The sequence below is a fragment of the Psammomys obesus genome, unplaced genomic scaffold (genome assembly GCF_907164565.1).
Source record: "Psammomys obesus unplaced genomic scaffold, mPsaObe1.curated_primary_1811, whole genome shotgun sequence".
NCBI classification, from domain to species: Eukaryota; Metazoa; Chordata; class Mammalia; order Rodentia; family Muridae; genus Psammomys; species Psammomys obesus.
The window spans coordinates 2459549-2515237 of record NW_026592548.1 but is presented as its reverse complement, the minus strand read 5'-3'; the positions used below and the strand labels follow the sequence as shown (position 1 = coordinate 2515237).

At 41.2% G+C, this 55689-nt stretch overlaps 2 protein-coding genes and 1 long non-coding RNA gene across 4 annotated transcripts in view; 1 reads left to right on the top strand and 2 right to left on the bottom strand.

Moving 5' to 3' along the window:
* Positions 1-1832: 1832 nt before the first annotated feature.
* Cth (cystathionine gamma-lyase) lies at positions 1833-26122 on the bottom strand. Its single transcript, XM_055614330.1, has 12 exons — positions 25910-26122; positions 22502-22583; positions 21839-21934; positions 20255-20364; positions 17113-17244; positions 15157-15214; positions 14543-14620; positions 12403-12555; positions 11232-11353; positions 9486-9538; positions 5243-5381; positions 1833-2420 (listed from the first exon to the last, which is right to left on the bottom strand). The coding sequence occupies exons 1-12, from the start codon at positions 26072-26074 to the stop codon at positions 2412-2414; spliced, it is 1197 nt and encodes a 398-aa protein (XP_055470305.1). The 5' UTR covers positions 26075-26122; the 3' UTR covers positions 1833-2411.
* Positions 26123-33368: 7246 nt separating this feature from the next.
* LOC129682089 (uncharacterized) lies at positions 33369-46900 on the bottom strand. The gene is made up of 2 exons (XR_008720933.1): positions 46804-46900; positions 33369-36937 (listed from the first exon to the last, which is right to left on the bottom strand). It is a non-coding gene; the product is annotated as an uncharacterized LOC129682089 (long non-coding RNA).
* A 72-nt stretch (positions 46901-46972) lies between these two features.
* Ankrd13c (ankyrin repeat domain 13C) overlaps positions 46973-55689 on the top strand; it is a 41836-nt gene continuing 33119 nt past the window's right edge. For both annotated transcript variants that reach the window (XM_055614283.1, XM_055614284.1), the window contains exon 1: positions 46973-47924. In XM_055614283.1, coding sequence (XP_055470258.1) covers positions 47495-47924 — 430 coding nt within the window. In that variant the 5' untranslated portion in view covers positions 46973-47494. The remainder of the gene's footprint in view (positions 47925-55689) is intronic.

The window sequence follows — 55689 nt, the reverse complement described above, 5'->3', positions numbered from 1 at the left end:
TGTGTGTGTGTGTGTGTGTGTGTGTGTGTGTGTGTGTGTGTGTGTGTGAAGATTCAAGGGCACCGAGAAGCAAGAGTTGTTTCTTTCAGAAGTAAATACGAGGAAGAGATCAGGGATACACATATGAGCATATTGATCATATAAAGTCCTCAGTCTCCACAGATGTTTCCTCAAACATCTGAGTGAAAACACAGATGTTTTGGAGTACCTGTTCAAGACAGGCTATAGCTTCATTTGGAGACTTCAACAGTGCAGGGAGGGTGCCTTGGACAGCATGCTGCATGAAGCAGCTCAGTGAAAAAATGGCCTCGGATGTCTGACCTCAGCAGACTGTCCCCTCCACAGATGAGGGTGGAGAGTTTAAAAATAGAATCATTACTTCAGTGTGAACTACTGCTGGAGGGGTTGTGGTTGTAACCCAAAGCTGCAGATAAACATTGTCTCTAACAACCACAGCAGTCCCTTCTCAGACAGAGGAACAGCATCTGCAGGCTGGCTGTGATGGCCACTTGAGTGTCAACTGTGAGTCTCAGTGGTTTCATCAACACCAGGCTAGATATTGCTATCAACATAAAGGATATCAACTCCTGCAATGGAAGCCTTCCCCTACTGGTAGACTTTATGACCAAAGATAGATTTCCTTAAGGAAAAATTATTTTGCCTCAAATCCTTGACACCTAAACTCCAGTTTCCAGTTTGCTGGAATGTTGTACAAACTTGAAACTCAATCTCTGTGATCCTATGAACCACACAGACACACAGGCAGAGGAAGTGCATGCACCTGCATGTGTATACACACACACACACACACACACACACACACACACACACACACACCATTCTCTTAGTCTGTGTAACCCCTAAGAATCATAATAGTAGTCACTTAATTCTCCCCGAAGTCCTGAGACACTGAACATATAGAGTGGCTGCACCCTACATAAATGATTTGAGCCAATCTGCCCAGGAAATCAGCCCCATTATCTGTATTCTACAATGCAGGAAGCCATCCTGTCAGTAGGACTTGTAGGAAGCTAGACTGTTCTCTCAGAAACCATCCAGAAGGGGAGAGCTTAGTTAGTGCTCAGCCCCTAATCTCTAGGACTTGGTTAGTAACTCACGATTGGCCTAACTTTACATCACTATGGCTGAGACTAAGCAGAGAAAGCCAAGTATGCTAGTTACCACTCATAAAGAAAGCCTGCCTCCAGTCATATCCACCAGCTGTCGCAGCCAATAGGCTGGGTTGTGCATACCTGAGCCACGGCAAGTGGTAATATACCTGATAAGGCAGAAAGCTTTTGTGTAAAAACAGTTTAAGAAATCTACTTGTCACTCAGGGAGGCAGAAGCAGGTGAATATCTGTGAGTTCCAGGCCAGCCTGGTCTACAAAGCAAATCCAGGACAGCCAGAGCTACACAGAGAAACAAACAAACAAACAAACCCCAAACTTTAATTGTTGACTCACAGCCTGTTTATGATCATTTTGTTCATGAGGCAATGTGCCTAACTATGAAAAAAATTATGGGTTGTTTGGTTTTGCAGCTGAGTGTTTATAGATTTATTAAGGAAAAATGAGAAAGAACTCGAATTGAGGGAATAATATCCACAAGGTTCTGGTTTTAAATATACCTTCGCTTACCTCAATAATTTTACTATTCAGATAAAAATATGAAAAGTATAAAAAGTTTCATGTATACTATTTTTACCTAATATGCAAATATCAAACTTTACAAATAAGAGTTACTCAGTTACATTTTTAAAAATCAATAGACTTTGAGCCTCTAGAGCAGCCACTGAACCCAGAAATAGCAAAACAGTATATCAGGATGGGGTACATTTGATAATTAGATTTATTTAAGAAAAATAAGTATCAGGTACAATCATTAATCACTAGGATTTCACAGTAGGTTTTCAAATATTGGAGTTTTGACTTATGGTAATTAAATAAAAACCCTTGCTTTTAATAATTTTTAAAAAAAAAACATAGTTGATTTAAGATCATTCATTTAATAATTTAATTTCATAAAATATCAATACTGATTAAAATATCTTAGGCTACCAAAAAAAATAAAATAAAATAAAAAAGAGGGAAAAAAAAACAGCAACATGATCCCCAAAATAGCAACATGATCCCCAAAACAGTACAATTCTCACTTCCTCAGACACAATGTAGCAAAATTATCAAGATGATACCACCAGAATCAGTTGGGAGAAGATAAACAGAAGACATTCCTTAATAGGGAAGATCCCCAGAAGGTTCCCAGGAAGGTTACAGCTGTAAAAGTCATTAGAGTCGTGCCCTAAATGTCCAGTGGTAAAATCTGCAAATGGTCCTTAATGGTCTGTGCAGTTATTGAGAAGATCTGCGCCCTTGGAGGCAGCTCCTGACGGCAGCATTGGAACGCCAGCTTTCAAGGATGCTGTACCAACAGAGCACAGGAAAAGAATGTCAGTGACCTGCACACTGCTACCCTGAGACCCCAAGAACCTTGTGAGGTTTTTGCACACTCCCCACATAAGGTGCACAGAAGTGATACCTTTAGAGGTTACAGTGAAACCACTTTTTTCTTTAATTTTGGTGTTGAGGGTCAGATTGGAACTGGGGTGGATCTAGATTAGGGTTTGTGGTGGATGGATGAAGGAGCTGGGAGTCAGATGCTCTATACTATGTGAACCCAAGGTGCTGAGATGAAGCCATATGTGGTCCAGAACCTGACTCAGAGAATGTGCTCAGAGAGGCTCATGCTGTGTGGCTTGGGGTTTTTCTTTCTAAAGGGGTAAAGACAGGCTGATAAGTTGGCTCTAGACTGAGGGGTCAATAGGTTGGTTATCTTGTTAGTCAGGTACTTGACAAGGTAATAGATGTTGTTTAGGTAAGTATCATGTACAGTTGCCTGAGCAGGAATCACTGGTAAGGCTACTCTTTACAAATATGATGACGTCCACCCTCAAGACTAGACACTAGCTAGCTGAGAAACACTGAAAAGAAATGTTCAGCATCCTTAACAATCAGGGAAGTATAAATCAAAACTACTTTGAGATTTCATTTTATACCAGTCAGCATGGTCAATTATCAATACAAAAAACAAATGACCACTCATGCTGGTGAGGATATAAAATAAGGGAAACACTCTTCCATTGCAGGTGGGAGTGCAAACTTATATAGCCACTATAGAAAACAGTGTGATGGTTTCTTAGAAAGATGGGAATCGATCTACATCAAGATCTAATTATACCATTCTTGGACATATACACAAAAGGACACTTGCTCAATCATGTTCATTGCTGTTCAATTCATAAAAGCCAGAAACAGCCCGATGCCCCTCAACAGAAGAATGGATATAAAGGAAATGGTACATTTATAAAATAAGAGTATTACGTAGCCATTTAAAAATAATAATAAATTTGCAGGTAAATGTATGAAACTAGAAAAGAAAACATCCTGAGTGAGGTAACTCAGACCCAGACATAGTATGTATTCATTTCTATGTGAATGTTCACTGTTAAGTCATTGACACACAAATTGCAAACCATGTAACCACAGAGGTTAGATGGAATATAAGGGACTAGGAGAAGAGCTAGATCTCCCTAGGAAGGGAAAATAGAATAAAATAATTATGGATGGATAGGGCTGGGAGATTCAATAGAAGGATCAAACAGGGAGAGGAAATAAAAATGGGGACAAGGAAGGGAATATATGGAGAAACAGCTAAAATTAAGGGCCATCTAAGGCATTGTATAGAAACCTCATACAGTAGAAGCTTCCTGAAATACATACATATACGAAGGTAATCTAAATTGAATTGCCAAATGACAGGGGAGACAGAGCCCTAAGTGTACATCTTTTGTTACCAAATAAAGCTTTCAGTACTAAAAATGGGTTACATCTGACTAAGTTCTGGCAAAAGGGTCCCATGAGAACCCCTAAACAACCCAGGCTATTGTCAAGGCTGTTGGTAGCTTTCCACTAACTGACAGTAAGGTCCTGTTGCTGAAGACAACACTTACACGGCTTACTGAACATGGAGAAGTCAAGCGGCTCCCTACCTAGAACATTTACCCCCACTAGTATTCATAGTCCTGGAAAGTTCTCTGCATGCTACAGAAGGATAAAGGTACAACTCTTTGATTTACAGTGGTGACATGCCTACAAGGTACAATGGTGTAATAGTGGTACAAAGTTTGTGGAAATAGCCAGCTAATACCTGATTTAAGTTAAGGCCCATTCCATGAGGGAGAACCCACGCCCGTGCTGTTTGGGTGGCCAAGAACCTGAGATTAGATAGGGCAAGGATCTAGGGGAAAACAAATTACTACTGTTCTGCTACAGGAATGTATCAATAAAATGACTCCTAGTGACATCTGCTCTACTCATAGCCCAGTGCCTTGCTCAACATCAGTTTTCTCCTGCTGCATATGGGAACAAATGCAAAGAGATCCATAGGCAGACAATACGCAGAGTGAGAAATTTTGGAACATTCAGTCCTAAAATGGATATCCTCCATCAAATCCTTCCCCCCAGGGCTCAGGGAACTCTGCAGAAAAGCAGGCAGAGTCTAAGAGCCAGAGAAGATGGAAGAAGCCAAGGAACCAAGGCCCTCTAGAAAACAACTGGGCTGGGACACATATGAACTCACAGAGATTGTGGCAACATGCATAGGACCAGCATGAGCCTATACCAGATGGGGTCCTAGATCTGAAGGACATGGATACACCCCCTTACCCTTAATTATCCTTAAGCCCAGAAGCTAGCTCTACTTGATAGCCACAGGCTACTGAAAAATTAGTTTTCTCCAAAAGAGTCTCATTGGGGAAACAAACCTTACAGGTTACTTTGTTGTTGTTGTTTTAACCTTAGAGGTCCTTTGTAAGATTATATTATGTCTTCCAGTCTGAGGGCTTTATGGGATTCCTGTGTATGCAAATGAGTGCATTTCTGTGTCTGTATGTATGTATTGCTAGTGCTTTTTCTTTGATTCTTTTTCTTTTGTTTGGTTGTTTTTTCATATTCCAATTTGTTTGTTTTGATTTATTTTATTATTATTCCTTAGATATCTGATTGTTTTCTAAGAGACAGAAAGAGTGTGGATTAGAGATGTGAGTGTGAGGGGAGGTGAAGAACTAGAAGAAGTAGGAAGAGGGGAAACTGTAGCAGAATATATTATGAATAATCTATTTTAAATAAAAGAAAAAATTAAACATGTGAACATGCATGCATACATGTGCATGCATACACACTCACCGCAGCCTTAAGAGCTTGACCCAGGTCTTCAAGAAGGTCCTTTTCATCCTCCAGGCCCACAGAAAGTCGGATTAGTGTATCACTGATCCCAAGGGCAGCTCTGTCCTTCTCGGGCACAGATGCGTGGGTCATGATTGCTCTGGAAGCAAAAGCGAATGGTTTTTATCACTGGGTTGTGTCAGTGGAAGATATTTTAGTTCAATGTTGTCAGTTATCTCCAGTTTTCTTTCTGTTTCTACTTGGTCAAACTTATCTCTTCTTAACATGATTTTAAATGAAAACCAGGGCTTATGATATTATTTACATGTCATAAAAACAGGCTGAAGACAGTAGTTTGGAACCCAGGTAGGGAGGAGACCAGCAACCGCTAGATTTCACAACCTGACTGAGTGAGGCCTTGCCTGAGACAGAAGTGCTCCTAGGTTGCTCTTGCAAGGAACAGTCTTCCAAGGTGGATCCATGAAAGACAATCACTGGCCTCTACCAGCCAGTGTCTTGCAGCACAAAGTCTAGTACAGAAGACGTGAAAACAGGCCTGGAGAACCTTCCAAACTAGCTAATCATCCTCAACAGGTGCAAAGTCAGGCTCCCATTGCATCACGCATGAAGGGAGAAACTGGGGGAAACAAGGTGTTCTCCTTATGTTAGAGGATGAAGGCGACATTGAAGAAAAGTAGACAAATCTACCCAAGAAGTCCAGGCAAGAAGGCTGTGGAGCTCAAAAGAGGATGGAAGCAGAACCACACAGGGTAAGCCCAGTCAAACCTAGATCCAGCGTGTACACTGCTGCCAGTACGCTTCTTTCCCTGTACTTGCAAGTGAACTGAGAACCCTCAGACCCACAGAGGAGAGCACTTATGTTGTCCAAGGAAGTTCTTTTCCCCTCTTTATGTATGTGTACATGGCTTGTGTGGAGGTCAAAGGACAACTTTGTAGAGTCAGTTCTCCTCCTTCAAACTTTAGTGGATTGAACTCAGGTTGCCAAGCTTATGCAGCAAGTGCCTTTACCTGCTGAGCCATCTTGCTGGCCCTCTAAGAAAGTGTCCAGGTTGTTTTTGTTAATTTGACACAATCTAGAGTTATCTGAGAAGAAGGAACCATAGCTGACAAAATGGTTGCATAAGATCAGCTTGGAGGCAAGACTATGGGGAATTTTCCACCCACATCAGTCATTAATTAGGAGGTACCACCCCTGTGCAAGTGGTCATGAGACAGAAGAAAAAAAGCTGAGGAAGCCATGAATCAATAAGCAGCACTCCTCCATGGCCTGTGCCTCCAGGTTCCTGCCCTGGGCTCCTGTCCATCAGTGATGGAGGTGTGACCTAAGAGTTTCTCCCCAAGCGGCTTGGTCATGTGTTTATCACAACAAAAGAAATTATAAGACAGGAAGTTTTTACACAGGAACATCTTCCTGAAAACACGCAGCCCCAGCAGGTCCTTTCTTCCCTAAGGGAACAGGCACATGTCCAAAGAGCCCTGAGCCTCAGAGCAATACTCTTAGGAATGAATAATATTCCAGCGCCAGCAGGATGTCTCAACAGGCAGAGACGATGCAACCTGAGGGCCTGTGTTTCACCACAGTATCTACAAAATGTGAGTATGATTCTACAGTGCTGTCCTCTGACCTGAACATGCATGCCCTGGCACACATGCCCCTCCCATACACAGATAAAGTGCTTGCACATAAAATAACAAGAATTAAGAAATTCATTTCCTCAAGGGGTGCAGTGGCACAGTCCTTTGTTCCTGGCAGGCAAAGGCAGGCAGATCTGTGAGTGTGAGGCCAGCCTGGTCTACAGAGCAAGGTCCAGGACAGCCAGAGCTACAGTGAGACTCACATATAGACATACAAACAGGCAAAACACCAAATGCACATAAAATAAAAATAAGTTTTAACAAAAACAAAACCAACCAACCAAACAAATCCCCACCTTCCCTTTCAAAGTAACCGGAGCTGAAAGCCTCTTTCCTTAGTAAAGAGGCAGCACCAAGCTGTGGGGGCTTCCTGCAATTTGTTGTTGTTGTTGTTATGTTGGAGACAGGGTCTTACTGTGTAGCTCTGGCTATGCTGGAACTCACTATGTAAACCAGGCCCAACCACTGTTTTTTTTTTTTTTTTTTTGGTTTGTTTTAAAGAAAAATACTGTTGCTTTTTTAATATATAGTAAAATAAGATATAATCAGATAAGTAAAAAAATGAACATAGAATAATACTAAATGAACAAACAGAAGGAAATATCCAAGAAAAGGCAGAGACCCACTCTTTCGCACACTTAGAAACCCCATAGAAATAATAAACTGGAAAGGACCTATATGGCAAAAAGAGAAAAAAAATATGTAAATAAAATAAAAAGTTTCTTTAAAAGATAATTTTAAGTAAAACGAAAAGTTCTGACAGGACATTATGATAAGAAGCCTCCAAAGATGCTATTGAGTTCATTTTCTGTTGGTCATCTACTTCTGGGCATGGCAGCCATTACTTTTTAATGTGTAGGAACTACATGTAGCTTTCTATCATAAGCATCAGTTAAAGTGCATAAAGTTATTTTAATTAGGGAATACTAGAAAAGTATGGACTGGGAGAGTTCAGAGGGTGAATTTTCATGGGCTGAGGACCACCGAAGGGACACTTTGTCCTATTTAGTCCCAATATATGAGACAAAAACAAACAAAAAAAAAAAATCAAAGAAAAGAAAAAAGGAGGAAGATGGGGGTAGAAAGGAAGGGAAGAAAAAAATGTAACAGATGCCTAAAGTAATTCCAGCAATAGACATTTTTCTGTATGTTGTAGTATGAACCAGGGCATTAACTCAGGCATTTCCCTGACACTCTGTAAATTGAGATTAAGAAAGAGTAATATAGGAGCTGGAGAGATGGCTGTTAAAGATAGGCTCACAGCCACAAATATAAGAAAGAGTAATGTCCTGACTAGTTTTATGTCAACTTGACACAAGCTAGAGTCATCTGAAAGGAAGGAGCCTCAACTGAGAAAATGCCTCTATGAGAATCATCTGTGCTGTTTGAGTTCCTGTCCTGACTTCCTTCAGTGATGGACTATGATGTGGAAGTGTAATCAAAATAAATCCTTTCCTTCCCAGCTTGCCTTTGGTCGTGGTGTTTCATTGCAGCACTAGAAACCCTGACTAAGACAGGAAATGTGGTATTTCTAAGGCTGCAGAGTTAACCTATGCTGTCTGGCTGGGAGACTAGCCCCAGGCTAATTCTTCTCTACTTCCTCTCCTCCATATTACAGAGCTGCTCCTCTCACAATAGTATTGGGAGGCCCAGAATGAAGTGTGACTAGACAACCCCTGCCCTAAATTTACTTATCCACAATCTGAGGGCTGAAAAACCTCAAACTCAATCCCAAATAAATCAGGAAACATCTATTTTTAAGGAGAAAGCCTTAAAGCAATAAACAACTCCTCCCATGAGGAGCAAGCTGATTACACACATGAGGGTGCCCTCTTGTGCTTGCAGACTGTCTCTCAGGCGTCTTTCTGAAAGACTGAGGATGACCTTTGCCCTCTGATGTACTACAAATCCTGACTTAGATATATTCCTTTAAACCCCTGACTCTCCTTACAACTATAAACAGGAAGCATGCCTACACACTTGGAAGCACTTTTAATCCAGAGCTTCCAAGACACAGTCATTGATGAATGTATAAAAAAGTACCATGAAAACATCTCATGAGAGCCAAGCTTTGGAGATAGATACAAAAGGGTTGGTAGTGTAATGTCATCCCTGGCTGCAGGGCTTGGTCTTCATGTGGGGCGCCAGGTTGGGGGAGCTGTTTCTAGCATGGACTCGCATGGACTCTGTTGCTGCTTTTGGATCACTTTCCCCTGGCAGGGCTGCCTGGCCTGGCCTCAATGGGTGAGGATATTATGCTCAGCCCTAATGTGGCTTGATGTACTGGGGAGGGTTGATATGAGGGGGAGGGTTAGAATCCCCTCTTCTGGAGGAAAGGGAGAGGGGAACTTGGAAGGAGGGGGAGGAGAGGAGAAGGGGCACCCTTAGCATGTAAAGGAAATAGACATAAATAAAATAAAAATTAAAAAACTAAACTTGGAAAGATGAGAGTGTGGTTTTATGTCAACAGGTGAAAGAGGTACTCAGACCAACACAGCTCAGCATGAGACAAAGAAATCAAAGACAAAGACAAAAACAATCAACTATTAACAATAAAGACCAAATAAATGAGATGCAATAACAACTGAGAGAACAGGAGCATACTTACGGAAGCTCAGCCAGACTCTCATATCCTCCCAGGCTTTCAGCCAGAGCAAACAGCTAGCAAAGAGAACAGGAATTTAGATCACCTAATAACCTAGTGCTAGGATTCTAAACTATAGAATGACTGAGACCATGTCTTTGAGAAAAAAAAAAAACAGTAGTAAGAAATATATACATATCACACTTATATTAACACCTGCTTTAGTTGCCTATGAAGAAGGGAAAACTTCTCCAAGGTTTGCTTAGGTTGCAGTTGTGATGTAAGGAGGGGCAGGTCCTGCAGGGTGGAGGCTCTAGGAAGGTGACTATCAGTGCCATCCTGAGTCATGCTCACTGGATTAGCAGTACCTGAAAAACCTGGACCCTCATGCCTCCTTGCTCCCACATGCCCTTTTTGCCTATGTCACATGGATGCTGACAGGCAGTATGGGCCCCTCCTGCCACCAGAACTATAAACTGAATGACCTGCCTGGTTTGGTTGAGGTTGGTCTCTATCAAAGCTCATGGGTTGGAGTTAAGGTTCTCAGCGTGACAGACCTTTAAGAAGTGGGGTTTGGTGGGAGGCTTTGAGTCATGAGGGGAGAACTAACAGGCAGTTGTCATCAGAACAAGCCTGCCCTCGGGGCCATTAGTCTTCCTGACTGGTGGCTGCTCTCACTCCCACACATGATGCCATTTGTCACCAGGACCTCAGCAGAGGGCATACAGAAGGGGCCACTTAACTCTTGAACAGCCAGTGAAGTAAACTTTCATTATAAAATAGCCTGTATCTGGCACTTTGTGACAGAAATGAAAAGCAGGTTAATATATCCAGTCTTGAGTATTATAGTGGCAATAAGGACTAAGAGTGTGTTGGAGGTTGATCTAATGCTAATTACCGGCCCTCAAGATTTGGTTACTGCTCACTGGATACACCCATCCTTGTTTGTGTAAACCTGCCTAAAACATTATAACACGCTTGGTTCATTAAATGGCCTATACCTGGGGAGGGCAAAATGGGGCAGGCTAAGGTTCCCAGGCTTTTGAGGACAGAAGATCCAGGAGAATCATGGAAGATTCAGGAGAATCATGGGACAGAAGGGCAGGAAGAGAGGAAGAAGGAAGATGCCACAATGGGTTAGCCTGGAAAAGAAACCACGTGGAGTCGGGAGAAAGGATTCCAATAACGGTGTGAAAAGGCCCAGATGAGAATAAAAGCAAGTATTTATAAGATTATGGTTGGAAAATAGGGTGGTTAAGGAGGCTGGCATTGGATGGGATATGGGATATGGATGGTGAGGATATTCAGACAGTGTAGGTAGGAATATCTGCCTGGTCAAAGGTAAATAAGACAATTATAAATTTAACAGGTTTCCTTGTCTTATTATTTGTGATAGTGGGGGGAGGTGTTTAGATAATACTGCTGTTATAATAATTGGGCAAATAATAATAAACATTATATAGCGCAACAGCATTTTATTTTCACTTACTACATACAACAGAATGTGTTTCGGTGTCATTGCCTAGGCTCGTCTCGCACTTACAGGATCACGTGATCTTCCTGCCTAGATGTCCCAGGTGGCTAGACCTCCCTAGCTTAGTTTTACTAAATGTCCGAAGTTGATTCTATCTTTCTAATCTTAGAGGTGTATCTGAGCCACGAGAGCTTTGTTCAGTCTTGTGGGAGTACAAGGTTTATGCAAGCACAAACCTGAGTGTGAGCATGAACCACTAGAAGGAAGTCGCAGAGAAAAAGCCCACTTGTGCTCACCTTGAGACTCTTGAGGAAAGCCTCAGCATGCTGCAGCACACCCTTGATGTAGAAGCTGACCATCCCTGGGCAGCCTGTGCACTGGCGTTTGGCCAGCTCATGCTGAGGGTGAGAAGGTAGCCCTGCAACCACAAAGCACAAGACAAGTCTCATTCACATGTAGAGCGTCAGGAGAACAAGTCCACTGTCCCCTAAGTGTGTTATACATGAGCCTGACAAGGGTGTGTCCCCTGGTCCAGCATCACAGACATCTCTTTCCATGCCCTGGCCACATCTCCTTTCTCAGCTTTCTCAGCAACTGCTCCTGTCACTCAATACCTCTGCATGTCAGGACTCCCTTGTTAATTGCACCCTTCTGAAATTCCTTAATTAATGTATTTTAGAAACATGGCTGTCTTCATGTGTACAAATCTATTTATTTCATTAATATTGGATTCATATTCCTAGGGAAAATCTCTCCCCAACAGTTGTTAGATGCCTCTGGAAATACTTGACCACAGGCATTTAACAAGTTCTACCCATTCCTTGGTATATAGATCAGAGTCCTTCTCTCTCCCTGTATCCGAAACATACTCCAGCAAGCAGTGATTACCAAATGACAGGTAGAGATCTGAGCTCACATACATTTCTACTTTGGCTTATCCAACTTCCTTGAAGACAAAATCTTAACTACCCTACACTCATGATATCCCAGCCACAGGATCTAAGAACAAGGCTGCATAAGCCCAAGATAGCTGAACTGGTGACATAAACTCAACTGGTAACAATGAGCCTGCTAATCCACCTGAAAAGGGCTGTGAATTGAAAAGACTGAGCAAAGCTCTGGCACATTAAGTCTCAGTGGGGCAAGCATATTTGAGATTATAGTGAGAGCTAGCATGGAACAAGTGACTGGCAGGGTCATCAGCCAGTCAACCAGAATTATCCTGCAACTGGGGTATGCACAGCCTCAGAGATAAAGACACCACAGAAGCATCTGTTCTTAGCACCTACATTGCTGCCTTCGGGCCAACATCTTGTCTATCCCCTCTCCACCATGCTCATGCCAGAGCCTGACAGAGTGAAAACGGCCAATGAACAAGGTAAAATTACAGGAAAACAGAAACTCAAAAAGAACCATTGGTATGAAGTCTTGCTCTAAAGAGAGATGGTTAAACTCAGGCTGACATACCAGGATAAATAACCTTTTCTACCCGGGAATCAGACTCTAGGAATTGGGCTACTGCCATGCCGTTCTTGAAGTGTTTCTCCATCCGCACCTGAAGTGTCTTCAGACCTCGGCAGCAGAGGTAACAGTCAAAGGGTGAAGGGACTGCCCCGATGGCTGCAGAGTGAGCAGATCCTGGGTTAGCTTGAAGGTTCCACAGAGCATAGGGAATCCTCTGGTCCCTCTGTTTCAGTATAGTGACTCAGAAAAATCTCACTATGAAGCTCAGTGTCTGTGTTCTAGGAAGAAATTGCTATGTCACACTAGAAACACAGAGTAGAAACAAAAATGCACTTAGATAGATGTGCTTTAAATCAGAGAAATGGATATCCATAACTAGGAAACTAGGATGAGGTGGCATGAGATGGTTCTGTACGATTTAGTGATGTGATACTCTGCACAGCACAGGCCCTCACATCTTGAGCTGCACTAAGGTCTTTTCTGATTCAGAGTGATATGACGCATCACGTAGCATGGGTCCTTACATCTTGAGATACATGCCAGAGAAAATCTGCAGTGTGGTTTTTATGGTTGCTATACAATTTACTAATAACTTACTTATTTCTGCTTTTAAGGAGTTATTTTTATTCTAAATTATGTGTGTGTATATGTGGGTTTGTGCATCTGAGTGCAGTGCCCACAGAGGCCCAGAAGAGGGAGTCAGACCCCCAGAGCTGTAGGTGATTGGGAGCCTGACGTGTGGGTGCTGAAAACTGAGCTGAGGTCTCTGCAAGAGCAGCCCCAGGTCTTAGCTGCTGAGCCACCTCATTCCTGATTATTTGTTAGGCAGTCAGTCAACTCCCCTCCTCAATCCCTTTGCTTACTCTAAGAGAAATTTCTAGAAAAGCATTTTAATTTTTAATTCTGTTTGTCATCCATCAGAGTGCAGTGATCACCTATACTCAGAGTAAATGGAATGAAAGGTACTTAAAGGTATTAAATACTAGGAAAGGTATTTAATGTATAGAAAGGTGTACATTAGGTCTTTGGTGCTACAAACTTAACCACTATTCCAGGTGGTTACATACATGAAACCAACATTTCAATGCTTAAAATAATCCTAAAAACTGAAGGAGAGAAGTAAATCCTCAAAGTTGTTCTCTGACCTCCATACTATAGTGCAGACACACATAAGCACAAGTAAATAAGTTTTCAAAACAAAATTTGTTCAGATTATTTTGCCCTAAGGTTGCTGCCAATGAATCACCCTACATCTTTAAAATATATACATACACACACACTTACATGCATATACATACATATTTTGGTTTTGTTTTCTTCAGACAAAGTCTCTCTGGGTAGCTCAAACTTAAAACACTCATGGCTGTGGTTAGAATACCCATGTCCTCCACTTTACATGTTGAAACTTAATGACTACACCATGGCATTAGGAGTCAGGACTCTGGGAGGTGATGAGCTCCTGACAACAGATCTGCTGTGAAAAGGATCGAGCCCCCAAAATTCATGTGGGTTTTAACAATTTTGTTAAGCAAGCATATAACAAAATCCATTCCTTAAATGATGGCACAGTCATAACATCTTGCTATACTGTAGCTCTATTTCTTTATTTTTTTGAGACAGTCTCTGACTCTGTAGCCCTGACAGGTTTGAACCTCACTATGCTCCAGACATAAAAAAGCTTGCTATACTACAGCTCTGTTTGTTTGTTTAGCTAAGTAAGACAAGGACTCACTTGTGAGAGCTGTCTGTCTTAGGATCACTGTGTGTACCAGTCTGGCCTCTAACTCACAGAGATCTTCCTGCCTGTCAAGTACTGGCTACAACTGTTTTCTCTCCCTAAATGTGTCACAATATTTTGTGGAAGTACAAATGTCAAGTGTAGTCTCTGGTGGCATAACAAGAATCAAGGCTTAGGGGACTGGAGAGACAGCAGAGTCCACAAGAGTATTTGCTGTGCAAGGACAAGGGCCAGAGTTAGGATCCTGGCACCAAGCAGGGAGCTGGACATGTCTCTGTATACCCGCCTCACAGGTGCCATGCAGGGCAGGAACAGCAGAGTCAGTGGCTCTCAAAGGACTGAGGGACAGAGTGTCCTGCACACACATGCCATACAGACAACGAGACCTGGGCTTTGACCACTCACAATTCTGCAGAAAGCGAAGTCGATTGTTGAGGTCATCAGAATTAACAGACACTAAGCCCATGACAACATCGCTATGGCCTAAAACAATAAAAACATCATCATCAACAACAATTAGCACTTACTTTCATTTCATAATTTCAAAACCTTTGTTTTCTTTTGAAAAAAAAAATCCTTATAAAAAGCCTTTGATCACTTAGGTGAATTTTATCCAGTTTTATAGCAGTGACTACACATAAAGCAGTAAAATGAAAAGCATAACTCCAAGATGCTGGCAAAATGGAAACATAGCCCTTCTCAGTAAACCCTGTCAGTCATGAATGCAGTGTTGTCTATGAGAAACAAAACTCTGAGTGTGGTGATGCACACTTTTTACCCCAGCACCTGGGAAATAAACATAGGAGATCAGAAGTTCAAGGCTAGTCTTGGCAAGTAGTGAGTTCCAGACGAGCCTTGGCTATGTTAAAATTAAACCATTTCTTCTTATTTTACTTCCAACACAAATAACAAATAAATTCTACACAGCAGCAGAAGAGGGTCCAAAATATGCTAATCCCTCACCACCATCATATATCCAAGGAGAAGAATGTTTAAGGTGTAGGCTGTGCTTATCTTACCATTCATGTATTTTGTGGCAGAACACATGCAAATATCAGCACCTAGAGCCAAAGGTCTCTGAAACAAACAAGCAAACAAACCAGGCATTTTTATTCAAACGAGAAACCATCTGGAATGTGCCATTCCATCCACTTGCATGTATCCTTTCCAATCCCAGCTGTATATATTTCTACCCCTCTGTGTGAGAATCCACACATCTTCAGTTTCTCTAAGCTCTTGAGAGTATGCCTCCATAGTTCCTTCTATCAAAGAAGCTCCGAAAGAAAGAAAGAAAGAAAGAAAGAAAGAAAGAAAGAAAGAAAGAAAGAAAGAAAGAAAATGAAATAAATGAACGAAAAAAAAAAAAGACTTGGCTTAGAATCCGATGGTGCAAGTTGCATGGAAACAAAAGACAGGCCCAAGGTAAGCCTCCCTGAGCCCTTTTCTTTACAGTTGTTTGGCCCTGAGTCTGTTGCCTATAGCAGAGACAGCTGCATTTTATGACTCATTAAACACATAGAGCAGTTTATGACAGCGTCCAGGAATTTTGTGCCAAGTGAGTATAAACTACTTTACTTAGACTTTTAACCATTAAAACCTTAGAAGGTACAAGGTTTTTGTTCACAACTGGTTTGCCGAGCTCTTGACTTCTAATCACAAAACATGTATAATAAAAGAGTTTTCATTATACTAGTTTTGACAAGTATAAAGTCACAAAGAAATCTGTTCATGCAGGAGAGATGGCACAGTGTGGCCTGAATTCAATCCCTGGAACCTAAGACTGAAGGAGAAAAATAAATTCACAAAGTTGTTCTCTGACCTCCATACTATAGTGCAGACACACAAGTACAAATAAGTTTTCAAAACGAAATGCAGTCAGATTATTTTGCCCTAAGGTTGCTGCCAATGAATCACCCTACATCTTTAAAACATATATACACACACACACTTACATGCATACACATACATATTTTGGTTTTGTTTTCTTCAGACAAACTCCCTCTGAGTAACTCAAATAACTTAAAACACTCATGGCTGTGGTTAGAACGTCTGTGTCCTGCACTTTACATGTTGAAACTTTATGACCACTCCGTGGCATCAGGAGTCGGGACTCTGGGAGGTGATGAGCTCCTGACAGACCTGCTGTGAAAAGGATGGAGCCCAGGAAAGTCCCAGAGAACTGCCTGGGTTCTTCTCCCAGGACAAAGACTTGGTGGTCTCAGAGCTATAAAAAGCAGAGTCCAACTCTGAGGCCACCCAGGTTGCTGTACCATGCTACAGCAGCCCCAAAGGGCCAAGAGTTCTTAGCCATAAATGACAGGTGAAGCGGAAATTCCTTAGTTAGCATAGACTGATAACCAGCACCCAGCCATCCTAGTGCCTGGGATGTGGAAGGCATTGGAGATACAACCACCCAATAAGCCATGTCTTCATTGGCTCTACATGACATAAGAGATCAGAAAGGGCTGCCTTGATGATATTTTGGAGACCAGAAAGGTTAAAGTACAAAGCAAACCCCCAGCCTCTCCTGTTCAGGCTCTAAGGGCTTAGAGCCCAGCTCTCTATGAAGGAACCTTTAGAGCCTAACACCTGATAGCTCCTGGTGTCTCATCCCAGATGGCTGAGGAAGACCAGGTAACTACTGCTAACTGTTATAAAGGGCCCAATTACTTACTTCTCCAAGATAGGCTCTCTGAGAATTCACCCACCAAATTTCTGTTTAGAGTATCTATTTTAACCAATTCTGGTCTGGCAAACATGTTTCCTCCTATGCCTGGGGCTCACTGTTCCTAGAGAAACCTCCAGTGTGAAGTAACACAGTTTTGAGATATTAACTAATATTTAAAAAAAAAAGTCCAAATCTGATTCTTTGTCTAATCAAAGAATTATCTCATTATATCTCATAAGTTTGATAATGATTATATTTCCTAATTACAGATAACTGTGTTAATCACAGCAAAAGTTATTCTATTTACCTGGAAATATGCAGACATGAAAGTGTTATCTACAACCAAAATGATGTCTCCATGCTTATGGACGATTCGTGCACAGGCTTCGATGTCAGTCAGCTTCAAGGTGGGGTTTGTGGGTGTTTCAATCCAAACAAGCTATTCAGTAAACAACAGTATGTGAAAACGTATCACACATACATGCATCTCACATGCAACAGTGTGGAGGATAACTACTTCATGCTGGAAAGGCTTGGACAATGAAGGTGGAATGGTCAAGTGTGAATCTGAGCTTCCCCTACAAATTTCTGATAGGCCATTGCTTCAGAAATTCTCTCCTTTCTTCCTCGAGTTCCTCATCTGTGTAAAAGGGTTATGATAGTTATCTTACAGAACAATTGTTACTCTCAAATGAGGTTATGCGTATCTAATAAGAAAAAGTTAATTTTATAATTATCCCAAAGACACGTGTCTGGAACTTCTGTTCTCAAAGAGAAATATTACATATTTTATAAAAATTTCTCTTCACTTTGGGAAAGTAGCTCAGTAAAGCCTTGCTTAGCATGCCTAAAGCCTGGGATTAGTCCCTAGCACTTCATAAACCAGGAGTGGTTGGGAGGTGGGGGTGATTGATATCAATATTCCCAGCATTCAAGTAACAGAGGATGAAGGATCATAAGTTCAAGGCTACCATCAGCTACATAGAGAGTCTGGGATATAAGCAACTCTAACTACTTCATTAGTGAGAATTATGCCCAGGATGCCAAGGACGCCATTAGAGCTACATAACAACAAAGGCACCAGAAACTCTAAATTTGAGAAAGCACATTCAGCAGAAGAAAAAAAGTGGCAGCCTTGCAGAAAGCCGAGTTCACTGGCAGTCCTGATCTGCCACAATCCCGCCACAATGTACACCCTCAAAAGTTACTGAAGAGACCAAGTGAGAATTCTGTCAGGTAAGGAGCATCTGCTGTGACCTGTGTTACCTACATTTTTCTCTCAGAAGAGCTGATGACATTGCCTTGCCTATGTAGACAGGTGGGATACGTAGCTCAACACACTCCCTGGTCTGAAAGTTCATTAAAAAGCAGTTTACACGTTTTGACTTACTTAAAAAGCTACAAAATTGACTCCTGGGTAAGAATAATAAATTCTCATCAAGCTAATTTAAAATAAACAAAAATGAAAAAAGTAACTAAGTACAAAATAGGTTCTATGTGAATTTTAAAAACTGACTAAGGGGCTAGAGAGATGGCTCAGTGGCTAAGAGCACTTGTTCTTAAGACCAGGGTTTGATTCCCAAGACTTACACAATGGTTTTCAACCATTGGTAACTCAAGATCTAAGGGATCCAATGCCCTCCACAGGTAGTAGGGACACACATGGTACACATATAGGCATGGAAACACCCATGCATATAAAATAAATAAATTAAACAACAACAACAAAAAAAAAATTATATATATATATAAAACTTATATATATATGTAAGTATATATGTAAAATATATATATGTATATATATAAAACTTATATATATATAAGTTTTATATATATAAAACTTCAAAATCAGAGCCTGTATTTCAGGGGGAAATGTATTAGTTCAAGTAAGCCAGCAAATAAAACTGTAATGTGCAAAATTTATCATACTCATGATCTTGACCAATTATTTGAATAAGTATTTTTTTTTTCCTAAGCAAGATAAAAACACAACTTCCTTGAAAATGAAACTTCCTTAGTGAAAGCTGCCCTAGGGCTACTCTAGAAGAAATCCTTTGTGTGAAGGACTCCACCCTTTAGCATTCACTGCCAAAGAGCTTGAGTACAAGTCTAACATTTTTACTTCACAGAGTTGGAAAGGCTCACTCATAGAAGACATTGGTCTTTCACTCCTGCAGAATTTAAATGAGACTTCCAAGTGCCACATCTGCTATTGAGGCACAAATACCTTCCATAGCACACAAGCTCCCCAGGGCTGAGATCAAAGTCACTGGCCCAAGGGGCTCTACAGCCTTTGAATGATGCTCTTGTGGTATGTCTGACAACTATGTAGTCCTGAATTTAAATTTTCTTTAAAAACAAAACAAAACAACAACAACAATAACAAAAGCTTAAATCCACACTATCTTCTAACAGAATTAACATTTAAAAAAAAATTAAACTTTCTGTTAGAACTCTCACTTGTCTTTAACAGATAGGGGTACTTTTAAAAGGCTGTGCCATGCCTCTCTATGACTTTCTCTGGGACAGAGAGTTAGGAAGAAGGCTATGCTATATCTAAAAGCAGTCCCTGAATTATGGTACCTGGCTCTTTCATGCACTTTTTAAGTACACAGTGTTGAACTAAATCATATGATATGAAACATATAAAAGTCTGGTATTCCCTTTGTTCTTAGGATTTCTGTGGGAAGTTACTTCAAAGAGGCTTCTCTGGCACCCCCAACCCTGTCTGTCTCTATTTTCACATCTCATTCTCATACTTTTGTTGTTGTTTTTGGAGACGGAGTTTCTCTATGTAGCCCTGGCTCTCCTGGATTCACTTTGTAGACCAGACTGGCCTAGAATGCAGAGATCTGCTTGCCTCTGCCTCGCAGAGTGCTAGGATCACAGCTGTGCACCACCGCGTCTGGCTCTCATGTTTGTTTGTTTGTTTTTAATAGCTTATTTTTAGTTATGGGAACATCTGTGTGTATGGGGAGGTCTATGCATGGAAGCACAGGTGCCATAGAGGCCAAAGGGATCAAGCAGATCTTCCAGAGCTGAAGTTACGTGCTACCCAACCTCAGGTACTGGGCACCAAATCTGGGTATTCAGAGTCATACATGCTCTTAACAACCGAGTCACCTTTCCAGCCCCTTCTCTCCAGGTTTTAACAGGAAATCTCTCCTTCCTTTTAAAGCCATGTTATATGGTTTTTAATATATCATATCCTTTTCTGTCTAATGCTCTTTTTCTCCCTCCTACCTCAAGACCCATTTGGAAATCTACTTCAGAATTTTTATGTACTCTCGGAGTGATATGCTGTCAAGTCATGGAGACTCTACCCATGTCAATCTCAGTGTTTTCAATAGCGTCAATAAAATGTTATTTGGATTTAATTTACATCCTCTAGTGAACAGAAGGAGTGGACATAAAACATCACAGAAAAACAGACAAAGCGAGCTGGTTACCTTGGTTTGTGGTGTAATCGCTGCCTCTAACAGTTTGATTTTGGAACAATCGACAAAAGAAATCTTCAGTCCAAATTCAGAGGCCACCCTCCTGAAGTACCTGTTGGTGCCTGAGGTAGAAGACAGGCAGATAATATGCAGAGAACATGCTGTCAGGAAGTGTTTGCTCACAATACCAAAATGAAAAGAACTCTCAAAAAAAAAAAAAAAAAAAAACAAAAAACAAAAAACAAAAAAACAAAAAACAAAAACAAAAACTGAAAGCAACTTCAGTGTAGCTAAGCAGCATGGTTTGACATACCACAGAGCCAAATAAAACATACTTGATACACACAAATGGCAAGAGGCAGAACCATTGTTCAAAATCCCCTTTCTCTTCCATGATGGAACAGCTTCCTGACACAGCATCTTCTGCATGCACAAGCATGTTTGTTGAAGATGAAGGGGCTGGGTGCCAACAGTCCCTGCTGACACAGCTATAGCACAGTCCCTGCATGTAAGGCTCAGGTGTCATTACAGAAGTCAGGGAGGAAAGATGGAAGTTTGTTGTGAGATTGCATTTCCCAGAAATGTCCACAAGCTATCCTGTGAAGTGTCATCAACATGGCTGCCTAACTAAGACCTGAATTATGGAATCAGGGAATTTGCTAACAGGGGAAGGGATAAAAACATGAGGCCTCAACCTGAGACAAAGAACTGCAGATGACTAGAGAATGCTAAGAGCAGGAAAAATGGTCTTCCCCAGAGAAGAGGCTCCCAATTGGTTATCCAATACCCTGAGATTATAAACATAAAGGTAACATTATATGGACTGAGTAAGTTGTATTTACGTATTTAAGAACACACACACTCGAATAATAGAAGAAAAAGAGGCTATGAATCTGAGAGAGCACTCATGGAGGGGTGTATATATGCATGGGAAAAGTGGGAGGAAAGAAAAGGGAAATGATGTAATTATAATTTAAAAAAATTATTTTAAAAAAAAAAAACAAAAACACTGTAGCCCAGCAGAGCTCAAACTCACTACATAGCTCAAACTGGCTGATTCATGGCAATTCTCCTGCCTCAGCTGCTTCCCAAGTGCTGGGGTCACAGGCACAAGAAAATTTTCATAAGCAGTTTTTTCATAGTACTCAAATCTAAAGCAAATGAAACATCACTGGAGAGATGAACAGATCAAAGCCTCTGGCCACCACACATGGCAAACTGAGCTTGATATCAGGACCCACATGGTGGAGGCAAGAACTGACTCTTAGAAATTGTTCTCCTGTGGCATTCAATGGCATGGTGTGGCCTGACCGCATAACCCATACCAATGGCACATGTTGTGTATTCAGAACCAAGGCTGTGGGGTGTCTAAAGGCTGATCAGGTCTTACATCCTCCTACCAGCATCTTAACACAATTCTTATTCAACAATCTCTTATAAGCACTTATGAAACAGAATCTGAGCCCCTTGGAGGTGCCTGCCACACCTTTGAAAGACATAGGCCCTGAAGCTGGCAATGGTGCGTATGTAATTCAAGTCTTAATTGCTGTCTTCAAAGTACCAGCTGACACACCCTGGGAATGAGAGATCATTTACCTCCATACACTTCATCCATGCAAATGACTTCATCTCCTGCTTTTAAAAGATGGGTAATCGTTGTGGTGGCAGCTAGCCCTGAGGCAAAGGTCAAACCTACCATAAAAAGCAAATTCAAGTAAGTGTAAAAGATCCAAAATCTTAGCAACAACCTAGTGCCACTTTTACTGTGGTTTCTTGAAGCTGCCTGAGCTGCTCCTGCTACTCCCTGGAGGTCCTCCAGTTAATGTCAAAACAGCCCTTTCTGTTTCAAAAATGAAGCCTTTAAAACACTCTGTGTGTATTCACACACACACACACACAAAAAAACAAAAACAAAAACAAAAACAAAAACAAAAACAAAAAAAAAAAACCTCACTCCCCAGAAAAGGTCCAGGGAGTGAATTCCTCCTCTCTGAGAGCATATTATCAAGGATCTTGGGTTTGGCAAATGAGTGCTGCTCTTCTGCTCTGTCCCTACTTACTGCTAACTAGTGAGAACATGCTTGCACATCCCAGCTTAAGAACAATGCCAAAGGATTCACCATCTTAGGAAAATGGGGATTTGGAATACCAGGATCTCTACTTTCCACATTCTATGCCTCTGTGGTCTTTAGACACCTCAAAAAACAAACAAACAAACAAACAAAAAACCTGGTTTCACTGCAAATGTGAGTTTCTTACAGTGCTTTGCCCCATCCAATGCCGCCACTGCTTTTTCCAAACAATTCCTTGTGGGGTTTCCAGAGCGACTATATACAAAGCCCTGAAAATAAGAAGAGGAGGAACAAGGTTTATTATTCATCATCTTATGAGCTTTTGTTTATTATGAGATCTCAACGAAGACATGGCCACAGCTACCGGCCTATCCCACTGTAATTATTTTCTATTATCTAGCCACGACACATTTTGACATAAGACATGACATAAGAAAGAATTGTAGCACTGTTGTGGCTGTGACAGTATGGAGAGGCTCAAAACATGACCAAAGTGGGCCTGGAGAGATGGCTCAGTAATTAAAGATGCTTGCTACTTTCAGAGGACCTAGTTAAATTCCAAGCATCTAATGTCTGGAACTGCAGTTCCAGAGGTTTGATGCCTGTTCTGGCCTCCAAGGCACTGCATGCACAGACAGACAGACAGACATGCAGGCAAAATACCTATACACATAAAATAAAAATGAGTAAACTGGGTTAGAATGATGTACCTGACACTTGATACTAGTAGGGAAATGACTTTCTAACAGCCAATCTTGGGTTGGGGAAAAATATGTATGCCTAGTTGCAAAACTGTGAAGATGAAATGGGGTAACAAATTCACTGCACATCTCTCAGCACATGCTAACTACTAGGTAGGTGGCCTAACACTGGAATGACATTACACTTACATTAGCCTCACTCCCTCCTTACAACATGGATGTATTAGGAAAAGGAATCACATCAGTTTAACCTATGCTTCCCTTCCTAAGACATGGCACACAAGAGGGTTGAATGCATCATCCAAGGGCTCAGGGTTCAGAGCTTAATCCTATAAAACAAAAGGAGGAAGCAATTCTGAGTGAAGTCTGCCTGTGTCAGATTCCCTTTATACTTAAGATTCATATAATCATTTTATTTGGCCTTGTGACCTACTTGCAGAAAAGTAAAGCCAAATGTTCTAAGACCTGGGAATGTGAGGACTAGAGCTAATCCTAGCAGAGGTCAAGTCAGATCCATCAGTTCAAGGCCACCTGAATTTAGAGAGGGACTGTCTCAAACAGAAACCTACTCTTTTCTCCCCTTGGCTTATACAGCATACTACCACTTACACCCTTGTTTCAGATTCTGAAGCTTCTAGTATTAGTAATAATAATTTTAGAAGTGTTCCCCTGTGTTAGATAAACACGTAGTTCACAGGACTCAGCCATCTTCAGCACTTACCCCTGTCCCTGGCTGCTAAAGTCACCAAACTTCCCTCCAAATATTTGGCTCCTAGAGCAGCCCCACACTCTCATAAATATTCATATGAATGCAGATGTTTAACTTCCAGGGTAGAAGAGCTTGTTTCTTTGGCAAATTACCTTGTGCATTCCATGGCTTTTCAAGTGGAACTAAAGATTCCCAATGCTTCTCACTGCTGCATTGCTATTATCTTTTGGAGATTCTGAACACACACTGGATTTGACTACCCCTGCTTTCTCTCTGAACCATTTAAACATTAAATGGTTTAATGTTTAAACCATACCTGAATACTGAGTTTCTACACACTGTTCCATACAGGCAGCAAACCTACATTGGAGGGCCACCTATGTGCTTGAAGGAGGATGTACATATTTTGAATGAAATCATCCGTTACGGGTATCCCAGCCTACTACAGAGATGCTTCTGGGACCTCTCCTCATAAAAAAACAGAGCTGTTTGTAAGAACTTTACCTGACTCCCAGCACAGAGGCAGTTTCCAGAGCAGTCAAGACCTGGGAAAAGGCAGCAATTGCTCTACTAACTGTTGTCCTAACTTGGGGCAATTTTAATACACCAAGACCCATCTAGTAAGCCACCAAAAAAGAAGGTGCACGAGGTTCACAAGACTGCAGCTCACAGGCTTCACTGGTCACTTGGGTTTGAGTTCGGGTCAGTTTCCTTTTCTGTAAAAGGATTTAACACGTACCCTCTGACCTGGTCAAAGAGAAAACGCAAGACATGAAGACTGCAAACACCAAAGTACTTCTGTGTAATGAGTGTATACCACAAAGTTTACACCAGCAACAGCTCCTGTAGCTGTTATTATTATCTATCTATCATTATCCTGGTTTACATGGGGCCAACTCAAGGCTTGGGTGGGTTAAATAGCTTCCTCCAGGTTACCCAGCCAGAAAAGCTGATGTAAGAATTAAAATCCATGGGCTCTTAATTACAAAGTCACACCGCTTACTTACATAAGTTGCTGTCAACGTTCTTAGTGCATTGACTCTTTAATACAGTTTCTCATACAGTGGTGACTCATTAAATTAGTTTTACTGCTACTTCATAATAATTTTGCTACTATTATGAATCATAATGTAAACATCTGATATGCAACCCCCATGAAAAGGTTATTCTACCCCCAAAAAAGGTCACAGGTTGAGAACTGCTGGCTTAGGTGATGAAATGGCTTGCACTATTACCTAGTCCAGTTATAGTGGTACAGAAGGGAGGGGATTCAAGATACATTAAAGCCCAGCTCCATTGCTCACGAGCTCAGTAACCCTACATCTCAGCTCTCAGTCTGAGCACTGAGACCAGGCTAGGATCCTTCTTATTAGTATTGAGACTCTCATATGACATAGATTCTAGGTATGTGTTCGGTAAGTAAGTGCTTAGTAGCTATTAACTGATCATTAGTGTGTGCATGCAGTGCACATACACATGTGTATGTGTGTGTGAGAGAGAGTGTGTGAGGGGTAGAGAGGAAGGGAAAGAGATCGGGGAGGGAGAGAGCATCAGAGAGAGAGAAGAGAGAGAGAGCCTGTGTGTAGGTCGAGGACAACTGCAGGTGCTGGTTCTCTCCTTCCATCATAGGAGTTATGATATGGAAGTGAAATGGTCAGGCCTGGTGGCAAGTACTTTTTACCTCCTGTGACAAAACACCATAACCAAAAGCAACTTGGGGAGAAAAGAGTTTATTTTACTTCCATGAAAAATTCATCATGGAAAGGAGTTAGGGCAGGAACCTGGAGGCAAGGGCTAATACAAAGGCCACGGAGGGGTGCTGCTTCCTCCCCCAGCCTCTTAAAAAACCCAGGACCACTAGCCTATGGGTGAGGGGTGTCCCCACGAACAATGGACTGGTCCTCCCCCATTAATCACTAATTCAGAAAATGCTGCCTGCTTCAGCTTGACCTTCCAGAGGCATTTTCACAATTGAGGTCCCTCTTCTCAGATGACTATAGTTTGTATCAGCATGCCTGCTGGGCCATCTCACCAGCCCAAGACCCTTCGTTTTCCAAAAGAGGACTGTCTATAGGCAACTTCTACAGAATTCAACAACTTACAACTCTGATTATTCACTGACAATCACAGAGACCACGTGTCCCGAGCACTCCCGCAGTCCGCCCAGCCCTGCCCGGCCGCTCACCGAGGACTGGCCGGGAAAGTCCTGCTTGAACGTGGTGGCCAGAGAAATAGGCAGTACCACGGCCCGCGAATTCCACTGCTCGGGCTCCTGTCCCACATGGATGGCCTGCGTGGCGAAGTGCTGGAAGCTGGGAAGGAAGCCGCTCGAGGAGGAGTCCTTCTGCATGCTGGAACTAATAAGAGCTGGACTTTGGCGCGTTGGAGAAGGACTGGAGCCTTTCGGAGATGTGCTTATATCCAGGGCGGGAGGGGCCAATGCGGCCAATCAACCTGGTCCCCAGGCAGCACCCCGGCCCATTGGTCGGCAGTGGAGGCGTTACCCGGAGCATTACCCCTGCCCCACCTACCAGTGACCCTGAGCAGTGCCCACGTGGGGTGCGCCCTGCTGGGACCTCAGCAGCCAGCTGCAGCGCTGGGACCAGAAGCACCCTTTGTTTACAAGACGGATAGAGATGAAGGTGAGGACCTCCTCCGGAAGCCTTGCGGGGTCCTGGCAGAGTACTGGCAGAGATGCGCTCCCCTCGGATCTGCCAAAGCTGCAATACGAACGCTGCGGCTCTACCCTAGTGAAGCTCAGAGTTTAAGACCCAAAAGACACAGCCTTGACCTAATTTTACACCTTGTCCCTAAAGCTGGGGAATTTAAGGCGTTTCTATTCCTCCGAAGTAGAACAGTTTTAACACTGAAAACCCTGTCGAAGACCGGCGCGAGGTACACACCTGTAATCCTAGCTCTCAAGGAGGCAGAGGCAGGGGGGATCTCTGTGAGTTGGCGGTCAGCCTGGTCTACAAAGCAAGCTTAGAGACACTCATTTTCCAGTACCAAGTGTACACTGCTGGAGGCCCAGTGGAAGGGGATAGTCTCTGAAACACTATTGGGTTACATGCCTATTTGATAGTTCTAAGTATTCCAGTTCTAAGTATAGTTGTTAAATCCTAGGTTACACAAACATGGACAGTTTCTGTTTATTTGTGTACTTTTCTGTTTATTGTGTGTGAGGTTTTAAGGAATTTGTGGCATACCTGGGGAGGTCAGAGGACAGCTTCCTACCACCTTGCTGAGGCAGGGTCTCTGCAGTGTTTACCTAGGCTAGCCCACCCAGGAACTTCAGCTGATTCTCCTGACTCTGCCTCTTTCAGTAAGAATGCTGGGATTGCAGATGCACAGCAAGCAGCATGAAGGTGAATGCAGGGATCAAACATGGGGTGTCAGACTGTGTGGCAAGCATTTTTACCCACCAAGCCATCTTCCCAGCTGACATTTTCTTACCCATAACTGTCATAAAGTTATCCCTATACATACTCTCTAAATGAGGCCTCTGATAAAGTGAGAGGAGGCTGTGGGATGGCAGCCCAAGATTTAAATTTCTCTATTCACACAAATGGCCCTTCCATGAAGGAGTGTCTATCTCAGACACCATCTTATATGTGTGCAAAGGTGGACAGGAGTAACTCCATACTAGAATAATGGAAAGCAGTGTAACTACCCATCCCTCAAAGCCCTGCTACCAGCTCTATGATCGACACATGAAGTGGCCATTGAATAGAAGGGATGAAGAAAACTGATGTGATCTCTCATTTCCAGGATGGCAAAGAAAACTGCAAAAGCGTGTGAATTCAGGAGCACATACTGTGCTGTATGATCTTTAAAAGTATGTATGATCTGGCATCTAAGACAAATTGCTTGGCAAAACCCAAAGATCTACAGGGAAAATTAATTTCTTTACATTTCATATGCAGAAAGTAAAATAATTAAAGTAAGTAAATTTATTAATTTACTTACTTATTGATTTGGCTTTTTGAGACAGGTTCTCACACTATAGCCCTTGAAGACTTCAAACTCCTGGCAATCTCTACTGCACCCAACTACAAAAAGCCTGTTAAGTAAATGAATGATGGCCACTTAAAATACAGTGAATGTCCTCTCAGTGCTGATTTTTTCATTTAGAGCAGCTTGTAAAAATCATTGTGAAATTATCGCAACACTGCTAAACTATTAATTTCTTTTGGGTATGGGATTGGGGAAGGACACATGTTCTTTCCTTCCTTTCATTTTTGTTGCTGTTGTTCTAAGACAAGGCCTCGTGATTCTCAAAGCTGGCCTCAAACAGAGGCTGCTCTTGTATCTGCCCTTCCCATCTCTGGTGTACCCTGCATGCTTGGTTTTTGTGGTGCTGGAGGCTGAGCACATGGCTTCCTGCATGCTAAGCAAACACTCATCTCAGCCACATCTATAGTTTTTTTTTTTTAACAGCAGAAAAAGAAACATATTTTTAATAGGAAATAATTAAAAATAGCATCTTCTGAGACTAAGAAAATTGAAAAAACTTATTCAACTACTGACTACATATTGAGAGACATGGGTAAGGCTGGTTTTACTGCTGGTTACAGAGAAGGTAAGTACTATGACACACAGTAGTGATGGAGGGAGAATCCAGAGTTCAAGGTCATCCTCAGCTAGCTACATGGTAAGTTAGTTCCAGTCCAACCTGGGCTACTTAAGACTGTGTCTCAAAGAAGAAAAGAGAAGCCAGGGTGGTGGTTTGAACCAGCACTCAGCAAGCAGAGGTGGAGGAATCTCGGGGAGCTCAAGGAAGCCTGGTCTACAAAGTGTATGCAGGACAGCCAAGGCTGCACAAAGAAATACAGTCAAGTTTACACAAAGAAATCCTGTCTGGAAAAAAACAAAAAACAAATGAGGAGGAAGAAGAGGAGGGAGAGAAGAAGAAGAAGAAGAAGAAGAAGAAGAAGAAGAAGAAGAAGAAGAAGAAGAAGAAGAAGAAGAAAAAGAAGAAGAAGAAGAAGAAGAAGAACAACAACAACAACAAGAACAAAAAGAATAAGAAGAAAAACAAGAAGAAAAGAAGAAATAGACAATGGCCAAGATAAACTTCTAATTGTTTCACTTGTCAGGGGAGGAGCCAGTCCACTGTGTAGAGTACACTAGCCTGAGTCCAGTATCCCTGATTGGTTTTTCAATCCATGGGGTGACAGATCTGAACTGGGCACACTGCCCCCCATTTCCTCTCTGAATGGCACTGTCACTATCCTGTGTTTGTATCATTCTCTGAAGAGGAATTTTAATTCAGAACATGGCTGCTCTGGCAAGAGATCACATCCAAAGACCTTTCTGGTCTGACACACCTTTAATCCAGGAGACAAAGGAAAGCATATTTGAGTTCACAGCCAGCCTGGTACAGAGCAAGTATCAGGTCAAGAAAAGCTTAGGTCCAGGCATGCTAGTACATGCCTTTAATTCCAAACAATGAAGGTAAAGTTTTGTTTTTTTTTTTTTTGTAGAAGGAAACACCCATGTTTGAAAATGATGTCTAATTGAATGGCAGAAAAAGTGACAAATCAGAGAAAGATTTGACAGAATAGGATATGCCTATTTGACAGAATAGGGTATTCACGAGAACAGAGAGGAAAGGGAAGCTACTTAAGGGAGCAACACAGAGAAGTGGCAGTTTTACAGGGAGAGTTTTACAGAGAGAAGTTGAAGGCAGAACAAGCCAAAGAATGAGAAGGAGCCAGAATATTAGAAAAAATTGCTGGAGTTAGTTGGAGGCCAAGTAGAGCAATTCAGGGGCTGAAAGAGGAGCCAAACCAGTCAAGTTGAACCAGCCAGCTATCAGATCAGAAAGAATAAGAAAGGGTGAGCTTATTCAGCAGTAAGTCTCAGAGGCTGAAAACATTCTAGGCCGAGGTTAGATTGTATGGAGGCTAGAAGTTTCCAGGACTAGGCCTAAGTTAGCAGACAGAGGCAATAAGCCTCCAAGACAACTGAAACATGTAAATAAAAGTTCCTCTTACAGTTCTAAAATCACCACTCCAGTACTTCCTTTGACATCCTCTTCTTGCCATCTTTACAGAGAAGGTGAGATGGTGTGAACTGACTCAGTTTTACCACTGCGTCCCAGCTTCCCTAACCTCGGTGGTGTTTTTCTTCTATGGACAGACAAGCTATCTCCCCACAGCAGTAATTACGCCATGGAAGTCATTGCTAGGGGCTTGGAGTTAGTATCGCCTATAAAGACACCTGTGTGGAAGTGTATTTCCTTGTGTGATGTGCCTTTTGAGAAGTGGGGCTGAATGGCAGGCCACTGGATCATTGGAGGAGGGGTGCTACCCAGAAAGGAAGCAAAGAGTCTTTCTTCTTTGCACCCCAGTCTTGGTCTTGCTCTCTGCTTTGATGTGTGATATTTCTCTCACATGCACATAGACCTACCTTTTCAATGCTATCTGCTCTCAGCAGATTAGTCCATATCCCTATTGTGCCTGTGAACCTCCGGAGTTGTGCTGTCAATAAGCTTCCATAGGCAGCAGCCAACCTCAGATATTCCATTACAGCATCAGAAAACAGACTCGCTGCCTCATATGGAGCCTAGTCTAAGTATTCCTCCTGTACTTTCAGAGAGTACCAGAGGTACTCTGGTATTGTGTCAGCTCCACAAGTGAGTAGAGGGAAGGACAAAGAGTTGGCATCATTTTCCCAGGAAGACAGCATGAATGGAGGGTCTGACCTCCACACCTTGTCCTCACTACTCTCTCCCCAAGCTTCTGATATGTTCTCCTTTACCAGCAGTTAATGTGTGCTCAGTACTGATCCCTTTCTGGTTTATCCTTCATGTGGGGTCAGAATTTCTAAAAAGTGTAGGTTTTATTTATTATCAAAATACTCTGAAGTCCACCACACCAAGAAAGAAATTCTGTGAGTTCTCTGCCCCCAGGGCTTTATATATATGTAGTGTACCAAGAATGACAATGTCATCATTCTTCATCTACATTTATTCATTTATTTGTTCATCAACTAACAGTTATTCAGTCCCAAGTATGGGCAAGCATAATGTACCTAATTTAGGTGCATCATACTGTCCTGGTTCTTCATGCCTCTAGTCTCCTAGCAGAAATGACTTTAAAAACTAACCTTCAGGACCACAGCAGAAGCTCTGCCATGAGCATCAAGATCCACCCATGTTGGATTAATACTCATTCTCCTCTAATCCCCAGTTCTTCCTGGTTGTGATGTTTCATTTCCTCCCTCCTCCCCACACTGTGCTACATTCCTTTCCTTGCAGATGCCCATATCTATTTGTTCATGACTCTACCCATATTATTGTCCTTGAATTTCTTTTCAGCTTTCTTCCTAGATGTGCTGTGCTTCTCTATATCTTAGCTCACGCTTCTCTTCTCATAAAATCTGAAGCCTCTGTTCTCCTGACTTACGTGCCTCCACAATCCTTGTACTTGCTTATCTAATGTCCCTTGCTTGGTTATATGTCCTGGGGGAAAAAAAAAAGGATATAAAATTTATCTTCATGCCACTAACAGCTAGTTCTGACTCTGGGTCAACAACATTTTCTAACTGCCAGAATAAACTTCACAAAACTAAGGGAATACTATGACTTATTCTCTGTCTTTGGAAAGGCTGGAAAATAAATAGTGGAAGTTTACTGTGTTGCCCCATTGTTGACTCTTCTACTTTTTTTTTAAGTGGCCCTGATCTCTTAGTAAGTAAATGTGTTACCAACTGAACAATACATGAGAATATTAGGGAGTGCAGGTTCATGGAAAGTGATAAGATATTGCTGGCATGGTGGTGTACACCTTTAATCCCAGCACTCAGTGGGAAGGCAGAGGTGGGTAGGTAGTTTGTCGTCAGCCTGGTCTACAGAGCGTGTTCCAGAACAGCCAGTGCTACAGAGATCATGTCCTAAAAAACAATGAAAAACCCCAAACAACAACAAAACCAAAAAGAGAAAGTAATACATTCAACAACATTAGGGGCTCACTAAGAAGAGCAGACAAGAAACAGAAAACGAAGCCTGTGGTCACAGAACAAGGGAGAGGAGTCATAGCACAGCTGCTTTTTGCTCTACACCTTCTAGTTGTCACTCATGAGATATACTGTTTCCTCCTATGACTGAAGCAGGATAGAAAGACAGGGAAGAGTAAAGAACCTGGGGAGAGAGAGAAGCCCTCACCCTAGAGTATGGCTCAAGCCGGGCTCACCAATGTTGTGGTGTTTGGCTGTAAAGAGATAACATTGCTCTTATGTAGCGGTGTTTTAAGTGTGAAAGGTTTTCACAGCAGTAAAGAATGCTGAAGGCCTGAGTGCATATCACCAACTATGGCCATTTCCTTTCTTAGCAGCAGTTCTGAAATTTTCTTTGACACTCACAATAAGTCCCACAAAGCAAAAGCAGGTCTTCATCTGTGTGCAACTTCTGCAACCTATGCTTTTTTATTTTAAAATAATATCATCTAATTGTAGTGAACTCAAAAATAAAAGCAAACACTCGTCCATCCACAAACTCAATACAAATCTCAGGAAACTACTGTACAGTTAGAAAGGTCATTCTAAAATCATAGAGCTATGGCCTAGGATTTTACATTTTAACTATCAATTACATTTTTTTGTTGTTGTTGCTAAAGAAGGTTCTCAGTGTGTAGCCAAGACTGGCCTAGAACTTACTACTGTAGACTAGGCTGACCTCAAACTCACAGAAATCCACCTGCCTCTGCCTCTCAAGTGCTGGGATTAGAGGCATGCACCACCACACCTTCCTCAATTACATTTTTTTTTTATTCACTTATGTACCATGAAAAATGTGACAGAGTTGAAATTAGGGAAACAACTTTATATCCTCTTTCATGACCCATTTGTCCTTTTGCCTGCACTCCATTTTTTCTCATCACCTAATCATTCCTAGGTCTAATGTTCATCTTTTATCTTATCAGATTGTAAACTCATCTAAGGTACCTCCAGAACCCACTATAATCTCACTTATAACAAAGAAGTAAAAAGGGCTTCTTGGTGACCTTTAAGATAAAACTTTAGAGCCACCAAAAGGTATGAGTCGATTGCTAAGATACTTAAGTGAGAGTTTCCTCTGTGTGGCTGACATGCTCAGTGTGTGTCATTCTTTCCCTGGGTGCCTCTGCCTATTAACTCCAGTGTTTAAAATATTTTTATTGAAGTCCATCTCTGCCTAATTCTGTGTGGTCCTGAACTTCTTTCTGCAGTAGAATCAAGGATTGTCTAGGTACTGGATGGAGGACCCTCCAAGAGAAGAATTCTCCCTAGGCTGCAGGGAGTGCAAGGCTGTTTCCCCACTGTGCCTCCTCTGACATGACCTTGTTTAATCATTAGCAAAGAAATGTCTTTACTTAAAGTGTGTCAGGTATTTATCCAGTTGAACTTCAGCACTGTTGAGCTCCTAGTACCAAGTTCTCTCTTACAAACAGGCCCGGAGCTAGACCTGGAAGGCTGAATTCTGTGTGGGCTATAAAGCAAGTTCAAGATCTCCTGGAAAACTCAGTACAAAGAAGGATGGGCACATGCTCAGTGGCAGAGCATTGGGTTACCTTACACAAGGCTCTAGGTTTACTACCCTTGAAAGATCCCCGGAGGGTATCTTCCCTCTGAGAGAGACCCCCTCCCAAGGAACAACGAGGCCATTCGGATGCAAACAGCAAGAGGCTTTTATTTTGATACACGGGTACCCGGGGCGAAAAGTCATTCTGGAGACTTCCGCGCCCCCTAGACGGGAAGCTGGGGTTTTTATAGGGTTTTAGAGCAGAAGCACTGGTACAGAAGCGAGAGGCATGGTTACAGGGGGCTGATTGGTACGTTTACACGAGACCACAATTTGCGTCAAAGTTTGGCAGGGGCACCAAGATTTCAGGAACTGGGTGGTCAAGGGGGTTATGATGACCCCTTGACGTGGCCCGCCACCTGTTATTTTGTTTTTTTCTATCTTAACTGAAACAGTCTCACAGATATCTATGAGGGTGATTAACACAAACTGTTTTTAGTATGACTGGGGCAGCCTGACCACAGATATCCCAAGTGGGTGACACAGCTAGGATTTCTCAGTAATTTTTCAGTTTCTCATCTGGCCTTCAGAGTTTTACAAAACAGTGGTGTCTCACAAAATGGCGTTAGCTATGTTTAACTTAGGGTGAGGCAGGGGTCTTTCACCCTACAGTACACAAAAATAAATAGATAAAACGCATGTTCCTTCATTTATAACTACATGCTTACATAGTAAAATCCTTTAATCTTTCGTCTTGTTTTGTTTTTGAGATGATGTTTCATATACCCTCCCATTCTTAATCCTCCTGCTCCAGTTTCCCAAGTGTCAAGAATACAATTGTAAGGGGAGGAGGACCTCCCCTATCAGTGGACTTGGAGAGAGGCATGGGAGGAGATGAGGGAGGGAGAGTGAGCTTGGGAGGGAATGAGGGGGCTACAGCTGGGATACAAAGTGAATAAACTGTAATTAATATAAAAATAAAAATTTAATTAAAAACAGAATATGATTGTGTTTCACCACACATGGCTGAAATTTGCTTTGTTACAGAACATTCTTTGTGACCAGATCTATTCCTAAGACACCTCATGTACTAACACAGGGACTAAGTATACCATTCTATTTATCTGTTGTTAAATGTTCACATAATAAAAAGACCCTTAGGATGAACTGCATGATTAGGATAGCTAATAATTCCACAGTCATTAAGTTAATATTTACTGAATAGAGTCTCAGATCCCCTAAAACTGGAGTTACAAATGGTGGTTGTGAGCTGCCATGTGAATGCTAGAGAGCAAAGACAGGTCCTCTGCAAGAGTAGCAAGTGTTCTTAAGGATTGATACATGTTTTTAAAAACAATGATGAAAATTCCAACTGCTCTATTTTACCAATGAGGACTTAGGAGCCAGATGTTGGATGCAAACCTGCTAGCTCAGAGAGGCAGAGGAAGCACCCAGCTGACCTTCCTTCTCAGTTCAGGTCCAGATGGAAAAAACAAACAAACAAACAAACAAACAAACAAACAAAAAAACCCAAAAGGCTCATTCGGACAACTGACAGCTCTGGAAGAAAAGGCCAAAATACCAAGGCCAAAGGCTTGATAACTCAAAGCCCAAAAGCCAGGGCAAAAGCCAGGGAGCTGAGGAACTAGGTGAAGCCTAAGCTAAAGCCAGAGCTTAAGTTAAAAAGTTCTTTCTTCTTCTCCATGATGTCTTAAATACCCCTCAACTCAAAGTCCCTCATACTATTAAATCCCTGTCAGCTGGTTTCTTGCTCTGCCTCTTGACGTAGGGTTAACTTAGTTAGATCGTGTTTACACAGAGTTCTTTGATTATTTTGGGATTCAAAATAGATCAAATACCCTGCAACACTTTTTGTCTAACTAAAAAACTTTCCCTCTAACATCAATAAACTATATACTATCAGGTAAAACTTAACATTCACAATGTCTTGTCCATAAGTAATTATTAACCTTAAAGAAAGTATCCTATCCTATCTTGGTAAGTCTAAAGTTCTGTACCTAAATCACTTTGTGTAAAAACTTGAAATACCAATCAAAAACCATCTAAAAAGACCTAAACATCTTCTTAAATCCTAAGGAACTTAATCTTAATTGTAAGATTATAACTATTTAGTCTTCAATCTTCTAATATTATCTGAATAAACAGGAAGTACAGAGCAAGCAGCTCTGGCTGCCTGGAGAGTCACCCAAGATATCTCTATATCATCAGCTTCAGTCTACTGGCTCAGCATATCTGACAGACTTTTCTGTGAAGCTGGTATAATGAAGGACTTGCCTACCTTGTCCTTGCAAAGCTTGGCAGTCAACCATCCTGTATCCAGTTTGTCCAGCATTCTGCTTGCAATAAAAGCAAGGACATTCCTTGTCCAGGGGCTAGCTTGCCACATATGAAGCCATCTCCTAAAGGAGAATTTCTTTTTCATGTTCATCATATTCTTCGAAGTCAAAAAGGCGTGCTTCCAGGAGATGACGTCTCATCCAAAAATTTTCAAATTAATAAAACATCGTTAATGCCATATTCTACAGACAGATCTCTGAGGTTTTTGAAGATCATCTATCTCTAGTATATCTCAATTATTTGTTTCTATCTATATACTGACTGATTAACTTAGAAAAAAACCCTGTGTTTAACTAAGTTAGTACCTAACAAAACCACAAGTTTGACTGACTATTAGTTTGCATTTCTAAAATTATCTTAGACAGTTTATGATAGTAGCTTTCAAAAGAACTAAACTTCACATTGCATTTTTAATAATTACATATGTATAATACTTTAAATAAAAAGAGTTGATATATAGTGCCTGAGCCAGCCCGCAGAGTTGAACAGTTCCTGAGTGGAAAGTGAGGATTGAAGTAATTAAAGCAAGTCACAGTACACATGGGATCAGCTCCAGAGGGCTGTCAGTAAGACTGCAGTGTGAGTTTATTCCACAATTCCTTTTTTATTGGCAAAGCAAAAAACAAGTCACATCAATACAAAAAGAAATTTGTTTGTGGAACTGACAAACTTCTTTTTTAAAACTACTTCCCTATAGCACATACGGTCCAAGGTCACACAAACAAGGAACTTGGTGAAACTTCCTCTTTTCTCTGTCTCAAGGTGAAGGCCAGGGTGAAAACATGTTTTTCAATAAATAACAAAGTAGCTTCATAAACAAGCAGCTCTCCACAATATAGTATGCTGTAACCTTAATTTTTTATCAATATACAAATGATCTATAAGAGTAGATTCAATAATCTACCCTTTTATCCTATTGTTCCTATGTATTCCCATTTTTCTGTCTAAATAAAAAGGAAAGCTAATGTAATGCTATTCACACAAATTAAGCAATTTTCGCTAAGCTTCCCACAATGTCCAGCTTGGCTGTATTTGGCAGTTTTAGGATTAGATTAAGTATTTTTGAGTTCAAAGTTGTGTAAAATGTTCATGTTAATCTCATACAAATTCAGCATTTTGAATATCCTAAGCAATCTGTAATCTGAAGCTGATCTTTGGATGGTGTTTGTCAGGTTGGTAGCAATCCTGACTAGGCAGAACATAACAGTCAACTCAAAGGTGTCCACTGTTTGTGTTGAACTAAGCAGCAGAAGAAACATGGAGCAGTTTTTTTCCAGTGGTGGTTGTTACACAATCCAGGTGGTGGATTTGTCATTGGGGAGCTCGTCATCCTCTTGGAAACCGAAAAGGTTACTGTTAGGGGTGGTAGAAAATGTAAACATTTTAAATGCCATATTCAACAGATCTCAGAAAGGTTTGAGGATCATAATCTATTGAGTACATATGAGGTATACAAACTTTGCTTTTAGTTACTTGTTTCAGGCTCAAACCTGGAAACACATACAGGAAACTAGATGAAGTTTATTTCTAAAATTAGTTAATAACTACTAGTATCATGACAGAAAGCTTATATATACATAATAATCTTACAGATTTTGCAATAATATACTTTAAAAAATTAGAGAGTCAATGAAAACTAAAAGATTATATGATCAGTGTCAATATATCAATCCCTTATTTTTTGTTTTCCTCTTTCCCATACTAGGTGGCTCTTCTTATATGAGACAGAGATTTTGAATTTTTTTTTTAAACAAGCATGCATGAGTTTAAAGAAGGTGAGAGGCATGCTCCAACCCCCAAACCAACTTTAATTTTTAACTGAATTCTTTATCTTTAACCACATAAAGACTGTGTGCCACTTATGTCTATAGAGCACAGAAGAGACAAGATTGGCCAAATTACTCTTCTACTTGTTACATTTTCTCCTGATAATCTGTCCTTTTTTTTTTTTTTAGATGTTTCATTTGTCCAGTTGTCTCCAGATTCCTTAGTTAATTTTTAAGAACACAGGGTTTTTTTAATTAATTAATTTATTATGTATACAATGTTCTGTCTGTATGCATGCCTGCAAGCCAGAGAGGGCGCCAGATGTCATCATAGATAGTTGTGAGCCACAATGTGGTTGCTGGGAATTGAACTCAGGATCTCTGGAGGAGCAGCCAGTGCTCTGAACCGATGAGCCATCTCTCCAGCCCCCAGTTAGATGTTTTTATTCTCCTGAAAAAATTAAAAATAAAACCCTGCCCAACCATAACTCTGAGGGGTTTCTTTTTAGGTGTGTTATATCTTTCCTAGGACAAAATATTTTTTGGCAACAGAAAAAGTATTCTCTCTCAATTGAAATTTTTTAAATGGTTCTTTTGAAAAATTGAAATTAAATATACCTTTACACACACATATATATATTAGATTATAAAGATTATTATATTAGATTATTATTATTATATTAGATTATAAAGATTTATAAAGGATTGTAAATTTTAGTCTGCCTTTTGTAAATTACTTTTAAATTAAATCATTGTAATTCCTTTGTGTCTGCCTCTGTCTCCCAAGTGTAAGGATCAAAGGCATGTGCCTTCCAAGTGCTATGATTAAAAGTATGAACCACCATATCTGGATCTGGATCTAAGTTTTTCTCTACTTGGAACTTGGTCAGTATTAGGCTGTCCTTGAACTCAGAGATCTACATGTTTTCTGTTTCCTGAGTGTTGGGATTAAAGGTATGAACCACTATCACTGTCTGACGTAATCCTAGAAAGCTAACTTATAGGAATCTGCTTGTCTCTGCTAGTATTAAAGGCATGGGCTACCACTGCCCTGCTCAAAATTTTTTTTATCTTAGCTCCAATTTGTTACTCAAAACATTTTACATTTCCTGTGTTTATTTTAATACCAAACAACCAAAGTATTCTTTTTATTTAAGAAGAAAACTATAGTCTTCATACGTTAGTTTGAACTGAATTACCAGGCTATCTGATGAGTTATTGCCTCTCTTTACTTGGGAGATCTTTCTTGTTTGAATATAATCTTTATCAATTTAGATGGTATCCATAGCCTTTCTTCTCCTGTGGAAACAAAGGCAAAACTGCTTCCCCAACATAACACATATCCTGGTTTTCATTCTGAAGTCAACACATCTTAAAAATATACAGGTTGATTTAATTCAGCAGTTTTTTTTTTTTCTATGATCCAACTTCTCTTGGCAGCTGTTGTTCCTTTTCCATTAGCATTTAAACAATTTAAGGTTAAACTACTATGTAATCTATCTCTGAAGGTCTTTAATTACCCCTTTCTGTTTATTATGCATATCTTTTAAAGTGCTATTAGATCTTTCTATAACTGCTTGTCCTGTAGGATTGTGTGGTATGCCTGTAATACGCATGTTGTAATATGAAAAAGAAAAAAAAAACTGTTTCATTTTACTAGAAGCATATACTGGCATTGTCAGTCTTAGTCTATATGGGTATACCCATAAGAGCCATAACTTCTAATCAATGTAAACTTACAGAATCAGCCTTTTCAGAACTTAAAGCAGTTGCCTATTGAAATCCTGAATATGTATCTATGGTAGGATGTACATACCCTAGTTCTCCAAACTCTGAAAAATGAAACAGATCCATTTGCCAAATTTTATTTGAGTACCTTTTGGGTTACTTCCTGCAGGTAATGGAGTTTGGTTATACAAAGAACAAGCAGGACATTGCCTTACAATTTCCTTAGCTTGTTGCCAAGTGATAGAAAAATCTTTTTTCAGTTACTGTTAAGATGGTGTTTCTTATGAAAATCGGAGGCTTCTAGCACATTTTTTATTAAGCTGATAAATTTCATCATTACCTTTTCCTAGGGGACCTGTTAGACCAGTCTGAGATCTGATATGTGTTACATACAATGGATGATTTCTATTTCTAATTACTTGTTGTAACTGAATAATTAGATTAGTTAATTCTGAATCATCCACAATAAGCTCAGCAGTGTCAATATGTAAAACAACTCTTTCTGCATATTGTGAGTCGGTAACTACATTAAAAGAAATCACATAATATCATAAAAATGGCATACAACTGATTTTTTAACTAAATCATAAGGGCTCTGAGTCACTTTTACTTACTTTTCCTGACTTATAACTTGCCTTTCCTGATTTATTTGTATCAGTATAAAATGTACATGCTCCAGAACTGGTGTCCCTTTTATTATATGAGGGAGAATCTAATTAGTTCTTTTTATAAATTGAAGTCTCTTACTTTAGGGATATTTGTTGTTAATATCTTCCAAAAAATTACTGCATGCTCTTTGCCAATGTTCATTTTCTGCCCATAATGAGGCAAGTTCAGCAATTTCAATTAGTAAAAGGTACCACAATTTCTGCCGGGTTTATTCCTGCTAATTGGTGAAATCTCATTTTTTTTCCTTTCAGAATCAACTCACGAAATCTTTTCTACATAGGTCTCTAATTTTTTAACTCTATTTATGTGCTAAAACTACCCATTCTAAGATACTATCTTCTCTCTGCATAAGAATTCCCATGGGAGAATGAGTAGAAGGTAAAATAACCAAAATACAATCTAGCTTTGGATCCAAGCGATCCACATGTGCATCCTGTTGTTTCTTTTCTACTAGAGCCAATTCTCTCTCAGCCTGAGCTGATATATGTTTTTGGACTATTTAAGTCCTTATCATCTTGTAAGGTTTGAAATAAATTATTCAGCTCTTGAGTAGAGTTTGTAATTAATATTTTCTGATTTGTATTTGCTGTGGTTGAATTTTCTGTAAACCTATCTTATATCCTAGATAACTGATAGATCTCCTCTTGTTTTTTTCAGGAGCAATTTGTAATTCCCAGTAGGGCAAAATTCTCCTTACTACATCAAACAGTTTTTCTAAGGTGTCTGTACCTGAATCAGCTACTAGATATTATCCATATAATGTTAAATTTTATATTGAGTGAACTGTTTCAAATTATTTCTAATGGCTGATTCAAATATTGGCACCAAGTTAGGACTATTCAACATTCCTTGTGGTAAGGCCATCCAATGATATCTCTATATAGGACTACTATTATTATAAGTTGGCATTGAGGAACCAAAATTTTCTCTATCATTCTCACGCAAAGGGATTGTGAAAAAACAATATTTTAAATAAATTACCATCACAGGCCATTACTTCGGTAATAAAGAAGGCAATAAGATTCCAGTCTGTAAAGAGCCCATTGGCTGAATCATCTTATTTATGGCCCTTAAATATGTTAACATCTTCCATTTTTCTGACTTCCTTTTTATAACAAACACAGGGAAATTCCATGGACTGTTAGATTCCTCAATGTGTTGAGCATTTAGCTGCTCTTGTACCAACTGTTCTAGTACCTGTAATTTTTCTTATTTCATAGGCCACTGATCCACTTATAGGGGCTTGTCAGTTAGCCATTTTAAACTTAGGGAAGTTGATGCCTTAGAAAGACCAACACTTGTTTTTTTTTTTTTCTTTTTTAAAAAATTAATATTTTTTATCTTTAAATAATTTTATACATTCACTTGTATCCCAGCTGTAGCCCTCTCCCTCTTTCATCCCATTCCTCCCCTCCTTCCCTCATCTCCTTCTTGCTCCCTTCCGAGTCCACTGAGGGGGGGGGAGGGGGGTGACCTCCTCTCCTTCTGTCTGGCCCTAGCTTATCAGGTATCTTCAGGATGGTTGCAATGTCCTAATCTGTGGCCTAGCAAGGCTGCTCCTCCCTCAGAGCGAAGGAGTAGCTCATGAGTTCATGTCAGAGACAATTCCTGTCCCCCTTACTAGGGAACCCACTTGGATACTGAGTTACCATGGGCTATGTCTGAGCAGGGGTTATAGGTTATATCCATGCATGGTTCTTGGTTGGATAAACAGTCTCATAAAAGACCCCTGTGCTCAGATATATTTGGACCTTGTGGGGCTCCCTGTCCCCTCTAGGATATATTAATTCCTCCTTCCTTCATATGATTCCCTACCATATGATACCTGCCAAAGGCTTGATTATGGGTCTCAGCATCCACTTTGATACACTGCTAGGTAGAGTCAGGTGCCTTCTGTGGTTGGCTACTGTCTTGTTACTTGTTTTCTCCTATTTCAAATGTTCATCCCCTTTGTCTTTCTAGATGAGGATTGATCATCTTACCCCTGGACCTCTTTCTTGTTTATCTTCTTTAGGTGTACATATTTTAGTATGTTTATCCTATCTTATAGGTCTATATAAGTGAGTATATACCATGTGTGTCCTTCTGCTTTTGGGATACCTCACTCAGGATGATTTTTTCTAGATCCCACAATTTGCCTGAAAAATTCATGATTTCCTTGTTTTCAATTTCTGTATCCATTCCTCCGTTTGATGGACATCTGGGTTGTTTCCAGGTTCTGGCTATTAGGAATAAGGCTGCTACAAACATGGTTAAGCAAATGTCCTTGTGTGGTTGAACAACTGTCCTTGAACACATACTTGTGCATCTTTTGGATATATGCCTAGGAGTGGTATAGCTGGATCTTGAGGTAGCACTATTCTTAATTGTCTGAGAAAGTACCAGATTGATTTCCATAGTGGTTGTGCCAGTTGACATTCCCACCAGCAATGGAGGAGGGTTCCCCTTTCTCCACAGCCTCTCCAGCATGCGTTATCTCTTGAGTTTTTGATCTTAGCCATCTGATGGGTGTAAAGTGAAATCTCAGGGTCATTTTGATTTGCATCTCTCTGATGGCTAGGGATGTTGAACACCTCATTATGTGTTTCTCTGCCATTCTATATTCTTCTACAGAGAATTCTTTGTTTAGCTCCATACCCCATTTTTAAATTGGGTTACTTGAGTTATTATCTTTTAACTTCTTTAGTTCTTTATATATTCCAGATATCAGCCCTCTGTCAGATGTTGGGTTGGTGATGATCCTTTCCCAATCTGTAGGCTGTCGTTTTATTCTAATGACAGTGTCTTTTACTTTACAGAAGCTTTTCAGTTTCATGAGGTCCCATTTATTGATTGTTGCTCTTATGGCCTGTGCTGATGGTGTTCTGTTCAGGAAGTTGTCTCCTGTGCCAATGAGTTCTAGGGTCTTCCCCACTTTTTCTTCTAACCGATTTAGAGTATCTGGTTTTATATTGAGGTCTTCGATCCACTTGGACTTTAGTTTTGCGTAGGGTGATAAATACGGATCTATTTTCATTTTTCTGCATGTAGACATCCAGTTGGACCAGCACCATTTGTTGAAGAGACCAAGACTTGTTGTGTCCTACTTATGGACAACCTGGACAGTCTGTGACTGTTCTCAATAATACCTTTTAATATTTTTCTCAGAAAATATTTATTTTTTAGTTTGTTTCTGAGATTGGAAGAATGTTAACTGTGTTTTCCATTGCTGTAACAAATTACATCCCGCAAAATTCATGGCTATATTAGCCAAAAATGGCCTTAATTTTCTCATTTGTCCTTCTGGCCCTATACATTCGACCCATCTTACACTTAGTTTTATCTGCGATAAAGTTCCAATCCCTAAAGCTGAATATTATTACTTGTTGAAGAGGCCAATCTGGATGCCAAGATTTTGGTGAGATTATTGTTACATCTGCTCCTGTTCTACTAAACCTGTAATTCCAATGCCATTTATTTTTATTTTTAGCTTAGGTCTCTGATCATGAATATCAATTGGCCAATATATTTGCTTTGTGGTCTTTAATGAGGCTCTCTCTGATGCACCTGGGTGGCAATTGCTTTACTGGTTGCCACAGCAATGAAAGCCCTACAATTATCATCATGGTGAGAAGCATGACACCATGAGGTGGCCATGGTGCTGGAGAAGGAACTGAGATTAGAAGCATCGAGAAGACAGAAACACTTGGCTTGGTTTGAATATTTGAAACCTCAAAGCTCACCCCAATGACAAACTTCCTCAAACAAGGCCATGCCTACTCCCAAAAGATCACACCTCTTAATTGTGACACTCTCTGGTGACCAAACATTCAAACACGAGTCTATAGGAGTCATTTCGATTCAAACCACTACAGTCCCCTTAATAATCATTAATTGCCCACCTCTGGTAATTATCAGGCAAAACCTTTGGAATGTATAAATTTAGCGGATGACTAAGCTTCCACTAGCTAAACAAAGCAAGCCATTAGACAACCTCCAAAACCTACAACAGTAACCCCCACACACATTTTGCTACAACTGCCTACTTGATGTTTCCTTTAATATATTTGTTAAATGCATGGATTTATTACTTTCTTTAGTTTTGTATTGCTCAAAGTTCATCCATGTTGGAATCTGTCATTCAGAGCAACCCAAGTCAATGTTTCCACCAAGGCTCAAAATAACTCTCTCCTAGCCCCTTCTAGGTAAGAACTATGTTTCTCATCAACATGAATTGATAAACCAACCTGCCTCCATCTTAGGCTTGAAAGCCATCTTACAGTAAAGACAAAGTAGATTCATTCCTGTTTATGATTAATCTCTTTCTCAAAGATTGGACTATACCCCACCTGTAATCTTAACTACAAATGGTTCTGTTCTGCCTGTTTCAGGAAACCACAACCATGTGTTTGTTATTATGGTCAGCAGTAGTGGTGCACACCTTTAATCCCAGCATTCATGAGGCAGAGACAAGTGAATCTCTGTGAGTTCGAGGACAACCTGGTCTATGTTCAAGTTCCATAAAATCCTTGTCTTGAAAAACAAACAAACAAACAAACAAACAAAACCAAAAGGCTATTATGACTTGTTATTACCACCTTGTGACCACCATGTTATAACCACCTTAAAAGAATGTTTATACTGTTAACACAAACATGTATATCTACTGCCCTTTCTGCAATGTATATTTCACTGCAAATTACAATTGTGATGCTAAAGTGTCTAAAGTTTATCTCCTTTGTAAACTTAAAAAGAGATTCTTGTAAACTGCAGAAAATCCACCCAAATCCACCTCTCAGGTCAGTTTGGCTTCAGATAAGTTTCTCACCTACTGCCTATCTCAGAGGGTGGGATTCCTCCCTGCTCCCTGGTTTTGGGACTCCCCTTTCGTGGCTACTAGATTGCTTCATTCCAACTTCCAACACTAGGTGACTGGTGAGTCTTCCATTCTGGTTGGCATCAATTCCAGATCACTACATTCTTACACCCAACACCAGCAGATTGGTGACTCTTCACTTCTGGTTGGTGCAAATGCTTCCTACCACTCTTGCCATCCTACATCCAAACCCTTCATCTAGGATCTTCTCCCTTGGGTGAGATTTTTCTCTCTCCCACCACAGTTTTGCTCCCTCCCCTTCTCGCAGTCTACAAAATACTAACTAGGTAAACTGCTATGGGCAACTATGCCCTTGGTCTCTGGCCAATGCTAACAAGATGTTAGAACAGATTGTACATACTAATCTACTGCGTCAAACCTTGTACTTGGGGTGCCTTGACAGGTGACTGACTCCTACCTGCCCAATGGGAATAGTCCATTTGTCTGTTCCTCCAGATTCTCCTTTGGGATGTCTTCTGGAGAATTTCAGATTTCTACACCTAGCACCCACTTTAAGGGCCTCTAAGTTTACATACCTCTGCAACCACACTTAGCCTCAATTTCCTTAGATAACAGATCCAAAGCAAGACCGTTTAATTATTGTCAGCATTTGGGTAAATGGAGGTTCCCTCAGGTAGATGGAGGTTCCCCTGTTTAAGTCTCTCTTTGATCCAAACCTTTCACCTCTGTTTGCTCTCCCAAAAGTTTTAAATGTACAATTAAAGGAATTTTCTCTGTAACCTACTTAACTTTGTCTTCTGTCTATATATATGTTCCAGTATCCTGCCAGAAACCCAGGTGTTTCTTACACCCATGACAGCACCAAAGCTGTTGCAGTCTGCTCTTGCAGACTTCACTAAGCTGGACCTGCACTTTTTCCTCCCAGCCACCAGTGTTCTCACAGACCCTGTACAGCATCAAAACAGCCAGCTCTTTCCGGACTTGGCCAACATTTCAGCCTTTTGACCTCCCTACAAGACACCAGTGTCAGCAGGAAGTAGCCAGAAGGAAAACTTCACCCGTTATTACTAACAAAAGGCTGGAATGGTGTGCTTCAGGCCCAGGACCAACAGCTCCAGTTTCTCCCAGCATTCCTCAGTCCCTATCTACTGCTGGGCATGGCTGTTAAGTCCACCCCCTACCCTCCACTTTTCATGGCAGGGGCTTCCTCTCCTGCCTACCTTGTAATCTGGGCATTTTGGTGCTCTTACTTTTTTTCCTCTCTCTTACTCCCTGGCATGGTGACCAAGAGCTGCTTCCAGTGAACCTACATTTTTATACTTTAACTTGCCTTCCATGAGAAGCAGTCTGAGCTCCTCATTTTTTTTAATTATAGAAAAAGGGAGTAATATCAGCAATTAGGCAGCCTGATTCTCAGTTGCCTAGTAACCTATGGCATCATCATGTGCCACCTGCCAGGTAGATGGACCCGGCAGGTGCGGTTTAGTTGCACAGGAGCTATAAACGGACCCCTGCCTCTTACCTCTCTGTCTTGTTCTTCCTCTCTCCTACTCTACCCTTTCTCAGCCAGGGCGCCCCCTTCCTTCCTTATCATGCCTCTCTCTCTCCATCTCTATCCAATAAACCTCTTTTATATAATATCTGTTGTGCGCATCATCATTTTCAATTTAAGCTTCTGAATGTTTACGATTCCATCACCATCACTCATACACACAGTGCTTTTTGATTCCCATCTTGACTATTCATTCTATAAGTTTTATGATGTTTCCAAGGTTTTGTTTACACCATTCTATTTCTCACTCTACATACTCTTATTTGGGAGAATCCAGCCACTTTCGGGTACTGTATAATTCTAGAATCTAATTTCCGCTTTCTACTTCCTAAGAATTTATGTCCACATTTCCAAAATGTAAAACTCCCTGTGGACAAACGGCAAAGACCTTCAACTCAATGCGGTAAGCTTGAATTCATAGTCTTAAACCTTTTCCGGACACACGGCATCCGATTCATACTTTCATCATCTTTCACCTAGCTTACTGCCCACTTATTTAAAACATTTATTCCACTTTCGCAAGTAAGTATCCTTCACGCACTTACTTTGACGTTTGTCCCAAATACACTCAGCTAACAAGTGTATGAAAAATCCTCCTGTCCTGGTGTAATGAACAGCCCTTAAATTCCAAAGTCAGCCCTTACATTTCTCTAAGATCACCTTTCAGATCTTCCAATACTAAATTTACCTCTTATTTCCTGTGTGACCACCTTTCCTTCCCTACAGCCTGGCCAGTCAGGGGAAGTACTAACACAAGTTAGAGAACTGAGCCGATTCTTAGCAAATGTTTACTGAGTGATTATCCAGCGCAGCACAGTGAGGTCACATCCGGCATCCGGTGTCGTCTTCCCAACGTCGCTCTGAGAGAGGTTCACAAGCCAGGGTATAAGCTGTAAAGCGGAGTTTGTGACAGTCGTTGACCTCCTTCGCAGGCCCAAGCTCCAGAGCACCAGGTCAGAACTCCGAGTCTGGGTCTGCAGCCGCAGGGCCCGGCCCACGGTGGAACCCTAAGCGAGGGGAGTACGGGTGTTGCCCGGACTGAGACGCGGTTGCAGTGCGGCCAACGAACACCGCGGCGTTTCTTCCGGAGCTCTCGCGAGAGGAACCAGGGCAAGATGGCTGCGCCGGGTCTTTCCGTTTGAGGAGGCGGCGGCGGCAGCCGGCGTCGTGTAGTCGTGGGCTCCTGAGCCGCGGCTCTCCTCGTCCCAGACGAGGCCCGCCGCCTGCGGGAGATGCGCGCGTCGCGGAGCCGCGGCCGTCCCAGGAGTTCATGCTGCGTGCGAGGCTCGCGGCCGCCGCTCTAATCTCCCGGCGCCGCCGCCGCGCCGGCTCGGCCCGCGGTGAGCCTCCCGGAGCCCGCCTTGCGCGCCGCGGCGGCGATGACCGGGGAGAAGATCCGCTCCCTGAGGAGGGATCACAAGCCCAGCAAAGAGGACGGGGACGTGCTGGAGCCGTGCGAAGAGGAGGCGACGGCCGCGCTCGGCGGCGCCTTCACGGGGGGCAGAAGCGGAGCGGGCGGCAGCGGCAAGGGCGGCAAGGCCTGCCATAAGATCTTCAGCCACCACCACCGGCTGCAGCTGAAGGCACCCGCCGCGCTCAGTCCCGGCGCCCCGGCCCCGCCGCAGCACAACGCGGTGACCGCCACCTGTCCGGCCCCGGCCTGCCTGGGCAGCAACCCCGCGGCCGTGGTCGCAGACGGAGGCAGCTGCCCCTCGCTCTACCCGGTGCACGAGAGCGTTTTCAAGGGGGACGTGAGGAGGCTTTCCTCGCTCATCCGCACGCACAATATCGGGCAGAAGGATAATCACGGTGAGCTCTGCTGGCTTTGCCGATTTTCTGTCCCCTCGGGAGGTGACCGACGGCCTCGGGGTTCTGGGCTTCAGCCGCGCACTGTACTTTCCTCCGCAGGATCACCCCCCCCCACCACCACCACCCACATACACACACTGCCTTTAACTGGGGTCAGGAGTTTGGGTCTTGTGGATGCAGAAGAGATGTTTTCTTCTTGTCCACCTGAGCATCTCGGGACAGGTTTCCCGTCTTGCGGCTGACCTTCCGTGTGTCAAATGTCAGGCTATCTCACATTCAGGCAGGTCTTGGTTTTAGGGAGCTGTCTTTCCTTCATTCCTTCCTGGAGTTTGAACTTTGAACCTGTATGTTGCAGGTCTTCATCCAGGATAGAACCCAGGTTCACTGCAGCTAAGTGTGTTATCTGTCATCGTGCTGTATTATTAATTGATCTGCTGCTTTTGTCTGCTTTCAGGAAACTTAAAACGCTGGTTTTTGAAAGTAACACAGAAATGTGTCGGCATTTGATTTCCCAAAGCAACTGAAGAGACTTACCAGCTGATTCTTTTTGTTGCCTTTCTCACTTTAGCAACAGTGTCTCTTGACAGCGACTAAAGTCAGTACTACAATTTTCATAGTAAACTTTTTTTTAAAGATTTATTTATATAGCATTCTGCCTGCATGTGTGCCTGCAGGCCAGGAGAGGGCACTAGATCTCATTATAGATGGTTGTGAGCCACCATGTGGTTGCTGGAAATTGAACTCAGCACCTCTGGAAGAGCAGCCAGTGCTCTTAACCTCTGAGCCATCTCCAGCCCTCATAGTAAAGTTTTAGCAGTATGTTTGAGAGAGCGTATTTGATTGTGAACGCTATTTACTTTTGGCTGCATTCTGTCAGCTGAATTTTTTTTTCTTTTAAACAACAAGCGATTTTTTTTTTTTTTTTTTTTTTTTTTTTTTGGTTTGGTCTGGTGGTTTTTTGTTTTGTTTTGTTTTTGAGACGGGTTCTCGGTTTCTCTGAGTAGCCTTGGCTGTTGTGGACTCGCTTTGTGGATCAGGAGGCCTGTTTCTGTCTCCCTGAGTGCTGAAATCACGGGCGTGCACCATTTCTCCCAGCTAATAAGGAGTTTGAGATTTATTTGCCTTTTTTTTTTTTTTTTTTTTTTTTTTTTTTGGTGGTGCTGGGGATTGTGCCTAACTAAGGCTTTGTATAATTGTTAATTGTTGAAACTAATGTGAATAGTGATAATATTTTCCAACATTTTATTAACAGGCCATTTCAAACTTAAAATAGAAGCAAAATTGTTGGCAGCTGTTTTTAACCGGACAGTAATACATTAGGGAAACTGTCCAAAATGATATTGCACATTGCTGCAATACCACCTGTGAAATAAGCTCTCTGAATTTCATTGTTTTGTAGGCTTATTTAAAATGACAACAAAAGTAGAAGACAAAAAAGTGAATAATTTTTTGGTACAGTTTTCTAACTGCACTTGTTTTCTGAATTTATAATACTATACTTGTAATGCTACCATCTTCCATTTATCATAAATCAAATACCAAAAATGTACTGGGCGGCTCTTTCCAAGTTTTAATTTCTACTTTTAATTTATTCAATGATGCTGTTGTAACAAGCGCAGTGACCTCTGCTGAGAATTCTGTCCTGACTTAAGTAGTTGAGTTGTAGCCATAATGGATTGGTTATTAGGATGTTATTTAGACAAGGTCATGTAGTAGCTGTGTTTTGTCTTTGCCTTTAAAACTTAGTTATGTGCCTTAAAGTCGCTTTGAAAATAGCCAAAACTTTCCCTTTTCGAGTTAATGCTCCTTAAGGGTTGAGTGGATGACGCAGGAAATACTGAAGTTTTGGAATTGCTGATTGTTGGGCATCCAGTTCTGTTGCTAGCATTTTAAAAAACTGAATTCTTTTCAGAATTCTGTATACCCTTAGACATCTGACCTTTACCCACCAAAGTTCACTTTTTAAGTGAAATACTTATATTTTGTTTAGCTGCCTTTATATCACTCTTGATGAATGCAGCTATCCACTCCTGCCAGTGAGAAGTGTGCCTATGTCTTCTTCTGGCACATTCTTGACAAGGAACCTGCGGTGCTGCTGCTGTGTTCTCATGTAGTTTCATAATGTCCCCATTAAAGTTTTCTTAAAAAAGTATTTTTTTAAGCTGCATTTATTTTTGTGTGCCTGTCTGTGAAGATCCATGGACAACTTGTTAGAATTGTGTCTCTTCTTCATTGTGTAGGTCCCCAGGATTGAACTCAGGTTATCAGGCTTGGGAGTGATTGTCTGTACCTACAGAGCCATCTTGCCTGTTCTCTGTCCCATTCCTGTAGTGTTAGTTTTACTCTGGGTGCTTTTTCTCCATAGCCTAGCTATTAAAAAACAAAACCAACCAACCAAACAAACAAACAAAAACCCTTTTTTAGATTTATTTTTGTTTTATGTACCTGTCTTTGTTTCCAGAAGTCTGGGATTTCAGGCGTGTGCCACCACACCCAACTTTTCCAAGGACTCAAATTCAGGTCCTCATGCTTGTTCGGCTGGCATTGTACCAACTGAATCCAGCCCTGCATTTTTACTTTTTTAGTGGACATTGTCAAATGATTTTCTTAAAAGGGTCCTACTGAATTTCTTTCAAAAAAGAATCCAGAGAGACATGGCACTTTGGAAACATTGCCTATGCAATAGAAACTATGAAGATAGAGCTAGAACTAATTTCTGGGCAGTGGTGGCCCTCACCTTTAATTCTAGCACTCTGGGAGGCAGAGGAAGGAGGATCTCTGAGGCCAGCCTGGTTAAATGATTGAGTTCCAGGGCGGGCAGGGCTACACACAGAAATCCTGTCTCAAAAAACCAAACCAAATAAACAAACAAAAAAAGCCAACAAAACAACAACAAAACCTCTTCATGAATTTATGTTGGCGGAGACACACTATGTTACAGGAAAGTCAGTTCTAATGTTTGTTTTGTTTTTGCAGTAGAGTTCTTTAATACATATTTCTCACTTAGTGTTTACAATAGAAGTTTGTGGCCCCAATTTCAGTTATTAGGGGCCTTGTGTTCTTTTCGTGGGAGCCTTGTCGAAAGATTCTGTCACTAGATAGTTTTCAGTTTCTGTAGAACTTTTGCATGTTTTTAAATTTGGAATGGCACAAATAAATGCATTGGGTCATTCACCTATATGATAGCTTTTAAAAATCTTTGCAAGAGCTGTGATATGCCCATTGTTTTCTAGGCTACAGAAATGCTGTCTTCTGTAGCCACTGGTCATGTGTTCTGTGAAATATTTCAGATGGTTTCGAAAACATAATACTCAGTTTTAAGTAAGTACATAAGAAATGTAGTGACTCCTCTCCATGGAATCCTAGTCTGTTCATGTTCCCTGAACATGAGGAAGGCACCCTGACCGGATATTTGCTGGAACGGAAGTGGCTGCCCAGGCAGGAATGACCTTGCACAGAACCTGTTCACAACCTCGTAGTCCCAGATCGAAACAAGGCTGGAAAAGTAGTACCAGTGTTCAGAGCACTTGCTCCTCTTCCCAAGGACCCACTCCAGTTCCCAGCACCTATGCCTGTCCACTCAAAGCCACCTGCAACTTCTGTTTCCAGAGGATCCATGTAGCCCCCAGACATTTGACACATACGGTAAACATACCACACACTCATTCACTCACTCACTCACTCATAAATAAAAATTAAAAATCAAATGTATTTTCAAAAGGACCTAAAGGTTAAAAAAAAAAAAGATTTTATTTGTTTGTTTGCTTGCTTGTTTGTTTATTTATTGGGGGATAGCGTTCTTGGCTCTCCTGGAACTGAGTACGTTGATCAGCTCATAGAGACCCATCTGCCTCTGCCTCCCAAGTGCTGGGATTAAAGGCACATGTCATTATACCTGGCCTATTTTTATTCCTTTTAATTATGTGTAGGTGTGTGTGTGTGTTAAACATCCTTAAGTTAATCAGATCTTTCTGACTGTTAAAAGCTTGAGGTGACTGACAGTGTAGAGATTGCCGGGTGTGTGAAGTGCGCACACCAGCCTTTCATAGCGGTTGTGAGCAGTTGGCTGGTTTATTTGGAGATTTGGTGACTTCTGCCCTGGACTCAGTTGCCTGGTGGGTCACAAGCTGTCTGCTGTGGTGTTATCAGTGCTTTGTTCTTGAGGTTTAGGTACACTTTTGAGAATGTAATGTGATATCAATGCTGTGTATCAGTACAGTGGAGGGCAGGGTTGCTTGACTCCTTGATCTGCTAGAGTTTTGGCTGCATATATATATCTCATCTGTAGCAGTTAATGCTGATCTGCAGCATTGTACTAAATGTAGGAAACCCCATACCATGTCCTTATGTGTATCTTTTGGTTGGTTTTCAAGGACATTTCAGAGAAATGTGCCTTATTCTAAAGTGAAAGTATTTTTGAGAGTTGAAACAGATTTTGAGACTGTTCTCTTGGTTCTTAACAGTTTCCAGGTTTATTTTATTTTTTTATTTTGTAATTAGTTAATTTCCTCATTCAACAGCTATGAAGTTTCTTATAAGTGGTAGTGTTTTTGATGGTGAAGATGCAGAGGTGAATAGACTAGCACAGTTCCTGTTCTTGTGGGGAGCATACTGGTTGGATAGCCAGACAGTAGACAAACCAGTGAGTGTGCTCGGTGACTGAATGAGTTATTGAGTTAGGGGTAGTTTAATGAGAAATGAGAAAGTTTAGCAGAACAGTGTCTAGAACAGCATTCCAAGCAAAAAAAAAAAAAAAAGTAAATGCAAAGTTACTGCCCTTATGGAGGGAGACCACTGATGAAGTGGGCAGAAGTGGAATCATGGCTGGAGTGTAGACATGGGAGGCAGCCACTCTGTATAGGCGTGCTGTGTAGTAACATGGATGAGATTTTCAGCAGAGGTCTGACTGTGTGCAAGGTGAAATTATGACATGCTCCATGAGGCAGATGTCTGCAGACAGGTTCATAGAACAGCTCTTACAGTAATTAGCTGAAAGTGAGGGGTGGGATGACTGTAGGGTGTTCTGCGACTTTATTACAGTAGTAGCATTTTTGAGAGAATTTATTCTTCCTTGTCTGGATGCGGCTTAGATGGTTTTGTAAACTCGGAGCTGTACTGGGTCTGGTATTTGTAACTTTTTGCTTTGCTCTATAATTAGAGTGTATAGATCAAAACTGTCTCACAGTACAAGTCACCACTTGCCTTCTGTGTGCTGGCTTGTTCACTAAGCACAGAAACTCTGCTCACTCGCCTTCGGGGTGTTCTTGATGCCATTCGTGAGCTACGTACAACACTTTTCTGTATGCCGAGGGAAAATATGGGAGAAACATCGCAAGCTGGGTAGAGCTCAACTACATACCCTTTCCCCCACAGTACAATATTCTCTTCTTGGGGGCGGAGCACACCTTATACACAAACGAGACATTTGGCAGATTTTTCTCAGGAAAGTGAATGGAGCCAGCTTGATCCCATAAAGCACAAAACTGTATTTGCTGCCAAGGGAAAGAAAAAGGTTTGCAGTCAGTTAAAAGGATAAAGTTTAGCTGGGCTGTGGTGACCCACACCTTTAATCCCACCACTCTGGAGGCAGAGGCAGGCAGATTCTGTGAGTTAAGGCCAAGTCAAGTTAGAATTCTGAAAAATTTTTATTTGGTCATTTTAAGCATGCTAGGTTCCTGGTTCCTAAAACCGTTTCTCTGATCCCATCTGGCATGCTGTTTTAATACTGTCTATTGGAATGTGTAAGTATCTGAATGGCTATGAAACTTTTCTAGACAGTGTTTTCCATGATAATATGTATTCTATAATCTTATCTCAGTTTGGGGGTATAGCAAAGAGGTTTAGTACTAGACTTGTATGTATGGAGCCCCAGGTTTGGTCCTTTGCAACCCATGCACACATACACATACACACATACACACACAGACCCATAAAAATTCTACCAATGGTACAGGAGAGACCAGAGTGTTTCAAATTCAGATGGAATTTGGAATTCTCACTGTAATTGCCTTTAAGAAGTCATTACTTCATGAGTTTTAGTGTCAGAATTCCCTCAATTATTTGAAAGGCTCTGTAAACTTTGCATTTACAGCAGTGGGTACTTGTAAAACTACATGTTCTTACACTTCAAAACAGCTTTTATTTTTGATGGTAGTAATTGAATCCAGCATTTATTCAGGGAAGATAAAAATGTTTTATTTCTAATTAAATGAAGAAACATATTAAAATATGCTCCATTGTAGTTTGATATACACTGAAGAGATTTATATTTTTAATTAAAACATCTTAAATAAACTGCTCTTGTCATTAGTTTGGACAGTGCACTTAGTTTTCTGAAGTCCTAATCTTGTTTTGAAGCAGTATTCTTTTTCTGTTGATACAGTATTTCCAAGTAATTATGGAGTAAATTACTATAATTTGATACATGTGTGCATTGTTTAGTGACCAAAGCAGCATAATTAGCATTTCTATCTCCTTAGATGTTTTCATTTTCTATGTGTGGGGAACCCTCAGATTCTGACCTTCAGTTCCTGTGAATCATAGCTGTAGGCTGTCATTGCCCTATTGTTCCAGACAACTTTGTTCAGTCCCATTGTCCATTCTGTACTCTGGCCACTGTGTTAACCCCTGTAGCTTCTGGAAAGGAGTGACAGCAGCAGGGTTTGTGTTTGTGTTTGTTTAACTTGGTTTTTCTGCTTTCTACAAGTGTAAGAGCAACAGTGTTTGTCTTGGTGCCCCCAGCTAACTCCTTAACATGGTGTCTTCCATTTCTATTCATGTTGCCAAAAAAGAGTGAGGCCTTTATGATTGAGTAGTATTGCCCAGTGTGCCCATTTAAAAAGCCTGGTTGTTTCTGTGCACACTTGATTGACTCTATCTTCACTGTTGAACTGCAATAAACACAAGCATTGAGGTGTCTCTGACATAATGATAATGTTCCACAATCCTTTAATACAGTTCTACATGTTGTGGTGAGCCCCAGCCATAAAATTATTTTTGTTGCTGCTTTTTAACTAATTTTGCTGCTGTTAGGAAACGTAGTGTAAATCCCTCTGTAGCACAGAGTGAGACTGATCATATGGTGTTTTAGTTATGTTTTTTGATGAACCTGACAATATAAATTACAATAAGGCCAAGATTAAGTAAGTTTGACAATGAGAGGACATTTAAATAACAGTGTAATGTGATGGCCTCTGGGAAGTTCTGTAGACCAGAAACTGCTCTGTTGTGGAAGCAGCTGTAAACAACTACCTAGCTCAGGGTATCAAGTGAATATCTTGTTCTCCAGCCCTGCTGGCTGTTCTAGAGCAGCCACAAACCATGCAGAAGAGATGACCTTGTGACTAGGTTCCAGGAAAGCTTGCTACTTGCCAACTCTTGAGTTGGTGATATTTCAGGTTCCTTGAAATTTTCATATGAATTTTAATACATTTTTTAATTCTTGAGAAAAATTATTGGGGATTTTCATGGAAATTGCGTTGATTTGGCCAACTTGAGTAGTATTGTGGTGTGTCAGTTATTTTTCATGTTGTGATCAAATCTGTAAGCAATTTGAGGGAGAGGGGTTTTATTTTGTGCCCATGCTGAGGAGGTCATGGTGGCAAGGCAGGAACTACTCACAGTTGTGGCAGCAGAAGACTGTGCTGGTACCTCACATGTTGAAAATGGAAATAAGAGCAGCTAGGTTAGAGATATTTGTAAAGATACAAAGGGGAAAGTCTTTCTTTCTTTCTTTCTTTCTTTCTTTCTTTCTTTCTTTCTTTCT

Coding starts and splice junctions, on each gene's coding strand:
- Cth (XM_055614330.1), bottom strand. CDS start 26,074: ATGCAGAAGGACTCCTCCTCGAGCGGCTTCCTTCCCAGCTTCCAGCAC. Junction 14,621..15,156: donor TGCCACAAAATACATGAATG/GTAAGATAAGCA, acceptor TTATTGTTTTAG/GCCATAGCGATGTTGTCATG. Junction 12,556..14,542: donor ACTTCGCTTTCTGCAGAATT/GTGAGTGGTCAA, acceptor CTCACTCTGCAG/CCATCGGGGCAGTCCCTTCA.